This window comes from Odontesthes bonariensis, chromosome 15 (assembly GCF_027942865.1).
Source record: "Odontesthes bonariensis isolate fOdoBon6 chromosome 15, fOdoBon6.hap1, whole genome shotgun sequence".
Classification (NCBI taxonomy): domain Eukaryota; kingdom Metazoa; phylum Chordata; class Actinopteri; order Atheriniformes; family Atherinopsidae; genus Odontesthes; species Odontesthes bonariensis.
Window position 1 is genome coordinate 7,780,818 of NC_134520.1, and position 70,895 is coordinate 7,851,712.

Genomic DNA, 70,895 nt, shown 5'->3' on the forward strand with positions numbered 1-70,895 from the left:
AACAAAAAGTAGGGGTTTCTGGTATAATATTTAATTTGGATTTGAATTGGGTAATTACTTCTGTACTATTTCTTCTGCATGAAAGAAAGCATTAGGTGACTGGATCCTTCCAGAAAGTGTTTTCAATGACCACATAGAGCTGCTCTGGTTTAATCCTATTACACGTAAGGCACAAAGGGAGATAAGAGGTTTACGTTTGAGTTCCTTACACACTGAATCTCCTTCTCTCCCTTGAGACATCAGGAGAGCTAACTCATTTGGACATTTTGATATTGGCTCTTATAGCTGTCAGACATCTATCGTGTCAAGACAAGAGCAAAGAAAACATATTGAAAATAGGATTGTCTGTTAGAGCTGAGGAGATGCTGCCTATCAATGAAGATCAGGTGAATGATGTAATCCAGAGTTGGGTGAGTCAACATAATTTTACCACTGTAACAGAATTTAGCTGAGCAGATGGTACTCACTATCGTGATCGTGTCTGGGCCTCAGAACTTTTCAAATGAAATCTGTTTTGATTAATCAATTAAACAAGAGCTAGCATAGTGATAACCTGGTATATGCCATCTTCTATCTCACCATCATTCATGAACATGTAAGAAAAGTCTATTACAAATAAATATCTGTTTCTAAATGTTTATGAAGAAATAATTAGTGTTAACGGAGGTATGTTTTGCCTTCATAGCCTCATTAATACTGTTTATCAGACAAAGCTACATGATTTGTGATAATCCTCCATCTTTTAATCAGAGAGATACTAAAGAAGAAGATTTGAAACCTGAGGACTACCAGCAGTTCAAGAATTTGGGGTCTGCCTGTCTCACTAAGGGTGACAGTGAACAACTACTGACATTTCTTCGAGATGAGAAAAACCAGGTATTTTTCTCCCAGCAACCCATGCCAATGAAAGAGGCCAAGCAGCTCTATCCTCACTGGTACTGTAGTAACACCTCACAGATATGAAGTGACAGTAGATTGACAGCGTTAATCTGTCAAACACCACTAAAAGCACATACACTCGACACTGCAGCGTCATGAGCAACGACAGCCACACATCTAACGAAGCGGACAGCAGCAGCAGCAGCCACTTCTCTGCTACACAACTATGTTAACATTAAAATGCAGCTGCTACTTGGTGCCTGCTGGCCTCCTGACCTGAAGGTGTGGAGGGAAACAAGCAGATATTCAGTCAGATTTCTCGCTCCACTGATAACCCCCCTCCAAGCGACACTCCTCTAAGTGCCCTTGGTTGTCCCATCTCTCCACGCTTCATGCAGTTGTGTGTAGACTACTTTTAGAGGCATGTCATCTCCTACTACTTCCTCTTTGTTAGGCCAAAACTATCTCAAGGGGCTCAAATGATCGATTACAATATGAAAAATCCCTGGCTTTTATGCAGCATCAGGAGCAACCCAATGATAGTAATGATGGTAATGGGATTGCAAATCTGCACACACATACACGCTGGAGTCAGTATATGGCACGCTTTTGAAAAGCGTGCCATATACTGAATAAAGAATAATAATTCGGCTATCAATATGAATAATATATCAAGTTACTGCTCAGTAGTTAGGACGGAAATTCAAAACCAAAGAAACAATCTACAAGGACGAATGCAACTTAATCCAGAAATGAGCGGTAAATGTTTACCAAGGTTTCAGTGAAATTACATCTGCAAGTGCTTCAAGTCTTGGTATTAAACTAGTGTCAGACATCAGCATGGAAGGAGACTCATAAGGCCTGGGCTAAACAGCCAACATCCCATAAATTCTAAGAAAGTGGTGCTTGAAAATTTGTGAACCCCCGTTTATATTTTTGAATGACTATGACCTAAAACATTGTAAGAATTTCACACTAAAATTTTTTACAGAAGACTTGTTTAGACCTGTTTAAACTTTGTGAATACTTTAGCCACAGATACACAGTGGGGTCATAGCTACCACTGGCTGAATGGCAGGGTACACCCTGTACATAGACATGATTACTCAGTGCTCTGCAGAAGGCAGAGTCAGAATAACCGAACAACTCCCTTGTAAGCTTTTCCAGTTTGATCAGCAATCAAAAATCTTTTTGATTCCTCCAAATAAAACAAGGTGCTTAATCACATTGCTATCAAATTGAGTTAAAAAGCAACTCACACTTGTGACCCTCACAGATACAATATGAAATCATATGCCTCACTTAATAATGATTCAATTCAATTCAATTCAATTCAATTAATTTTTATCTATATAGCACCAAATACAACAATGATCAGTATTATATTTATCTAATTTCCTTACCTACTGCTTCTCTTTACCTACTTGAAACATTTCCATGCAATGATGTTTTGGGTTATATTTAAGCAGATATTTATAAGATTTTAAAGGGTTAAGAAAATATTAAGCATCACTGTGTTTAGGGCTGCATCTCTTGCTCTCATTTGCAAAAAATCCTGAAGTTTTTATGTTTCTAAAGACACTCAAACTTGGCCCTCCTGTCTTTTCATAGATCTTTAAAAAAAAAAAAAATATTGTGGTAACTTACATGTGATGTCAAAGACGGGAGACTGTTGCAATGCAAAGTGAGTGTTTAACAGTACTTGTTGTATGTAGCTGTTTAGGCAGTGATGCATGCAAACAGAAAGGAAGGGTCAGCTAACTCCACACCAACAGACTGTCTTAATGGTTGCTGATGATTTATTGTACGTTCATTGCTTTTCTCGTGCACTCAGACGATTGTGAGGTCTGTGGGTTGTGTTCTCCTGGCACCTCTTGTAAATGAAGTGATTAAAAAGGAGAGGAGTCACGACAACTGCCAGGCTGCCATTACACATCTGACCAAGGTGGGTGGAAAGAATGCATCAATATAATACAATCTGATAAACTTCCTATACACAAGCTTGAATGCGCACTTTTCTATAGACTTGCAGCCCAAATAAACTCCTGCATAGCTGGCTTGAAGTACTTGAAGACATTGACCCATGTGCCATTTCTGAGACTATCTTAGCCCTTCTTCCACACCTTCAAACAGGTAGGTCAATGCTCAATACCTGCCACACAATTTCAACCTATAGAGCAGCACTGCAGTGACACTGGGTAATATATTTATAACACTTTCATGTGTATGAAATGCTATTATACTTCAGTATAAAGCGCTGTGGTTATATTTAGTCACTTCTGATCAAGAAAAAGCTCCTGTTCAAAACATGGTATTTGGTGCCCCCTGCTGCACATTAATGTGAACAGGATTAATGACTGAACTAACATAAACCGGTTTCCGAACAGTCCTGTTCCAGCTGGATGAGAGGAAGGCCGTCTGGGTAGGTTTGGCTCTGTCTGCCCTCCAAAAGCAGCTGTCCCGGCTGCCTGTACCTTACACCCAGCAGCAGGAGGAGGAGGATGAGCATGGGCTGTGCCGCTGCTGCACCGCCTTGGCTCTGTTTACAAAGCCCTTTGTAGAGGAGGTGAAGAAAAAAGATGACGACTGTGTAAGAGACGAGGAGCTGAAGACTGAGCTTCTAAAGTTGTAGGTTTCTCTCCCAGTGTTTTTAAAGTTCTGTTTATGATGAGGAATGACTAAACGACTAAAGTTTATTTTCTCATTTGCATTTTGATACTCCTCACACTCATATATAAGAATATATATAATATACACATATTCTTTAAAGTAATATTCTAAAAAGGTCATTATTTCATACACTGTCACTGCACACTAACAATTGGCTGCTGTGTGAATTATTTATCCATTTAGCTGCACAAGGAGCTTGAGAGATCCTTTGCTTGAGGCTCAATTGAGCCAAGACAGGCAATCAGCACTGTGGCTCTTTGCAGTAGAGATTATGGTAAGAACAAAGGTTTCAATTGTACATTTTTCAGAAATGTTCAAGTTTTTTGTCTTTTGAACCACATAGTCATTTATGTGCATTTCAGGCCATTCTACGTGCCATCAGAGAGTCTCTGTCGGGACTCCTGTTCTTCAGCTCTCTGAGGAGACGCACTCTGATGGACAACAGCGTGTCCAAGGAGTCAAGAGCATGTCTGGCCTATTTGCTGTTTGTCCAGCTCGTAACCATGGACAGCTTTCCTGCAGTGTTCAGGTGAGAAGCCATTACCTGGTCAGCATGGTCATACATTTTTCACTTAGTAATGATTATTGTGATTGTACTGTATTGATTCTACCGTGGTGTTCCAGTCCTGTATTCATTCTACAGTGCAACATGGAACACATCAATCAGCTCCTTAGTAGGTATGCTGTCAATACAATATGATGTCAAAAGGTTTATGGTTTTAAAACAACTGACTTTCAACATTATGCCTCTGGTGTTTTGACAGCAAAAACGAATCCCATTTGCTCAAAGGACTGGTAAGATCCCTTCATTAGACAAACAATTCTCAAGAGATCAGACCACACATGAAGCAGAATACCGAGGTTATTTTTCATGGCCACAATTCTACACAGGCACTGTTTGCAAAAAGCTTGGAGAAGGTGGAAGACAACACTCTACCAGTGGGCCTGCTGGAACTGAGGAGCTTCTATAGCGCACCACAGGTAACACACAAGACTCAGTTTTACTGTCTTAAAAGCTGGATTAAAGCAGTTATAATTGGAAGGAGTTGGTATCTGTGATGAATGAATCTTGACCATTTTTGTAAGGTCTAAATGCAAAAGCACAGAGACAGTTTGATAATACCAATAGCAGACATTTAAATAAACAGTTCCCTCGCATATAGTCTTCAATGAAATCATTAAATAATTTGTTATATTTGCAGCTCATTTTCACTGCCCTCTAGTGCCAGAATGAGGTTGGTATTTGCAAAGATTTGTGATCTAACAGTAAGAGTGGCTGTTCACTGGCTTGTTCACCCAAGCTGAAACATTTAAAAAATATTACTTTCAAATAAATGTGAGATTTAACACTGAACTGAGCACAACTATAACTCAAAGTGTGCTGTTCACAAGATAAGTTTGGACCTTGGGCTTCATCAATACTACAAAAGGATTTTGATCTTTCAGTGAGTTGTGTTGTGCTGACATTCACAGAACCTGCGCCAAGTTCTCACTGACTGCCCAATGCAGCATTTGGTGAGTACATCATATGCATGATTGGATCAATGTGTTACTAAATCTGCTTTACTTTGATTTGATCTAAGTTCTTTTATTTTAACCCCATTTCTGAAGAGAAAATCAGGACTGCAGGTTTTCCAGTTATTCATCAATAAATTAGATGCTGAAGCAAAGCACAAATTCTTCAGGTGAGTTGTGCTCCATAAATAAGTAAAACACATTTGCGTCTTTTTATTACCTGTTGTAACTGAACATTAACTATATTTTAACTTTACATTTTATAGCTTCTTATACGTTCATTTTTAAATGTATTTTGATAACATGCATTTTTGATTTGCTATTTCTGTTTCTCAGCCTATTAGTACAGAATGTTTAATTCATACTAAATTCAGAGTTTATTAATCCCTCTTTTGCAGGTGCATGTTAAAAACCAGCCACCACGCAGGTGCAGAGAGTTATATAGTCAAGAACATCAGAAGCCAAATAGAATTTTCCATGATGGTGAGAGAAAAGATCGCAAAAGTGGGCTTACTAAAGTAGCCCAGCTAGTTTTAATACAATTCTGTTGGTAGCGGATACACACTTTCATCTATTATTTGATCTGAATGTGAACAATCTGCTCTTTTTTCAGCAAGGAAATGCCAATAAATGGTTCCTAGAAATGGAGCTTCTGGCTTTGTTGGATTTGGTGCTGTGTTTACCACAAGGTGCTGAGACAGATTTGCTCACCGGTATGGACAAGTGAGTAATATGAACAAGAGCTAATTATGAAGACAGGCCGCTTATTTACTTTTAGGTCTTAACTCAACATAATCCACTAAGTATTCTTTTGACCATTTCACATCCTTTGGCCAAATCACAATCCCAAATGTAGGCAATGGAAGCTCAATTTACTTGGATCTCCACTATACTTTGGACTTAGTAAGATGTATGGAGACCCATCCTGAAATCTAAAATGAAGGCTATATTTGATGGAATATTAAGCTAAGTGACCTTTACACCTAAATGTAACTTTAGATGCTCTGTCTTTGTTTATCCAGGATAATGGAGAGCCTTAATCTTCTGCGCTATGTGCTACTCAGAGACAAAGAGCTGAGGAGCAATGTAAGTCAGTTTAATTGAACACCTTAAGTATGGCTCCGACACCCTTCCCGCTTAATGCAGAAAGCTGATGATCTACTCCTCCAACCCTCAGGCAGATGTGTGGGAAGAGCTGTGCAGGATCAAAGATGAATACCTAAAAATGCTGCGTGTCTGTATCAGCATATCGAGAGCGTATTATTTCGCTGACCTGAGAGCACTGAAGGAGGATCAAAAGCTAAAAGCAAAAGGTAGGAATTAGCTTCTAATCTTAGTAACAAATTTACAGTATATTGAAACAAATGGTACAACAGTCTGATTTCTATGATTAACGCTGTCCTATAGAAGCCAGAGATGCTGCGAGATCCATCAGAACAGTCAAAAGAATAACAGTGAAGCATGAGAAAGTGTCCAATATGTCCCCAGAGGTCCAGCACCAGGTACACAGAATGTTTTTTTTTCCTTTTAACTTTAGTTTCAACTCTGTTTTGATAACTAAGCTGACTGTTCTTGTGCATCTCAGGTGTTGCAGAGTGCACTGGTGACATTTGATCTCATGGAGAGCCTTATAATCCGAATCGAAGAGATCGCAGAGCAGAAGCAGACCACACTAAGCTGATGCCACTTGTGTTACCCTAGAACTATGGGTAATTTTTTTAATGGGATAGTTCGCCTCTTTTGACATGAAGCTCTATGACATCCCATATTAGCAATATCATTTATTAAATTTGACTTACCCCCTGCTGCGTCCTGTGAGCCGAGTTCCAGCCTCGTTTTGGCGTTGACGAAGGTAGTACGGCTAGTTGGCTGGGGCCACAAAAATAAAGCGTTTTGCTTCTCAAAACAATATGCGTTAAAAAGAGTAATACATTTGCATCACAAAATCGTTCACCAAAAAAAGTCAGACATCACTACGGGCTTTGTAAACAGTGCAGACCGAAGTGCAGACTGAGCAGTCCCCTGCTTCCGAGCAGTAAACACCGTAACAGATGCGGCTGTCGGCAGGTAGCTGTACACATTGATATGAAGGGAAAGAAAATAGCGCCAAGCGATTGTGAGGTCTGACTTATTTTGGTGAACGATTTTGTGATGCAAATGTATTACTCTTTTGAACGCATATTGTTTTGAGAAGCAAAACGCTTTATTTTTGTGGCCCCAGCCAACTAGCCGGACTACCTTCATCAACGCCAAAACGAGGCTGGAACTCGGCTCACAGGACGCAGCAGGGGGTAAGTCAAATTTAATAAATGATATTGCTAATATGGGATGTCATACAGCTTCATGTCAAAAGAGGCGAACTATCCCTTTAAATAAAGTTGTTTTTTTCCCTCCTTCTCTGATAATAATAATATTAAGAGAGCATGCACTGAGTTAACTGTGCATTTTCCTATGTCGAAATTATTGTCCAAAGTATGTGACAACAGAAAGAACAGTGTTAATGTTGTATGTTGAAACACATTTTATACCTCTGCTTTTGTTTATGAATTACATCAAATAAAACATGCTGGAACACCTGATGGGCTTTACAGTGCGTCTCTTAGCATTTCCCACACAGGACTGGTTTCAATGATGTGAGCCCGGGCCCGAGACATCCGGTCCCGAATGCTCTCAACATGTGGCTTACTGGTTGCCTGCAGATAAATGAGTTTAGGTTTACCTCCAGTTTACAAGGAAACAACAGCATATCTAGAGTTTTCCAAAATGGCCTAGATACCTTGGCAATTTTCAGCATTCCGTTCACAGTGTCGGCATTGTTTCGTACAGGTAGGATCCTGAGATTGCTGCTAAAGAATCTGAAATATCCAAATATTTACCAGTTTTTTACAAAATGGACATGAAAATTTAGAATAATAATACTTGTATTAACATGTAATCATAAATCACATTAAATTACAGTGTAACTCAAGGTTGCTTACCCCCTCCAAGATTATAAAATGGAGGGAATGAGTTATTTTGTAAAGACATGGCATTTTTGTACCTGTTCTGAATCAGAGTCAAAATGTGCATTTCCTTTTTCCCATTAAAGGGGGCATGCAAAAGTAGAAAGCAGTTCCGGTGGACTTGCACAAATTTCTTTATCCGCTCAATGAGTCCCAATTCTTCAAAATTCTCTGGGAGGTCTTGAGGGTCCACCAACAGAAATGCTGTACCTAGGAATGTCTCAAGTTATTCATGTCAAACATATTCAACTCAGTGTGACTTGGCCATATTTGCTTGAAGCTTTGCTTTGGCCAAAACATCCATTAGATGTGGGCTGTTGAGGAATATAAGAGGTATGTGTGTTCAATTTAATCAACAGAAGCTTATCAAAGTAGTTACTGTATGAGTGAAAAGTTCATGTCATATGATGGGTTTGAAAATATAAGGTAGGTGTATTGGATAGCTGTAGAGTTGGTGTAGCAGCAGGTGTACCAGTACCTGATGGAGGAAAAACAAAGGCTCCGGTCACAACGCTGTCAGAAAATCTGATTCGGTGTTGCTGAGCGGAGAGCAGCCTGCATGTATCATGGTTCTTGGTAAGACACATACAGAAGACATAACTAAAATGTATTTTTAAATTAGCTCAACAAGTAGGGCTAATTTTAAGTGAGTTCTAGTTTAATTGGCGGGGCTGTTAGCTAGAAGGCTAGCAAAGCCAAAATGGTAACATTTTTTTCAGTATAACCGCAACCGGAAATCAAGTGTTCCAAAGTCCTCTCATTAGGCTACCTGAAGTGTCGAGCTCACTATAATCGTTGTTTTCCACTCAGCACTTGTTTCTCCCGATTTTGCCATCACTGGTAAAGAAAAATTAATGGCGCAATTCTAATAACGACGACCCTTGTTTCAATCAAAACCGTTCTCGCGGTGAAAACTGCACGAGACTGCTGCCGCTCGATGCTGAATGGACCGGGGGGGTTCAAACCCAGCCATTCTCGCTTGGCCGTGGGCAGCTCCCCCGGGCCAATAACTGCACAAAGGCCCGAGCTGCTTCCTCTGCTCGGGGCGACAGACCCTGTAAAACAGTCACTTTATTCTCAAGAAATTAAACTTTCTGGAAAGATACTAGCCTGAACCTCTTGGCATGCAGAAGCGCCAGCGTAGCTCACTCGCTTAGCTGGCTGGCCTGTATTGATTGTTGCACAATTAAAGCGATTAAGATTAATAGCTAAACAACTTCTCTTAACTAGGGGATTAAGTAGCCAAACATGTTAAATAAGATGTTCTTAACGCTCCGCTGTCGTAGCTGGAAGCCATGTTGAACTGACTTAAATTCATGTAGCAGTTTGTTAAAAAAAAAAAAAACTAAAAGAAAAAACGTTATATTTAGAGATGCTTAACTCGAATCTTTTGGGTGATCCGGGCTGATCGGATCATTTCGAGGAGGGGATCCGAGTTATACGGATCACTTGAATCACTTGAGTCACTTATTAAAAAAAAAAAAAAAAAAACTTTCTGCCGTTTAGTGGCTATGCGCCTCGCCTTTTTTTTGTCCCATTTATCAATTCATTTTGATAAATCAAAGAGCAGCCTACGGCTACAATTTCATTCATTTATTTTTGTCAAGTATTAATTCAATGCCATTTTATCTGAAAGCCAGACACAACAGCTAGTGTGTGCATTTACACAGCGATAAATGTGGTAGCATTAGGTGAGGCAATGCTGAGTTTAGACCTACAAGTAAACAACATGGAATGATCTGGCCCTCCCTATATCACTAAATGATTATTTTTCAACGACTGTACAAGATGCATGAAGCCACGCTAACCGAGCCTGTAGCGAGCCACAGAGGCTTCAGCAGTCAGATGGGTTGACGAGTCGACAATCCTTGCTGCCGGCAGAATCGAAACTTAAAATGATCCGAGTTGGCATGGATCCGCTACTTGCCCGTCTGACCCGCTGAGTCACCCAGAGCCAGCGATTCAGCGGTCAGACGGACAAGTAGCGGATCCATGCCAACTCGGATCTTTTTAAGTTTCGATTCTGCCGCGTGACTCATCTGGCCGTGAGTCACCCAGAGCCGGCATGATTCGCCAGACTCAGGCACCCGCTTCCACACAGAAACAACTCAATACGGTCTGACCGAGCAATGATCCGTCATGAAGTGGCTGGCTTAACTAGCGAAAAAAATGCAACGCTACGAAGTTGGAACATAAGTGGTGGTGTGGCTCATTTATGCAACTAAGAGTTGCGAGCGAGCAGAGATAGAGCCGAGCGCGAGCAGAGTGAGCCGTTCGAGCAGTTACGAGTCAGCGGGGATTCGTCCCGTCCGGACGGATCGCAAGTCCGGACGGATCAGTAGGGGGCATGGCTCACTTAACCGGCTCGTGACGAACGGGGCGGGAGTTAGGTTTCGTTTCACTCAGTGTGTCTGTGACTGTGTTCGTGACTGAACACCATGCTTGAGAAAGACCGTAGCCTAGTAGGCAACTAGAGAGGGAACACACACACACACACACATATATATATATATATATAAGGCGGATCAAATGCATGCCACCATCCGGTCTGCCCGGGTGACGTATTTATCCGGGTTGAAAACCGGATAACCCGGATTTTGTTACAGCTCTAGTTATATTCATTTCACCAAAACACCCCACTCTACTATGGAAGCAAATCGTGATCAAAATTCAAATTCAAAAGCATTTGCAAAAATGCTTTTTCATTTTAAGAATGTGGCTGCATTGTTTGACTCATAAATAAAATTACTAATCAATCATCCTATTTGCATTTCAATTTTCTTCTTCAAGACTGCTCATTCTTTCACTTAATTAAAATGAAAAGGACAAAGACATTTGAGATTTAATTTTCAAAATATGCCTCAGCAAATAGATACCAAAATTCAATTTGAAATGTAAAAGTTGAAAATTCAAATGCATTTGCAGAAATGCTTTTTCATATTAAGAATGTGGCTGCATTATTTGACTCATAAATAAAATGACTAATCAATCATCCTATTGCATTTCAATTTTCTTCTTCAAGACTGCACATTCTATGCCATAATCAAAAAGAAAACAAAGCGGACATTGCTTTTTCGTTTTCGTGGTCTGCATGCAAAATACTGCCCACAATTCGATAATGAAAAAGCAATCTGAGCGGCGCAGGAGAGTGACGTCACGGCTGCTGACCGTGCTACCCATAGACATCATATAGAACACTATATGATGTCTATGGTGCTACCCATCATGTAGGCTACGGTAGGGGGCGGTGTGCACATTTGCTGTATGGATGCATCGCAGATCATGGCGCTCTCTGAGATTGCGCAAACATTGTTAGAGTTAGCTGCCCAGGTGGAGTCCATCGGCGTCGCGAGACCCTTTTCACGGGGGCACGTGCCCCCCTGTAGATCTGAGGTGCCCCGGTATCAGTGAGGTGCACAGGAGAAAAAAATAATATAGGCAAATATGATTTCATATTTCAACAGGATTTTCTGTATAATTCGTCATTTTGATTGAAGTTTCCAAAAATAAAGTCTTCAGACTCAATCATTCAGATTCACCAGACACCTGGAGATTTAGGCAAAAGGGAGGGGCGCGGGCGTTGCGGAGATTGTAATGAACCTCGGCGCATAACCTACGTCCTTTCTAAACATTACTGATTGGTTAAGGGAACTCCAATGAATTTAAGTTGCTGAGTAAGGTCCCATCCTCCATGGAAACGGATTCCTCTTGGGTTTTTCCAGACTGTTTGACAGAGTCAACAGTCGGCTTTCGCCCAGGCTAAAGCAAGTCAAGGGAGTCTCAAAATCCACAGACCAGAAGCAGTTTGTAAATTAAGTTATATTTGTTTGTGCATCACAAATACATTTGTAAATCGCCCTGCACATTTATGAATCTTGTCCTGCGAATTTTTCAATACTGTCCTGCACATTTGTAAATCGACCTGCGCATTTGTGAATCGACCCACGCGTTTCTGAATCCTATCCTGCGCATTTGTGAATATTGAAACTGATTTAGCTCCATAGTTTTGGCAACCCTAGTCTGTATGCCTGTATGTATGGCTTCTTTTTGTTTCTCTACGTTTCTTTTGTCATGGGCAAAGTGCATTAGAGAGATGAATAATTTTACTGTCAAGTCAGTTGCAGTGTTTTTTCTACATGTATGTTTCTCGAGGCAATGAGGCATAGGTTATTTCACTAAAACTATGCAATGTAGATGCTTATTCACATAATTTTGGACTATATTAGTATAAATACAACAACGACAATAATAATTAGAAGAATTTGAATTGTGATTTTCTCAACCTCTCATTTAAACAAATCAGTACTTGTTTATAACATTTGTATACGCACAAATTACATATAATATGCATAAATATAAAATATATAACTTTTAAAGTATGAAATGTCACTGTGTGCGTGCGTTTTATGTGCATTAGACAATAGTTTATCAATCATATTTCATTCTGCAGAGATGCCTCGTAAGGAGAGGATGTTAAAGCAAAAAGGAGTGTTTCAAATTCGTGCTCCAAGTGCCCCCTTTTTACTTTGAGCACCTGCCCCTCCAAAGGTCTCCCTGACAGGAGGCAATGGTATCATGCAAGACTTTTAAAGTGTCTTTATGTTTCTTGAATCTAGAAATGTCAAACACCAGAAGTTAGGGTTGCCAACCGTCCCTTAATACGGAATCGTCCCGGTTTTTCAAGGTATGGTTGGTTGGTTGGCCAGAAGTTCAGAATCGAGACAGAACTCTATATTTCAATCCAATATCTTAAAACTTTGCTCAAAGGAGAACTGCGGTATTTTCAACATTAAAGGGGAACTCCGGGGCATTTGAAGCGCAATCCCATTGCTAGAGGTTGTCAAATACTGATAGTAGGACACAGACAGGTGCAAATCAGCGCTCCCTGTGCGGAGATTGCGCTGTTTGCGCAGCGTGTCATGCGAGGCTAATACGTGGTGGCTAAGGGGCAAGCGCTAACCCTTCCACGTAAAACAACAACTTGCACACTGCAGAAACGTCACACCACTTTATAAACCATCCGACAATAAAGTCACAAGCCTTACCATCAAAACCATATGCATGGTTCTCACATTACTGGCATGGGGACGTTACAAAACAACTTTATAAACAGCATGTAACTCACCGGTTGTTTGTATGCTCGCGCATGTGAAAGTCCAAAAGAGTCAATGGACGATACTCCCAAATACAAAGCAATTATCTTCTCTAGAAAAACTGCGTTCAAGTATTTAAAACATTACAACAATACATGCCCAGTAACTTTTCCTACTATCAGTATTTGACAACCTCTAGCAATGGGATTGCGCTTCAAATGCCCCGGAGTTCCCCTTTAAGCCTCATTTATGAGTCGTCTGCAATGTTTTAGAACCCCCCTCACCACTTTTTTGATGTTTACTGCTGTCTCCGGTATTTGCCTAATTTTGATTCTTCTCAACCTGCTTCAGAATGGCAAGTACGGTGCATGTCCAAAAAGGTCCGTAAAAGCACCATAAACGTCCGTTTTCAAAATCATCAACTCACCGGAGTGGTTACTGGTGTGCACTGGTAATCCATATCAATTCAATTCAATTCATTTTTATTTATATAGCGCCAAATACAACAAATGTCATCTCAAGGCACTTAGATAGTAAGTCCAATTCAAGCCAATTGGAATTCAATTAATTAATAATAATCATAATTCATAAAATAATTCAATTCGTTCATATAGAGCCAATTCAAAAACAATTTCCTAGCTAAGAAAACCAACAGATTACACTGAAAACTTTTTGTTTTTCGGTCCAATCTCCCGGCCTGAGCGGCGTGCCTGAGGCGACTGTGGAGAGAAACGACTCCCTTTTAACAGGAAGAAACCTCTGGCAGAACCAGACTCAGGAAGGGTGGCCATCCGCCTCGACCATATCAAATTTCGTTGCGAAAAGTTGCTTCTGTCGTGTCTTATTTGGCAGCTCGTTCATGCTCGCACTATTTTCTTCGCGGAGGCGGAGTAATATCAACAAACATCCAGTACAAAATGTCAAATAAAACACGACAGAAGCAACTTTTCGCAACGAAATTTGATATGGATTACCAGTGCACACCAGTAACCACTCCGGTGAGTTGATGATTTTGAAAACGGACGTTTATGGTGCTTTTACGGACCTTTTTGGACATGCACCATGCTTGCCATTCTGAAGTGTAGTGGAGAAAAAGAGTCAAATCTGCGTCGGTCAGCCTTTCATTGGGGAAGTTTATTTGAACAAGCCGTCACAGAAAATGTGCATACAGGATGTCCGAAAATCTCCAGCGACCTCATTTTGTGACAACCCTTTATACCGCTCCTGGATCAGACAATGCATACGTGGCCAAGCCCCAATCTTCCTCAGGCGCCTAGCTTTTGCCATTATCATAAACAAGCTCATTCTAACTATCAACAATATTCATATGAACCAGTCAACAAAGCACACGATGTAATTAGGCCATGTCATGACATTTCTGTCCCACAGAAGCAGGTTGAGAAGAATCAAAATTAGGCAAATACCGGAGACAGCAGTAAACATCAAAAAAGCGGTGAGGGGGGTTCTAAAACATTGCAGACGACTCATAAATGAGGCTTAATGTTGAAAATACCGCAGTTCTCCTTTAAATAATAGCCATTTTTTTTGGATGCAGATGTGCCCGAAGTAATACTGACAGCAACTGGTGGTGTTTAAAATATCTTTACCTATTCATATAAAACCTTTGCCATTGGAGCCATTTAACTTATGTTTTAGTCAGATAAGCACAAGTATAAGTAATAAAATGAATGAGGGCTAAACCAGTCAGTGTAAATTAGTTGCACCATTGCTTCTCCTGCTAATAGCATTTTTATTTGCAAAGTTAAACTTGTGGTGTGTGCTGTAAATTTGGAATAAACCAGTGACTTAATCGGTGTTCATCTTTTCATAACCACAAATGTTTATTTCACACTTAATGCAAGCCATCTGGCTTATTGTTTTTCTTTAAGAAACTTCGGTAAACCATATATAAGACTACAGATAAAGAAAAATTCTGAGAAAGAAATGTCTTTTTTTTTTCTGAGTCTTAATCTCTTCTGCAGTCTCTAAAGTAACACCAACTGATCAGTCAATCATACAAAAATATCAGCATGCATAACAGCCCATTTTGTGTCAAGAAACAGTTCACTCAGGGCATAATATGGAATGCAATAAACTGCTGCAAAGTCCAGAGCTCTGTACAGTCCAGGAGAGACGGCATCATAAAGAGAGAAACAGAGGTGATAATAAATTACAATAAATTAAGACACAGTCAATATAACAACGTTCTAAGTTCAAACAGAAGGCGTAAACTGTCCGGCAGGTTCTCTGTGTGGTCAATGATGCGTTTCCAGTTCCACGATGGTCCACTCCCCCTGTGGAGATGCAGCGTCTTCTGGGGAGAAGCTGGTTACAGTGATGCTGGTGGAGGAGTCCTCTATAGGTGAGATGAGCTCTGCCCAGCGTTTAAAAGTCTCTTTCTCTGGGGACAGGAAGGCCTGCGAGTCCAGGCAGTCCCGTGACAGGGACAGCGTCTGCTTGATGAGGTACTGGGCCAGGTTGAGCTCCGAGGGCACAGGGTTTATGATGTCCAGATTTGATTCGTGGTCTGAGAGGAGTTGCCTGAGCAGGCTCCAGTCCCGCTCTGCAAACTCACTACTTTTGTCCCTGTCCCTGCTTTCCTTTTCTTCCTCCACCTGTCGTTCTACATTCCTGTTCTTATCTGAGCAGTGCTCAAACGCTTCTCCCACATCCATCTCATAAATGGGAGAGAGGACCTTGGATGGTCGGCGGTCATGTTTGCAGGTTTGATCCAATCTGTCACAACCATTGTCCCCTAAAAACAATTGACAATACTGCAAAATGACAAACTGAATCACTCCTCCACAAGCTCTTCTCTCATTTAATAGATTAATCACTGCCTACTAAAACAAAAACACAGATAACAGAAAGTTTACCCTTAATGCAGCTGTGCCCTTTCGAAATGATTCCATAGTGGTGTCAGGTGAAGACAACACAGTGAAGCAGCAATACGATGATCACATCATTGACAGTTAAATAGCAGTAGCTTTACCAAATATAACAATGTATCCATCACTTCCAATATATGCTTAAGGGTCGACAATTGCTTTAAAGGTAATGTACAAAGGAATACTCTTCTGAATGCATCTCTTTATCCATCTGTTTAAGCAAAGCAAGCCATGCATTGCCAGCACCAGTGAACTTTGCATTTGTCAGGGAGTAACACTGATATGTTTGGAGATTTACATGCAGGTCTCTGAACAGGCAGACCTAAAGAACAGCCCTAAATACTGTCACAAAAACGCAAATGCAAGCAACAGTGCTGTGCTCGGTAGCACAAAAGATGGCATTACACCATGTTTCCTTTGACATTCTTAATGTTTTCTACTTCTAAAGATTTCTAAATTAAAAATGAGGTTAACTAATTATTATCTGATGCTGAAAACAAAACAATTCACTTTAGCATCTGGATAAAACATTTGTGACGGTGCAGCAGGGTTTCCATTTGTGAATATGATAGTGAAAAAAAGAGAGACATGGCAGAACCATGACAGCTGCTCTAGACACATCACATACTTTACAGAGGTCACTGATACTACACAGAAGTTATAGAACAAAGGCTTACAGACGACAAAACACTTTTTTTTTTAAAAAAAAGATGGACACCTATCTAGACTAAGTCTACTCAGTAGGACAGGAGGTAATGCAAAAATAAACCAAAACATAATACTTGAAGGATGGCATATGTGAATGACAAATTAACTGTGGCATGCATGTGTACAGTGCAAAAACAAACCAAAAACAACTAAACTGAGGAAAAGGTACATTCTTTGATGCAAATAAAAAGAAACAGCAAGGAGGTGCAAAAGAAGTTTCCCAAAATAACTTTGTTCTTTTCTGAGAAGCCGAAACAGTTTGGTGTCTTCTGTTTTGTACAAATACTCTGTATATCTGGACCTACGGGTCAGATAGTTACAAGAAATCTGATAAAGATCAATACTTAAATATAATAAAAGAACACCACCGACGAGAAACCAAGCGGTGACCGGTGTACTGAGCTGTAGGATCCTGAGCTGTTTGTGCTTAACGGCACAAATAAAGAAGACTTTTTGTAGCTAGAAGTTTCAGTTTTTCTCCAAGCGGCAACACTGCAGTGAATTGCAAGGAAAACACATTTTGCCTTTACAGTTACTCAAACAAAGAAGCCACATGTGCGGCATCAGAAAGACACGGGATGCAGTGTTCACGAGGATTCAGTGGCATGAAGAAAATCTGTAATTTTACAGGTAGTTACACAAACAAATCTAAATTAATCTAGCGATGATATATTGATGTCAAAATGCTGTACAGAGCACCTTAAACTATGATGAATGATCTATGGCTTTAAAAGGCCAAATATTCCTTTACTGCGTAAAAGAAATGAAAAAAATAATTATTTTTCTTTTTATGTACATAAAAGTGCATCGGTATAACTAAGCCATAGGCAGCATTTTTTATTTTCTTTTAATAAATGCATTATATTATCAGTCTTTACACTGCTTTTGTCTTCCTTTTTTTTAATGAGCAAATATTGAGTTACCACAGTCTAGATGCCTCTGACCAAAGGTAGTTGAGTTGTTTAAAATGTACAGATTAGAGTGATTGTTTTGATGACACCAACTTCTGTCTTTAAAATGATGTTGATGTGGCAAGTTGAAATCTAAAAACGCTCCACAACCATTGGGTTGAGATGGAAGCAAGATCTTAGCTATCAAATTACGACCATGTATTATTTTGGAATTTAAGCTTATATCGGTAACTAGTGACTAAGCTAGTACAAACACAAATATTTTTCGGAATGTGGGATAAGGTATATGTTGGAAGTAGGTGAAGTCTAGGAATCAGAGCAAAGGAGAAGGAATATTGCAGGGATAAACTTCACCCTCATTGATGGAGTTTAGGGAGGTAAGATGGGTTTGGATTTGGGGTCTAAGAAGGGGCCATAGATTATACATTACCTGCTGGAGATTGTGCAGCATGTACAGGAGAGCCCCCTGTCAGCTGAAGCTCATTTAAGTCAAGATGTAAATCAGCTTTCTTGCTCTCTGTGGGATTGGTGAGATTTTTGCTCATCCCACCATTGTACTGTTCAGTGTGCCGCAGATCCAGGTGGCATGGGCGCTCCTGGGGAGGCAGGTCTCTGGTGTCAGAGTGCAGGACAGGACAGCTGGACTCCACCTCCTCCACTTGGACATGATTGCTCTCCTGCACGGGGTCCTGGACCTCTGTAAGGAATACAGATTTTTCTTCCCGTTTCTCCTCTTCATGTTTTTTGTGCTTCATAGTTGTATTTTCGAGATTGTGCTGTAGGTGGTTCTGTTGGTCACCAGAGGGGGCATGACTGAACTCAGACGCTGTCGAGTCAGACTCGAAAACATCACAAGGAGTCAAAGCTTTATCTGGCAGCTGAGGTGGAGTCTGGACACCACCTTCTTCTGAGCCCAGCTCCTCACACTCGTCCACAGAGAGTAACACTGACCGACGGAAGTTAGAAGTGGACTGGTAGTCGGGCTGCTCGTTCTCCACGTCCACACAGTCGTCATCAAAAGCAAGGTTGACAATTCCCTGAAAGTTCTGGGAGGGTTCTGTTGGCGGCAGTGGAGCCTGACCCAGAATCACTTCAACTTCTGACCTCTCATCTTCAGTCTCCTCTTCATCATCATCGTCCTCTTCTTCCTCAGAGGAGAAGAGCTGGTGGTCAGGGACGTTTTTTACAGTCACAGTGGCTTCAGCCTCTGTGAGCTCCTCCTCTACTGCAACCTCATCTCTTTGCAACCAGGACCGAGGACGTTGTCTCACTCCTTCCTCTTCACTGGTGGTCTCCGCCTCTTTGCCGCGCAACCGAACCTCCACTCTCAACCCGGCTCCGCCTTCATACGTCTTCAGTTCTTCTGGGGTGCTGGTGTCACTGCTGCTGCGTCCCAGGAAGTCGTGACAGCGCATGGTGCTGCACTTGGACACACCTCTATCGTTAGAGCAGTCGTCATCTTGTGAGCCTCCTGCGTCGTAGTCCTCTGAGCGAGGCTTGATGTCGTCGGAGGAAGTGGTGTGTGTGCTGCCAGTTTCGGATTCTGGGCTGACTTGATAGTGGGTTGCACTCCAGGAGTCTTCTAATGGAGTGTCAGTGCTGCCCATGCTGTAAGGGGTGTCTCTTGGGGAATTTGGCGAACCAACATCATGAGCTTGTCCTCCACTTATGTGAGCCTGGATTACACCACATTCATTCTGCTTCCCTTTACTCCCATCTGTCTGTTTGCAAGTGTCTGCTTCAGCGAATCTGACATGGGGGATGTTGTTAGCAGTTGGTGTAACACTCATCTCATCTGCTGTACTTGCAGCTTGTGTTTCAGGGTTCCAGAGAGTCTGTTGAGGGCTTGGTTCTGAATGAAGCAAGTCTCCTCTGCTCTGATTTGTTTGTTGTGAACTGTTTGATGCAGCTTGCTCAGGGGGGACCAGCTCTGCACTATCTTTTTGCTCCACAGCATTAGCAGAGTTTTCAGCTGGATAAAGCTCAATTTTACAGTCTATTTTTTTAATATTCACTGCCTCTCTTCCTTTAGTTCCTGATTTTTTGGATGCAGCAGAGGTTTTGGAGGCTTTTGGTGATGCTTTCTCAGTAGATGATTCTGTAGCACTTTTCGTCTTTGGTCCAGACTTGGCAGCTACTACTGAAGATTGCTTAATTGGGGCCGAGGAGACCTTTGCTGGTTTAGCATTGGATTTAGCTGAGACTCCAGTAGTTAATGCAGGTTTTGCGATCTTCTTTTTAGAAGCGTCACTGATGGCTTTGTCAGCTCCCGAGGATTTTAGCCCATCCTTGCTGTCGTCTTTTCTGGGAGAAGCTGTTTTTTTCATTGAGGCTCCATGTTTGGAAACTAAACCAAAGTTAAAATAGAACTAAACATGAATTCTTTGGGACAATTTATTGAAAGACGACTGATTTATGAAGACTTTGAACATCTCACCATGGTGGTCCGGTGTGCTTCTTCCTTTGGTGTCGGCTCTTGCTGTGGTCACTCCGGCAGGCTTCTCTGCTGCACCAGTCTTGGCTTTACCAGCATCTCTCACACTTGACTTATTGGTCGGACTGGTGAAAAAGACAGGCAAAACCATAAAGCAACAAATTATTTTACAAAAAGATCCCTATTAGTCAAATACCTTTGGCTCACATCAATACAAAAATATCAATGAGAAGAGCAGGAGGGAAAGTAAATCATGACTGGTTGGCAACAATATAAATTTTTTTATTCCTTAATATTAAGGGCAAGCGTCTGAGACAGGAATTGATTATCCATTTCAAGCTGTTGCTTAAACTTAAAAGATGTTCTCCCTCGCTTCCTCTGCTTTTAACAAACTCATCTATTTACTGGCAAAGATAATATGCTTGTTTTGTGGGAAGACTATTAAAGAGGAATGTTTTCCCAGGATATTTTTAATATATTTGAAGGGCAGATAAGAGGTTTGTTAAAACACACTACACAGCTGCTTTGATCCTCCTGACAACCACGTGAGACCTTGAAAAAAAAAATACAAAAAAAGAAAACAAAGAACAAAAGTAATTTTTAAGTGATACTTTGGTACTTCAGGGTAATGTATCAGGACAAATATCAAACAAATGGATACCAAAGAAATAGCAGGCATAGTTTGAGTGGTAAATTGTACAATGCAGTGGAAATTATTTTTAACCAAAAGGCTCGCTGGATTGTTGACTTGCTTCTCCCAAAACTCCCGCAAAAAGAACATCTGAGGGGATATTGTCTCACATTTGGCATCTGAATAAAACCTTAACTGATAAAATACTGTGATAATAGGAACAAATCTCACCTGCTGGTCTTTGTTGTCTCTGATCTCTGAGGAGGTTTGGTCAGAGGGGATTTATTCACTGCCTTGGTCTGGTGTTTGGGTTTTGCACCTAAAACATAGAACATGAATTACATGCACGGCTGCTGTAAGCACAAGTCTATCAGGGCACACCGTTTTGAGAACACTGCTGACTGTAATATTTTCCATACATCCATCTATCTTTCCTCATATAAGACTAAAACAAGTTCCAGAATAGCAGCGTCACATATAAGATAATGCCCTGTAATGTGCTCTGTAAGTGTGCACAGGCACACGTGCTGTGTTTATACTAACAGGACTGGAGAGGACAAACAGCTGAGGTCAATTTGAGCCTTGAACATTAAAATCAGTTGGGATTTCAACATCTCTTGAAAAGCTCAAAGTGATCAGACACACCACCCTGTATGACAGCTGTAAAATGCGTTGACCTCTGCTGATTTGCTGTTAGACTGATAAGAGCAGGCTGCCAAGGACAGTTGAATGTGCTTTGTTTCCTGACAAATCAACATTCATACATGACACAACCCTCGTCTTCCAAACATCCCTCTTGGCCACAGCACAGCATTGATCATACTAATTAGACTGCTGGTCCCTGGGGCTGACTTACTGACACTTCAGCTTGGCTGCAGTGTTGCACCACATAGTAAGAGTTGTCAGTCACACTGATGAAATGTAAAGAAGTCATTAAAAGAGAGTAAACCTGAAATGGACTGGGTGTCATTGCTGATGCCGTTCTCTGGTGAAGCACTGCCAGACGCAGACGAAGAGCTGGGGTTGGCTTGGGTGATGCCAGCAGAGTTGTCAGCCTTTGCTGAGCTTTTCTGAGCCTTTGTTACCGTTGCCTGGCTTGTGGATGTGCAGCTTGGGGGAGAAGTTTTAGGTCTTGCACCTGGGTTTGGCTTCTTTTCTTGCTCTCTAGCCCCATGAGAGCTTCTGAACTCATTTGCACTAGCTATATCCCATTTGGCCCCTGAAGCTCCTGTGCCATTAACAACTGGTGTGCCAGCTGATGCCGCCTTTGTTTTTGTTCCCACACCCCTGTCTCCTGGTTTCTTCACATTCTTTACTTTGGAGGGGTGACCATCTCCGGGTTTGTTAGCTGTACCAAGTCCATCAGATTTCATGGCTGATGTAGCACTACAAGAGGAAGAATTTCTGTTTTGAGACACCCTCTGGATCCTGTGCACATGAGGACTCTCAGGCAGGGATGTGGGGCATTTTACAGCCTTTGGCTGCGAGATGAAAATAAGCACAGCAGTCACATAACCGTATTACGACACTGATAATCAGCAAAAAATGCATAACCAGACTGAGTAATATTAGAGCACTTTTCCAGACAAACCACCAGATATTATGCTGTAATCCGTTCTATTCTGGGAAATTTTAGGTGAACGCTCCTGAGCACATCCTGTTGTGTGCTTCTTTCACATTCAACATTATGCAGGGTAACAGACAAAGAAACTGAAACCGATACTTGATCAGGATGTATTTCTTCTTTTGGATGGATTTTTAAACAATCAAAACGAAACAGTAAGGCCTAATTCAACTTCTGACAGCATGAAAGCTCTGCCTGAGAGATCTGTAGGAGATGCACTGCCCTTCGATACTCCTGCCTGACATTTTACAAATCTGGATGACTTCTTAGCTATACATGTGTTCAGAGAGAGCCTGCTGTTTATTTATATTGAAAGTATTTGCTGTGAGGGTGGGGCATTCATGACATATTATCTGATGACCACAGATTGTACTGATGGAAAGGGATTAAATTATGAATTTGTCTGAGCTAAAACTGCCTCGCTTTTACAAGTTTACATCATCAGCAAAAGTCACAGTTGAATTCAGAGTTCTTATTAACAAATAAAATGTCAAATATTTATATTTTTTTAGTCCAAAACTAATTCAGATACATTAAGAAATTGTTTAATGTTACCTGTGAGCTCGTGAATACAGGCTTTTTACCAAGTCTTCGATTGTCTCCTTTATCAATAGCATCTGTCAAAATACAAAAACAAAGGCAAGATTAATTCAACCATAAAGCTGCAAAACAAACTATTCAAATCTGAGTATAACAAAGTTTTTAAAAAGATGTCTGGATCCTCCATCATAATGAGATAAAACAGCCAATGTTTTCATTCACAAATTCCCATTTCTGCACCCAGAATACAACAAAACAAACAATAAATCAATGGACTGATCAGTCATTCATTTCCGATAAGCACTCTCGGAAGAAAAGCATTATTCATATATGAATAACAGATTTATATAACCGTTCCATCTCTTAAATAAAGAAAATAAATACTCTATTTTATGTTTGCATGCAAGTCTTTTAATCTGAATACAGAGGCAAGAAATGTAACAGCAGCAGGCAGTTACAGGATGCCAAATGAATTCATCATGCAGTATATTTCAAAAGATTACTTTATCCACAGTAAGGAAGTAGCGTACTATTTGGATTTAAGGGGGGCTTTTTAATATATCCAATCCACATCAGTAGCAGTCCAAGCTTTAGCCCATTGAAAACAAGCATGGCGCATCTGGTGCATTTTCCATGTTGGTGTGCACTCATTAGCCAAACGGCTTCTGACACAATATCACATATTAAAGCTCTGGCCAGACTGTAAATGGGTTAGTTGTGACCAGGTTGTTGTAATATAGGAAGCCGAGATGAGTTAAGTCAGCTAATGATAGACTTCTGCTGCTTCTATAATAGGCTGGGTTAGCAAGGGAGAAAAAAAAAAAAAAAAAAAAGACAGACATCGACATATACTGCAGTATGATTATTGTGTGGAAGGGGAAAGAATGCCTTAAGATAGAATATCAGTCTTTACCTGCAAGTATCCTGTCTTTGTGTTTGGATGACAGTGTCTCCCATCCCTGCGTGTGGCGAACTGCATAAAAGGTCTGAAGCAGGAAGGTCCAGAGCCGCCCGCGTAGCGTACAAATCTCTTGCCTGAACGGCTGGCAGTAATACAGAGGAAAGGAGAAGAATGGAAGGGGTGCGCTAAAGCACAAGCGAATCAGCAGCTGCTCCGAGAACCTTTCACCATGGCAACAAATACCCTTCCTCCTCCCCTGTCTCCCCTTCTCTGACCCTCCTTCCCTCCCTACCCCTGCCTCTGTTGCAGAATTCACTTATGCAAAATCTGTGATGTCACTAACAGTTGCCCATCACGTTTCCACATCTGACAATAAAAAAATAGGACTTAGGACAGGGAGGAGCCACCACTGTTCTCTACTGCTTCCGTCTTCCAAACAACACACACCCTTCAACCGCAGATAGACTGCCAGATTAGTGAAGGTTTCTGGCATACGTCACAGTCTCCCTCGACCTAATCCATTCCACCATACTGTACAGTACTTACAGGGGTTATGTGCTTTAACTTGTGCAGCCAGGTCACTTTCTCCTGAAGTCGTCTCACAAGCTCAACGTGACTGCTAAGACAGTTATTTAATCTGTAATAATATTCTGTTTCACAGAATATTAACTAGTTAAATGGGTTCTGTTTCCCCAATGCTGATCATAGTGATCTCTTATAGTTTTTACCTTCCATTTGAAAAAAAAGGGTAAAACAACTTCCTTACACAGCTGTGCACTGCGGTTGTAATGATCGTTGTAGTTTTTTAGTATCCTGTTCATTTAAAAATGTATTGTTTTTTTTTTATGTATGCTTTGTTGATTTATTCAACTAAATAAAAAAAAGTTGTATGAACATCCTCCAAGTGTGCCGATTCCATCATTTTTGCCAGGGGTTGTAGATGGAGACATTTCTTTTCAAGGAGAGGATTCTTATTTTTCTGTCCGTTGTCTGGTGCAGATTAACACATATTTAGAGGTATTTGGTGTGTATTTATAAAAGCATCATTCTAAACATGGATTTGAGATAATGGCTCTTTCAAAGAAATCAAAAAGTCATACAGCAGTTGTATGAACTGAACTGTAGGCACACACATGTGCATGCAGGTGAGGTTATGCGCAGACACCACATTTGATCTCAGGTTAGGAAATACTTAAAAACAAACAATCAAATGTCATGCCATTTATATTTAAAAAGAGATAAATCACCAGTTTTCCCATATTTTTGTGATAAGATTATTCATCTGAAATCCTCCCCCCCCCCCAAAAAAAAAATCAGGTCCTAACCTTAATTACCATGGTTACCAAACAGTTAAGACAGGAACTGTGATTTAGGTTGTTTTTATAGTACAGCCCCTGATCTGCTAGTGGAAGTGGAGCGTGTGAAATTCTAGGATACATTAAACACTGAGTGACCACTTGATATGCGTTGATAGCTTTTTGGGATGTGGGGAAAACAGACAGATGTAAAAATGTGACTTGAAAATGGCCAAATTATAATGTATATAATTTATATGCTCCTGGTCAGTAGTGAAGACGCCTTACTGACAGTGACGCAAAGAGACACAATCTACGAACATTCAGTTACAGGGTGTCGATGAATGTGCTGGAACACTAAGATTGTTTGGTGGCACACAACTGAATATTAGACATAGCTGGTCCTAATGGCACCCTGTGCAAGGGACTGGTTTACTGATAAAGTACACTAAAGGTCTACAGAAAGCAAGAAGGAAAATGGTTTCACAGGATTAAGACTCAAGAAAAATGCAGAATTCCACCAGACTTATTTTTGAAACTGATATCTGAAGTAGACATTCATTTGTATGAATAATTATAATTTTCAAGCCAACACTCGTATCGCAAACTTTTACATTTGATTATACTTTAAACAAATCTTTCTATAAAGACAACTGCAAATGCAGGAAGAATTAAGATCATACTTTCCAGATTTGCACATTTTAATATAAACGTCTCGCTTACCTGTGCTCATATAAATTCAGACTAACCCAAACACATAACCACCCTTAGGGGCTTGCTTTGGTCTTACCGGCCAATTAATTGGGAAGGTAGCTCTTCCAAACATGTAGGATATGCTGCATCCACAGGGCAGGAAAGAACACAAAGGCTGTTGCTGGTTATAAGATTTTTAGTTAAAGTTCAGTAGAAGGAAAGGAACTAAAATAAAAATCTCTTTGGAAAAATAAATCAATATCTTTAGTTTGGATCAATTGGAAAAAAAAAGAAGCTTTTTAATATTTATATGTTTTGGACTGCAGGTGCTCTTTGTAGGAAGAAATGTTTAAAACATAAAGAATTCACCTATAGCTGTCAAGAGAATTGGAAAAAGCAATGAATGTATTAGGACATATAAAAAAAACCACCTATGTGCTATACGGCTGAGATATACAACTGTGAAACAGAAGAAGAGGAAGCACTGGCAGAAGCAACAGTAAACAAAGAAATTACAACAATAGTAAATGTCCCTGGCAAGCGAACATTACCTGGATACCACCTCCACCCAAAAAAAATACAGCAGCAGCAAAGACGGGAAATGATCAAATGCCAAAACAAGAGTAAATATTGGTGTTTTTCTTCACTGGAGACAGTTTGTGAGCAGTGAAGAACTGAAATCCGATGCAGAACATGCAAGCCTTCTTCTGGGCTGGTAAGTAAAATCTTGTTTTGTTAGCATTGTGGATGCAGCTTCTGTTGTAACTAGAAACTTTGTTCAGCTGATTCCACGATGTTGGCATTCATTGGTCTCATTTGTATGTATTAATGCGGTGCTGAGACGCCTCTGGTATGTGTAAACAGCAGCGAGATAACGAGGATGGATTCTTTAAAAGTGTATGTCATCTGTAAATACAGCTGTGCTATTGTGCCAAGTCTGCTCACTATTACCTGTGGGATAAAGATTAGCATATGCGCATCCTATGGTCAGCTGCTATATGGCAGCTTTTCTTGCTGATTTTTAAGGTATGATAAAAATTGAAACGAGTCAGTTGAAATGAGAAGACAATCGATGTAAAAGTGTTTTTGTTTCCCTCCTGATGCCACCTGGTAGGCTGGAAAAAACATGACTGATTGGCACAAATTATTCTTAAATGAAAATGGAAACATTCACCGTATCTGGTAAAACTGGCCCCTCGTGGTGAGAAATTTTGAATACCAGCTTGCAAAATCCACTTCCAACTATAAAATTACAATAAATCGAGAGTGAATGGCCGTGACATCAGACGTGACCATTAAATGGTAAAAAGACAGCTGACCCAATGATGGTGGACTGCTTTTACTGCATGGAAATCACTGAAAACACATCTTAAAATGGGTAAATCGGTCATGTACCAACACATTCAGAAAGAGAGCCAAATGGATTGTTGCAATTCATAGAGACAACTGGAATCCAGGCTTAGAAACATGGGCTAAGTAGCATTTACAATGTTTCTGATGAAAAAATGTGTAATCTTTGCTTCAAATATGTTCAATTTTGGAAAAATTGCACTCCTAACTTGCCCTTGTAATCCTGATTTCAAGGTTCACGGGTCAAATAGATTCCTAATGTTATATATTGAGGTGATAAATGGGAAAAGGCTTCTTAGATACGATGATGAAGAGGCAAAAAGTGTGCCCTAAAAACACTTTCAAATATCCCAGAATAGTGTAACGTGAGCTGCACAGTGGAGTCTTTACGATAATTTTTAAAAAATAAATGAATAAATACAGTTTTATTTACAAAAGTTGTCTGTATACAACTAGAATGTTGATTGGAGTTTTCATCACTGTGATTTGCAAACAAATCTTGCTTTGAGGCAAGACCAGGCATCCAGACATTTATTTGCTTTCAGACTTTGCTTCATGAATTTCCCCAGCATAGAAATGAGGTACATAAATATATACTGAAACCTGAAATTCTTCAGTAGGTAACAAAGATCTCCCTCACGATAAACTTAATTTAAGGTGATATGAATTTGCTATACTCCCAATCCCATGACTAGCAGCAGCTAGCTTTTTCATTTTAACCACACAACATAAAAGAGGTCTGAACTGAAATAACATTTACATTGATACGAATAGATGATATAAACAAGAATCGGTTTCAGTTTACCTCCTCTTGTTTTGGTTGCTCCAGATGAAAATCCTCCACAATGTCATCTCCACACAGACGGTGCACAGCGGTGAAAAGATCACAACAGTTATCTACAGTTACATCTTCCTTGATGGCCAAACACAACTTCTTCAACAATGTCGGCTCTCTGGTAAACTCTTCTCTCTGTAAGTTAATGGCAAACACCAAGAAAATAAAAGATCAGAAGTACCTACTGTATGTTGAACATTTGCGATGGCCGTCACGGTCAATCAGAGCAGAGCGTGGCTACATCACCTCCTTACCCTGCAAAGGTCCTGGAAGGCCTGAGTGTGGATGACTCTGGGGAGGTTCTGGACAACGACACGCAGGCTCTCCTCCTGCAGCTCTGTGGCCAAGCTCTTCACCTGCTGGGCCCACTTCACTTCAGGGAGACTGCCAATCAGCTGCTCAGTGCCACAGAGCACGGTCACCGAGTTCTGCACATTCTGAATAAAAATATCTGTCAGTTAAAGACGTATGCTCTACATCAGAACACAAAAGAGGGTCAAATAAGCAGCACGCAATATAAAAAACACTCTTTCATTCCTTCCCAACACCTACTGATCAGTGGGGGATTCCCTAGAATGTGTAACCGCTCTTTGCCAGCTCTGATTGTCAAGACTGAACAGTTGGCTTGTCCTGCTTTATTCAGAGAGTACAGCCACCTTTGCAGAGATGAAAGACAGGTTCAAGACCAGAGCATGTGAACGGAGTGGAGCGTGCAAAATATAGTCGGAGTGTGGAGCAAGTTTTTATCAAATTGCCGGAGCGATTGCTCCATGCTGTTCCAGTTCTGCTCACACCACGAGTCTAGGGCATGCACAAATCCACCCAGAATTCACCTGTGCCTTCAACAATTAACAAAACTGTTAGCCTACACTAGGGATGTCACGAGAACCGATACTTCGGTGCCAAGTCAATGCCACAATTCTAAAAACGGGATGGTTTTTCTACAGTAAAACCGTTGGTACCGGGGAGAAAATTATACCTTATACCTACAAGTGCTCTAATGTGCCGTTAAATACCAAAGGAACACGGAAGATGGCAACTGCAGCGACAGCTCTGCCTCGACTTGTCGAAAAGAAAAATAGTAAGAGTCGTGTCTGGAAGTGCTTTGCATTTGAGGCGGATGATCAGGGATTAATAATAGATTCGCAAAAAACCTTTATGTAAACGGTGCCAAAGAGCTTTTCAGACAAAAGGAGGAAACACTTTTAATTTAGCGAAGCACCTCAAAGACAAAGATCCAGATTTATTCACAGAATTCAGGGTGAGTTTCAAGTCATGTTAACATTCACTTTGTGGGCAAATTCACACCCATTGTTCTCCGTTGAACGAACTCTCCATCGCATAGATATGAAACGCATATCACAAGAAACAGCGGAAACAGAGCTTTGCAAAGAGTATCTGTACATACCGAAATAATCACGTTATGAAGACAACAAACAAACAGAACAAAGTTATGTCTTTGCAAAGTACGGCTGAATAAATTGCCCCCGTCACGACACAATGCACCTTGTATCAAACATAAACAGCAGAATGTACCCTTTCTGAAAGTATTCCTTGTTTCTCTGCGAAAACGCGAGTTATCCGGTTTGGAAATAGATCAAATAATGTATATGCTTACATTGCAAAGACTAAAGTTGTGTTCAAAAGACGGGCGCAGATAGGGATGTGTGATTCATGAGTCAATCGTTCAAAACTCGAGATTCTTTTTACTGACTCTTTAACTTGTTCACTGACTCACCGCTGCTACTGCCAGCTAACTGCAAAGAGGAGACATGCCACACAACTCTTTCTAACTGCAATTGCGTAAATGTACAAAGCTAATTACTGAATTAGCTCCGTGGCTGAAGCAACGGCTCTGCTCCAGCTCCCATCTCGTAGAGCCCCTCCCTTACCCGAGAAACTCACCAACTCTCTGCTCCGCACGATTCAGGACTCATGATTCATACCCGACTCGCGGATCACAGCTCACTCGCTCTGTCTCCCTCCCGGCCTCATTTTGAAGGAAGCGGGAGTTCATTAATTTTGTCCATAATTATTTTATTCTAATGATGCACTGTTGAATGATAGAATATTATTATTTTTGGACGATTGTTTAGGTTATTTAAATGTTCTATTTGTGCACAGTTTCATATATTTTATTTTAATTTTGCACTGTTTTGTGCACGGTAAGCTAAAGCTACAGTGCGAATGCGCAATAGGCACTAAGCAGATATTTTTTCAAATGACTAAGTCATAGAATATCCCATTATCATGGTTCTGATATTGCCTAATCCCAATTCAAATGGATCAAATGTTTATTGTGGTGTATTTTTATTTATTACTTGAACACTACATGCCACTGTTCTTTTTTTGTAATGTTAATAGTGTATTCTTTTTTATTCATTACTTGAAGGCTACATGCCAGTGCCACTGTTGTTTTTTGTAATGTTCAAATGTTTTAAATAAATGAGTATGTTATTGTTAATATACTCATTTATTAAAAACTATTATTGTTGTGTATGTTACATGTTATTGTTTTTTTACCGTGGTATCGAATTGAGTATCGAGAATCATGGAATTTCACTGGTATTGGTATCGACTACTAAATGTCTGGTATCGTGACATCCCTAGCTTACACTTCAAAAATAATTTGTTGTGTCACGCAACAAACCCGCTACACGTACGCCACGCAGTATGTCCCTGGATGAATTGCTCCTTCTTTAAAATTTGAGCGTGGAGCAATTTCACCGAAGCGGAATACATTTTTTTTTGGTGAGCGGAGAGCGGAACTGAGCGGAGTGTTTTGGTGCGACTGAGCGGGGAGCAGAAATTCTTACCGCTCAGCTCCGTTCACATGCTCTATTCAAGACTCAAATCAATTACCAGCCTGGATCACTCCCCATCTGTCTACCACTGCATCCTATTCCTAAATTACTCAGTCTTTAATTACAGAGAATTCAATAAAGCTCATCTTTGATTAGATCGTGTTCAAACTTCCTTCCTGTGGAAATACACTGGCGTACTGGTTGGTGATATCTGTTGCTTCTACATGAATACAGCAAAGCCAATGGCAGTGGGAGGGTTGAACTCACCATTGTTTCAGTTACAGCAGTTAAACAGGCTCTGTGGAGCTCGGGGGACAAGAGGGAGAAGTTTCTCTCACACCAGGCTTTAACGTAATGTTCAGCAACCCACCTGAAAACACACATTGTAGACATCAGCTGCTTCCCCAAGCAAAGAATGAAAAACAGTGTGAGTGTGTACACGATAGAGAAAAACACTGCATAGACTATGCTTAATGCAGTTCATTTGCACGTGAACACAGTGCTTACATTGGTCAGTATGAGCAAGCAAATGCCAATGAGAGCATTTTCCTTGCAGAGATGTGAATCGCTCTCTGAGTGAAAAGGACTTCTAAGACTACAACGTAATGAGTAAGGACAAGGAGCTCAATAATGCACTGCTGCACAGAGATGTGCTATCTGGTTCACAATCATAGTGGCGTGACTTATCAGACTCCACAGAGACAACATGGCAACAGCATCCTCCCCTTCGCATGTACACGCACATCCACCACATCGCATGAGAACCTCAGAACCACCTTCTTTTTTGAATAAACAAATCCTATCATCCTGACCTAGATTCACACATTTGCCTTCTCCCTGCAGTTTGCACTATAGTTTGCAGTGGTGTCAGCTAAAGGAGAAGCCAATGTGAAGAAATCAGATTTGGTTTCACATAAATTAATAGAAGGAAAGTGAGGAAAGCATTGCAGCTTATACAAAATGTAAAAATGGAAGCTCAGCATAAGCTGCAGGGTCCAAAAATCTAAGATCACATCTAAATTTCTTTTGAACCAGGATATAATCATGTTTGAGGATTTACAAATATTCAAAAGCAAAGAAGAAGTATTTAAGATACTACAGTATTTTAGGTCTGTGCCCTAAATGTTGTGTTTTGTCATGAATAAGGGGGCTGCCCAAAACTTCCCTGGATGTCACAACAAAAGGTATTTTGCATAAAACCAATTCAGAGATTTGGAGCAGTAACAAAAGGCTGTCACCCAGGAGACGAAATATTCACATTTGAATTGTAACAAACTGCACAGAACTGACTCCACCCCGAGCAAAGAAAGGAGGCACTTACTTATTCAAGAAATACACCCGCTGGTGCATCTGTATGGACAGGTTTCACACTACAGTATAACGAGCCTAAAAAGATCTGAACATTTTTGCAAGAACTACTTGAGGCCCAAATAGTCTGACCCTTATGAATCTTTGCCCACCATCACCTGACCTCAACCCCACGGAACATTTATTTATTTCAAGTCTGAGAAATTTGTAAAGCTCTCAGATCGCACCATGTTAAAATGTGTTATTAGGTTTGCACAGGTTAGTGGAGTCCATGCAACTGCAACACTGCTCTCATTCAAGTGCAAGGTTGGGACAGTAATACAAAGATGATATTCCAAGGACATTTCTTATAAATCGAACTTTTAACACAAAAATCACAGAACATAACATTTCAATTCAAGTGCAGAAGAGTTTCTTGTTCAACAGTTTGCGTGAGGACCCTTGCCCTTGGCTTCTTAAAGCATCAACTCAAAGCTGGTTACCTAGCAACCAGATAGTGATATAAAGCGCAAAACAAATCAATTAATATGACACGGCAAGGGATTGGGAATTTTTAAGGCTGACAAGATCTCCAACTTTAAGGCTGTTAATTAAAATAATGTCACTTTTCCCAATGTTTATGTATAATATCTTATACTAAGCTGTAAACATTACTGTACAGTCTAGTAGAAACTGGTACTGTGTGCAGATACTTACCTCTTACACAGTATGTGCAGGTTTTGGAGGCCTAAGACATGCGTGAGAGATAGACACTCAAGAACTGTTCTCTGAACCCCATCAACTGGCTGCTAACATGAGGGGAAGGGACAAACAAAACAGTAGCATATCAGCACAAAATACTGTAAGATGGTAAGAGAAGGAGTTAAAATACAAGAATTATAATTTACACTAAACAGGCAGGCAAAGTCATCAAGTGTAAAACAAAAAAAGAGGCAAAAATAACAACCAAATTTGGTTTTGGTTGGATTAAAAACAAATACACACACGTCTTTTGTTTTTTCAAGTTTAAGAAAAAAAAAACACCCACCAGACTGAAAGGGAGAGAAATAAAGGCAAAGGTTTTCAGGCACACATCTGACTAATTCTGCCCCACACAGATGTTGGACATTTCATCAAACGGATGAATTTCGAGCATCATTTTACAAATAACGTGGCGACAATGTGCTCAAAGCTAAAAAAAAATATATACATTTTAATGTTGCTTTCTAAAGACGAGAATAAATCTGAATCTTATATCAACTTTATGCATGACACATCCTTTCAGGTACTCTCTACTCTGGTACAGCTAACCTTAGGGAAGAAGCGGCAGTAGTCTCGGGTGAGAACCATCTCAACGACATCTTTCAGCCCCTCCAAACCCAACATATCAGCAGCCAGCACCACTTGACTGCGGGACAGGACATCATGATAGACAGATCAGCTTGCTATCTAGTCATGTGTTCTGATTTTAAACTTGTTGTTTATGTACAATACCTGGCACTGGCTCCGTTGGGCAAATCCAAAATGGCTCCATACATGAATTGGAGCAAAATTTCCATCTCATCAGGCCCTAAGCTTAAAAAGGGTAACAAAAGAAATCATTTCATTGGGGCATCACAGGCCGACATAAAAAAATTAAATAAAAAAAACTCTCCAAATCCACAACAGTTCAAGCACACATTGGGTATCGTGTATTTTCCTTAGGGGTACTTACAAACAGAGTCCTTTAAACTAAATCCATATATCATATACCACTCCATTTGTGTGACTGCAGCCTGAGGACCACCTCAAAGGTTTCCCCTGCGTGTCAACACAGCCACTCTCCATTATGACAGCCGTGTCTTCCCCCGTTACCCTCAGATCAGTAATGCTGAGACAAGTGACACTTCTCTCCCCGGAGGAAAAAATTGCCTTTGCTGCTCTGAAAGGAAACTACGGGCTGCAGTGGAGGAGGGCGGTTATGGGGGCTCATCAGCAAGCAGTGAATGAAATACATTTATTTGTCCAACAAGCATTGCAATTTTGCTTGGTAGAAATCTGAACAAAATATTTAAGATTCCACCAGCAGTGGATGGCTGTGTCTATGTGTGTGTCTACTGTGAGTGAGAACCCATACAGTACAGCGTCAGGCCTGTGGTGAGGCATCAATTATTAATGCACTATATGCAGTAATTCAAAACGGATGTGAGGAATTGTTAGACCTAGAAAGGAGCTGTATCACTGATCTCTGTGTCCTGTTGTTAGATGATGCTGGTGTATTACTCTTACCCGTGGAGAGTGATGCACTGTCTGGAGCTCTCCATCCAACTTCCACTGAGCATTGCTCGGAAATACTGAGACCGCGCACACAGGATTGCCCTAGAAACCCAATAAACCAGGCAGATGGGTGTCTGATCCGCCCATATTCTAATATTTCACACGTTGTATGCTTGGATTGTGTGTGCTGAAGTGGCTTTGAAAAGTGCTGTGCGTTTATTCATCTCTGGAGACTTGCCTGATTGCACCTTCACAGATACATAAATAAACAGTACACCAACAAAAGTTTTATAATACTTTACTTTTCCCTTCAGTCCACACTGCTATCTGCTTTGGTTTATCAGCATTCATATGCATCCTTCCGGTGTTCTACTATTTATCTTTATCTTACCTCCAACATCACAGATACATCACTATCATTTATAACCAGATGGACCTTACAGAAAATACAATTGAGAATACATACTCAATACATACTAGATTTGGTGATACAGAGGCTGTAATGCCACCATAAATAGCTCTACCTGTGGCAGGAGAAGACCTGCCCTGCCACTTGAATGGTGATGTCACACTGCACTCCTCTATGGTAAAGATGCAGCAAGTCGGCACCGAGGCCAGAGGCTGGCTCAAGAACAGCAGCGCCTGCAAGGAAGTTAAAATAAATAATGAGAAAGGACAGGAGGGAGAGAAAGGCTTTGGGGCTACTTTAATATAATAAGTGCTAAATCATGTATTATCCACAGCACAGACATGCTGTAATTAGCAGTAACAACAACAGGGATTTGAATGCGATTAGTTTCTAAGTGGATTATGACTCAGATAAAACGATGTGAGGAAAGTGGATGGAGGAGGGCAGCTGAATGGTCACATAACATAACGTGTTGATCTGTTCACCTGAGTCAGTGGAACTGTGAAGATCTGTTGGGTGTGGAGCGCAGCTCTCTGGCAAGGAGCCCTCCGAATCTGAGATTCTTTCTGCCTTTCGCGTGCTTTGGTCTGCTGTGTACACTTGCCTGCACGGGTTAGATTTTAAAAGTTAATTAAAATAAAGCTTTTCAGACATATTTAAATGGAATCATCTCAAGCACTGTTACTGCATCCATAAGCCTGAACTGTGCAGGATTTTCTGCCTCAAACATAAACATATGACCTTATTACACCTGAAAAACATCCCCTTCATCCCAGAATACTCTTCACTTTTTTGGGCCTTACGATGACTGCTGTTAAAGTAGCAAAAGAGTGAGCAGAGCGGCCCAAATAGAAAGAGGACTGCGTTTATAAAATCAGGTCTGTATCTTGAATAGATTATGTCCTATAGAACTAAATGTTGTTATTTCAGTTCTAATTTCTTTGTTACTAATGAGACACAATCATTAGATTGAAGACTACACGGTAATGCCTTACTGAAAACTATGCAACTGCAACACTAGAACCACACAGCATTGAGATTATAAACACAGTTTGGAAACTGTGTGTTCCAACACTAACATTAAAATGCAATGAGAAGTGCAATTATTTTACAGCTGCAGTGCTCCTTGAAACCTACAAACAAGGCAAACAATAAAGAGTGCTTGGTGCCCTCTGGCAGGGAGACACTGAAACTGTAATGCTAAAGGGCCGTGTATACTCTCGCAGCAGTGTGTCGCAGTGAGCTTGTCGCAGGTATGACGCAGTTATTTTTTATTTATGCCCAATTTTGAAGCGCGGTCTGTGCTATGTTAATTCCACACCACAACGCAAGAGGGACAATCACGAACAAGCTAGGATTGTGGGTGTGGTGGGTGGCGTGTTTCTCTTCCGGTTACGGAGGTCATTCAACAAGCGACTGGACGAATGCGCACTTTGATTGAGATGCAGCTGATCGATCTAGAAATAGAAGAAATATTGCTACTACTGGAGCTGGCAGAGAGGCGAAAGAATCATCACGGTAAGCACGGTTAGCGTCACCATTAGCCGGTTAGCAAACCGGAAATACGCATAGTGTAGAGCGGATGTAGGGTTGACCAATCAGAGGCCTCCTTTCTCTCCTCCCTGCGACGATATCTGTGGCACTGTCTGCGGTCAGTTACAATCTTGGGGAGGTGCACCAGAGCGTCTGCAGGGGGGCGGGGGGGGGGGGGGGGGGGGGCGACCTGGTTTCCGACCATAAACAGGCCTTAACAGATAAAGGTTAGCATTGGTGTATGCCATCTAAAGCAGCAGTTGAGGCTTCATCCATCCAAACATCTATGCCCGTTTAGTCCAATTCAGGATTGTGTGGTGGGGGGGTGGGGCTGGAACCTATCCCAGCTGTCATTGGACGTGAGGCAGGGTACACCCTGGACAGGTCGCCACTCCATCACAGGGCCACACAGAGACAAACGAGACAAACAACCATCCACACTCACTCCGAGGGCCAATTTAGAGTCACCAATTAACCTTACATGAATGTTTTTGGGCGGCGGGAAGGCGCCAGAATACCCGGAGAGAACCCATGCATACACGTTAAGAACAGCAAACTCCACACGCCTCAGCCATGATATGAACCAGGAACCCTCTTGCTGTGAGGTGACAGCGCTAACCGCCACACCACTTTTTCAGGTAACCTGTGAAAACTATCTTCTGTGGGAGCAAATGGAGCTGGTCTAAATTCGCAAATGGAACAGACCCCAGTGCCTACCAAAGGAAATCATTCAGTGCAGGGAGCTCGTAGCCAGGCAGATGGACGATGATGGGATCTTTGCGCATCTGTCCCTGTAGGATATGAGGAGCTCTGGCCAACAGCACGGCTCTGTGCGCTCGGACTGAACCAGAACCTGCATACAGTGAAACATCTGCCTCCAGTTCCTCCTCTAGCAACCTGGACAGATACAGTGAGCAGCAATTTCTCAGGAGAGGTTCCTTCAAACTTAAAAAAACACAATGCAAAATAAACTAAAGCTGAAGGCAAGCTCCAATTTTCTTTCATGTTAAATATACGTTTCAAAGGCAACAATAAAGAAAGTTCAGAGCTTCAAAGATTAATCTAAGAGCCTGTTTGTCTACTTCAGAAATCTAATGCGAGGCCACAGGCAGTTCAGTTCCCGCCTCGATGACTGATCTGGATGACCCAGAAAACAGTCAGTGCTTTAAGAGTTCAAATGCTGGCTTCGCATTCTTTCTTCAACCACATGAGAAGTGTTCAAACTGAACCACTCGTTTAACAAGAAGATTCACATCCCTGAACTGGTAAACTCCATGTATGCTTGAAACCTGCAAGCTTCCAGTCATTAAAAATAATGTTTCCACATTTAATATTGAAATACGGCAGCATTCTGCTTTGGTTTATTGTTAATAAGTTTTATGGTAACAAGGGTTAATTAGGAGCTTTTAAAAAGTTTTTGGGGTTTTTTATTAAACAAAAAAAAGAAAAACTGCCTCAAGTTTAACAGCTTTTTCCACTTTCAGAAATGTCTTGTTAACTTTCTCAATGACGGCTTTGTTACAAAACCTGTGTTATTGTTACAAAGTAAACAATGAACAATCATTACACAGTCCCATTATCCCAGTTAACTCTGATAACTGCACTTATTTCGCATAACCCTTTAATTTATTTTCATATGAAAAGCTGGAATAAAAGGACAGACACATTGTAGCTGTGTATGTTGCAGTTTTAACGGCATCACGTTTTTCCCACGTCTGCTGCGGTGGTTGAATAGCACCTTACCTCCACCTCTAACTTTTTTACATCAACGTGTTTGACTTGTCATACTTCCATGATCTTAGAATTCCTACGCATTTAATTATATCCCATGGTGGAGGTGCAGGACCAATTGCAGGATGCAATTATGCAGCTATATGTTTTCCAGAAGATCAATAATTCCAATAGTTGTAGCTTATATAGATCAATTACAGGCTGCAATAACAGAAGAGAAGAGCACCAAAATCTCCACCCGAAGAGGAAGCAAACTACCCATGACTACCTATTCTCCTGTTACCTCCTCTGAGTGTAGTAACAATACAGAATTATATTTTGGCTCCCCCATATCTAAAGTCACTTTTTTTAAATGAATATATATACACACACCGGTATATATATATATATATATATATATATATATATATATATATATATATATATATATATATATATATATATATATATATTTTTTTTTTTTTTTTTTTTTTTTTTTTTTAAATCGGCTATACGATTTAAATATAGAAATTTTTATGGTGTCTTGTCAATCTTGTTTGTTATCCATGGAACCCAAAAATAACCCAATTAGAAACCTCTCACTGACATCAAGCTCATTCTGACACATCTGTCTTGCATACAGTGGTGGGGCTCGGCTATTTATCTACTTCAACCACCATGAAAAACCATAGACTGTAAAAAAAAAAAAAAAAAGAAAAAAGATAGATGTAGCCTTCAGATAGAAAGGTAAAGCAAACGTGAACGTGCAATGCATCATTCCACCACAAGGTGGATCCCCTCCTGTTGCAAAAAGAAGGCATTGTTGTCAATGAGCATATAGGCCTACTCCAAATGCGTTTCTTGTCTCACTAGATTTAAATCTTCTTCCGTGTGACCTACAGATCTGAATAAAGAAAAACCCTATATAAAAAAAAAAAAACGTATACAGAAAAGTTTTGTGTTTATGCCTCCTATCTAAAAGCATTTGTCTCGACTGCACTACGCTCAGTTCATTATGAGCAGCTGGTTCACAGCAGTCTCCTCAAGGGCTTTTAAAAGAGGAGGTAATGAAAATGAAAAAAAAAAAAAAAAATCAACTGAACCAAATCACAAAGAGCTTTTTCTTTTGACTCCTTTGCATTGCATTCTTTAGGATGTGCGTCATTTCTATTGATGTTTATCAAAGGTCAGCCCTTACCCCATGCCTCTGTGGGCCAGAGGATTGCATCACATGTCTTACCTTTGCAGGTCTGCAGACAGAGCTGATGATAAGCATCTCTTCAGCTGCTCTTTGTACTTGCGCTCTTTGGCCTGGAACTCTCTTGCAGCCTCAGTGGTGATCATGGTTTATTATATTCTCTAAGGAGGAGACATCTGGGATTGTGAATTCATGAACTCATAAAGTACTTCTAGCTAAAGAGGACAAGACAGGAACCACTGACATGCTAAATGAAATTTAATGGAAGCCTGATCTGTAAAGAATGATTAAAGCACACAAACTGAAACTAATGCAAATGTTTTACAACTGGATATTGTTATATTATGTGCACATACACGATACCGTGAAACATGGAGTCCGTGCTTAACTTTTTTTTTTTTTTACATATGTATACTTCACTGAGCTTTTCTGACTTGACACGTTTGGTTATGCTTGTTAAAATAGCAAAACCATGTTACAATTACTATGGTAATTGCGTTTAGGTGCCGTCGCAAGGACAGGTGCTGTTTTTCAAATTAGAGCAATATTAATGAAAATAAAAGAGGTGACCGTGAGAACCACTCAAATGTATGTTACCCGAGGCCAAGAAATTACGTTATTTCAACAATTACAATGACAATTATAACTTCAGTCATTAAAAAAAAAACTGTTTCCACTGGCAAAGAGGAGATAACACCCATATTAGCATCACAAAGAATATCTCGCTTATCTGAACAAAAGTTTTATAAATATCCATGCAACCCTAACCAAAACCAAACCCATTGAGTCCCGAAACATACCTGGGCCGCTACATGTATCTGCTATTTCTCCCTTTGAAGTAAAATATCTATGATTCCCATCTTTTTCTCAAAGCTAGCATGCTAGTGCTAGCAAAAAATGAGCCGTTAACTGTTCGTTATATTCTTAAACTCCAAATGCCTCGTGAAGAAAAATGGATCAGCAAACATTCACTGCTGCCGTGAATGTGTGAGCACGTATGAAGATAGAGTATACACATTATGTGGCTGCTGTGCTGACCCACTGACCGATGTTGTTGACATCACCGCTGCACGCTGTTCACCACCCACAGGACACGGTTTGCCAACTAACGAAGGATAGGGGAGTTGCCAAAGCCGCGAGGATGTCGCACATGCGCAATAATAAATTAGGAACGGAGAGTATCGTGTGATGCGTTGAAATACTGCGACTGGCCTCGAAATTCTATATCAAATACGTCCACATCCGGTCCTCGAGGGCCGCTGTCCTGCAGGTTTTAGATGTTTCCTTGCTTCAACACACCTGATCAGATGAAATGGATCATTAGTAGGCTTGTGCAGAACTTAACAATCTTTTGAAGAGATCCATTTCATCTGACTTTGGACATCACTGTTCTACTTTAACTTTTTTTTGGGGGGGTGATTGCATGTAGATAGTAAAATAAGCTAATATTAGTGTTTATTTCATTGTTTAAAAATAAAAAATATAAAGACCTGGAAAATATATACCCCCTCTTGGGGTCATTTATGTCCCTGGATAATTTAACACTTAGATTTTCTGACTCCATGAAGGCGTCCGTGTTGCAATGACGTCATTTTCTCATCCTATATTTTTGCTGCTACCCTATGATGTCAGCGTGAATATAATTGTAAAACTGTAATTCAGCTTAACAGCCTGAAACATGATTAACAACCGATTGCAAAAAGAGCACAACTTTCTGACAATAATATTAATAGTGTTAAACTGAAACAAATGGGTTTGTTAATATCGAATTCATAATTCAGGGATTCTAATTAAAAGCCTTTTTATAAAGAACATGTATTCTATGACGGGATTAGTTTAAGGATCAAGGATTTCAATTAGTCGAATTTGAGGCAAAGTGCTTTGCACATGATTGGAAATCCCCTGAGCGTTTTTCTGGTGTGAAACTAGAACTAAAAAGACCTTTAAGTGTGACCCCACACAAGCATTCTTACCTAACACAGAATCACCTGGTGAAGTTATAAATATCCAACTATAAAAATATCCAAACATTTGTCTCGCAGAGAAGATGCAAGCTAAATGCTGTGTCATTCTGCTCTGTGCTATATTTAACAGTGCATCCACTGCTATTCCTGGTGACTCTCATCTCATTTGTGTTAAAGCTTAAAGTGACAGTCAGTGAGACAGTTACAAACACATGAAGACATGAGCCTCTCTGATTATAGCTTCAAACGCACCTAAGCCGTTCTTGTTATCTAAAAACAGACCGTGTAGTCTGACAGACTGACACTTACTCAGTTTATTTATAAAATCAAACAGTGTAGACCTGGCTCAGTGAATTTCAAAATGCAGTGTGTAGGAAGAGATACAAAACAGTACAATAGTCGATCATCACTGACATTTCTATACAGCAAAATCATAATAACGACATTCTCTACATACAAGCAAGTATCTTGGAGGGAAAAAAATATACCAAAAGAAAATTCCTTTTGACAACACTACCTGATAAAGGGAGTGGGAGACTTCTGCTCCCAAAGGACTGTGCCCAAACATGAGCTGAGCAACCCAGTGAAACACACAAGTATAGCTGACAACGCGACATCCCAATCTCTCTGGACATCTTTACACCGCGACAACTCGAAAGTTAAAAGGCACCATACTATACAGGTCATGAAAAGATTTCTGCCACACATTTGTAGTGCTGTAACCGACAAACTTTAAGGCGGATGTCATGTGCAAAAATATCTTGAATATGTGTGTCACATGTACTCTTCAGTGTCATCTCCAGGGCGGTGTGCTTTGACTCTTTCCTTTACTGCTGACTTATCTAAAAAAATATCTGCAATGTGAACGATTTAAAGAATAATTGCAATCATCACTATGTCGCTTGGTATCACAGGCATATTCAAGGCTTTCCGGGAGTGGCGAGTGAGTGTAAAAGGTGGGAGTGCTGGAGGAGGCTTCACTGTGGATTTAGTTCCTGTAGCTTTTACGGCCCTCTCCCTCCTTGAGGAACGTCCATATGAGGGTGTTTACGATGTCAGGCTGGTCCTGCTGCAGCCAGTGGCTGGCCCCAGAAATAATGTTGAGACGGAAATGATTCCTGATGTAAAGGCGGCAAGCTTCCGCCATCTCCTGCTCCAAGAATGCATCCCGCTCTCCCCACAGCAGCAGCACTGGAGACCTGATGTGATTGTGGCTCAGGGGGAGGGAGCTGAGAACAGAGAGAAACAAGAAGAAAAAAATATTTTGCATGAGAGTGGTAGGGAAGGGTAAAACACACCCAGGTCAGTGATAATGGACTGGAAAGTCAATACATATAAACTGCAAACGAAGGCTGGAAGTTAGAAAGAGTATTTGGGATCCTCTGTAATGCTTATATTGAATTAAAATTAATTTTTTTAAAAACAACACTTAAATTGTCTTCTCTTGTTGTATCAAGTCATTTTCAGAGGCAGCATGACACAAATACCTTCTTATTTTTAAAGCAATTTTAGATCCATTTTTAAAATTTAAATTTTTAAAATTTTCCCCGTCAACCAAGCATGATGATCATGATTCATGATCCCAGATTTTTGCTGTATCTGCATCCTTTTTCTTTATTTATTTATTCTTAAATACACAAATGGCCCTTCTCTTTTTAACTAATTTTGTGTAATCAGTGTAAAGTATCATGCAACGGATCATGAATCTCACTCAGTGTTTGTTGAGATGAGCTCCAAGCTTCATGTCTCTAAATAGAATGAGTGCACATCCATATAAAATCGATGGATGGTTAAATGTTGACTGTGTTTTTATTGTTATATCCCCAGTGCTTATGTATATATTATGTGGAGAGGTTAATTGTACATGGGTCAGTGAGTACAGAAAAGCTAATACGTGCTGATTGCTTGATAAGGGAACAGATGGCATGCCCAGCCATGCATGTACAGTTCACATGTTAAAAATACTTTTCTTACATTCTTTTTTTTGTTGTTGTTCCAACTGTAAACTTGCATGTAAGAATGAAGGTGTATGATAACAGAAATATTTCACATATTGTTTGACTGACAGAGGAAGAGGTTTTTCATTTCAGTCCTCTCAGAGCTCTAACAGAAGCTTGTGTGGATACATTTGCAATGAATAACAACATTTTGTACCTTAAAGGGATAGTTCGCCTCTTTTGACATGAAGCTATATGACATCCCATATTAGCAATATCATTTATTAAATTTGACTTACCCCCTGCTGTGTCCTGTGAGCCGAGTTCCAGCCTCGTTTTGGCGTTGACAAAGGTAGTCCGGTTAGTTGGCTGGGGCTTAAAAAGTGAAGCATTTTGCTTCTCAAAATAATATGTGTTCAGAAGAGTAATACATTTGCATTACAAAATCGTTCATTCAGAAAAAGTCATACCTCACAATCGCTTGGCGCTATTTTCTCTCTACCTTCATATTAATAAGTGCAGCCACCTGACGATAGCTGCACCTGTTACGGTGTTTGCTGCTCGGAAGCAGGGGACTGCTCAGTCTGCACTTCGGTCTGCACGGTCTACACAGCCCGTAGTGATACGAAGGTAGAGAGAAATAGCGCCAAGCGATTGTGAGGTCTGACTTTTTCTGGATGAACGATTTTGTGATGCAAATGTATTACTCTTTTGAACGCATATTGTTTTGAGAAGCAAAACGCTTTATTTTTGTGGCCCCAGCCAACTAGCCGGACAACCTTCGTCAACGCCAAAACGAGGCTGGAACTCGGCTCAAAGGACGCAGCAGGGGGTAAGTCAAATTTAATAAATGATATTGCTAATATGGGATGTCATACAGCTTCATGTCAAAAGAGGCGAACTATTCCTTTAACATACAAATTACAAATCACACTGCAAATGAACGTAGAGTCATAATCAAAGCTTAAAACTGACTAAAATGTATGTGAAAATACAAGAGTAACACTGAATAGTCTACTTCTTTATGAATGTATGCTATTTTACAGTCTGGCTGTCATTGTTTGATTCTTCTCTTCATGGTGTGCTATATATTTTCAGCAGTAGACCGATCTGGGCTGTAGGCAGGCCAGTAGAGCACACACACTCTGTGTCTATGTAGCATATCTGTTGGAAATCATGTAGGATGAGGTCTGTCAATGTCCTGCTTAAGTAACCAAGGACCTCAAAGACGTAGTTTTGACGGTAGCATATGTCGCTCCAAAATTCTAACATATGCCTCTGCATCAATGGTACCTTCACACATGTACAACTCACCCATGCCATGAACACTGATGGACCTGTTTACTATTAACACTGGCTTTTGTGCCCCTCTTTGATGACAGTCTGGAATGTCTTTCCTATCTTTGACATATATAACCAGAAATATGTTTTTTTACTCCAAAAGCAGCTGAAGGTTCATTGTTTTTTTTGTCCATCTAAGATGAGCTCGTGCCCTGAGAACATGTGCAGTGGTACCTGAGGGTTTGAGGGTCACACACTCCAACATTGCTTTTTCATAGCCTTGGCCTTTACAGACGAAGATATGCCCAAACTCCCGGAATCTTTTCACAATATTATGCTCTAAATGTTGAAACACCAAAGTTCTTTAAAAAATTTTATTGAGAAATATGTATATTTTTAAGTGATCAATGATTTTCTGATTGTGTTTTACATAAAGTGGTGAACCACTACCCATCCCTACTTGGGGAGACGAAACCCTTGGCAGATGTTCCCTTTACACCCAACCCTTAAACCCTCACCTGTCACCAATTGTTCCAGAATGTTGTTACTTATATATTCTATGAACTTTCTGTCCTTTTTTGCCTCTCTTCCAACTTTTGGTAACATCAAAGTGTGTTGGTAACATCAAATTCTTTATTTGTTTACATTTTTCAAATACATTTAAACTGGTCAGAAAAGAAGGTGAAAATGATTTCCTTTGTGACTGTTCAGTAAAGGTGCAAACAGCTTAACAAATTAGATTTAATCTTTTGTTGCATTTTGGAAAACTGGGATTTGTACATTTATTGGTTCTTTATAATACAGCAATAATCAAAGGGGGGACTCCTCAATCTATTTCAATAGAAACTATGAGATTCTTGCATATTTTGACGTATTTTTCAATTTAGTGCCACTGTTTATTACTTACTCACTGCTATTTGTAAATCATTTTATCTACATCTATGATCTCATTCTTCTAAGTGTGAGTGAATGTCCCACCTGAAAACATTCCTGTAATAGTTGAGGGCTCCTGTTAGAGCTCCCGGCTGTGACAGTGCATACAGATAGGCCTCCAGGTCCTCTGCAGTGAGCCATCGACCCTTCCTCCCAATCCCTGTGCTGCGGCTGGTAAACAAAGCCTTGAGGGCCTACAGCAGAGACAGCAACAAACGCTGGGTGAATTTGTGCAACTGGAACAATTTAACAGAAAGATGTCCACGTTGCTTTAACACGAGTTAGAGGAGGTGGTGAAATCTGCTCTGTTGACCTTCAGTTGTACTTCTGGCACCTTAGTTTACTGCTGGCTTGACAGCTTTACATGCTGTGTTTCTAATTCTGAAACTCAGGCATATGGCCACATTCTTACAGTTAATTAGTCTGTAACACAGCTGAACACCTCCATAATTACACAAAGTTTAAGATAAAAGTTACTTGTTAAAAACATGTAAAAAAAAACGTGGTCTTATGTAGTAAACAAAAAAATAAAACTTGATGCACGCTCTTAACATGGTCACATCTTAAAGGGTTCATTGTTGTCTTCAGACAGAGCCCGCCAAGGAGGAAATGGCGTGTTATCGGTCATCATGCAAAGCTAAGCTAACAAGCTGCTGCTTCACATTTAATGGAGAGATATGAGAGCAGCAGCTTCCTCTTATCTGATTTTCCAGAAAAGAAGGATATTCACCACAACCACAAACTAAGCTGAAGGTGTTCTTTTTGTTCTCAAGATTAAAAAAATGACAGGACATCAAGAGACCCTGTTAATTTGTTAATCTGATCTGTGATAATGATATAAATATATATATATTACACACCTTCCTGCAGGACTAACTGATCATTTTGTTCACTCCCTAATGCGTAACATACATCGGTGCACGTGCATATAGACACACATGCAACCTTACACACTGACAAAAGCAAACACCGCCTTGACCTTGAAGCCACATAAACCCACAGATTAAAAGATCACCTTGAAATCATTGATGGAGAGCATGAGCTCCGGGAAGCGGGGCAGCTGGAAGAAAAAGAAATGGCTGGACTTCAGGAGCTGGCTTGGGTGGCGCAGAGCGTAATCTGGAAGAGAGGAGAGGTGATGGTTTCAGTTATTTCTTTGTAATTAAGGACATGTATGCACACACATGTTGATGCTCTAACTCTATGTGATTTTGCCTCCATGTCTGCACCAGTTAAACCAGCTGTTCCAGCTTCATTGAGCCTCCTGTAATTAGCTTCTTTTCATCTTCTTCCGAAGGCGGATGAAGATTTGCCAGCTGGATGTAAACATGCAACTGCAGTAGAAATACTTCCTAATTAATGATCATAATTCCGGTAATATTCCAAGAGCCAAAGCACAGCCTCTCTAATTAGTCTAAGGAAAATTGTTTTCCCGTGATAACATAAAGAGAACTGTTGGAGGACCTGCTCATTTGAACAGGATGAAATCATACCTGTGAACACCGAAGGATGGGGACAGTTTAGGACGATGAGTTTTGTCACCATCTCGGGGTAGTGAATGGCAAATAGCCATGCTATGGTCCCTCCCCAGTCATGGCCAACAAGGCAACATCTGTTGTAACCTTCGAAGAAAAACAAATGGACATAAAGCAGTTATTGTCATAGAAGATACGGATAGATCCAGAAAAGGTTGAATGTCCGGGCTGATGTTAAAATATGCCAGAAAAAACCTATCCCAGCTCTCTTCGGGCTATAGGTGGGGTAAACCCTGGACAGGTCGACAGTCCATCACAGGGCCAAACAGAGACAGAAATCTGATACATGTTACAATAATAATAAATAGTATAGCTTCTCAACTGTGGATGTGGGCTGCAGCGTGGATCATGTGGGCCCTGAGGGTTGATGAAATGATGATCAGTGCCAGCTTCCTTCCACTGAAATTAACATTTGTGCAGCAATATGCATTACTGAGTGTTTGACTCCTGACACTCTGATGGATAATTGGCAGTGACAGCTAAAACAAAGTAAGAAATGACAAAATATCAATAATGGACCTTCCTGAAAAGCCCGTACTTAAATGTTTTATAAGAAATGTTCTCAAAAAAACTTAAGTGAAAATATTTACAAGCCATAATGATGCTACATGCCTTAATTTACAACAGCACAACTTTAACATTTTGAAAACATTAATAGACAAGCTTATTTGTGGATTGAAACAGGTATTGATGTGATAACCTATGGAGAATAACACACTTTAGCTTTATCTGACATTTTAGAACCTGTAAACAAAATGTTTTGATATGACTGGCTGGTGCTTTATTTTTGAAGCCTAGTCTGTCATCTTTTTCAGGCCCAACTACATGTGGCCAATTTTAGTGAGAAAGTTTTGATAAAACATAGCGTATACTACCTGCACATAGGCTTAAAGACTGAGGCGAATTTGACAGCTAAAGAGTAAATGTTTCCTTCTGGAGTCAAAACAAAGTTAGACTTCCATTTAATAGGCTAAGAATATGTTTGACACGTTATCTTGTCAACATTTATTACCAAAACAAGTTCAAAAGTCAATGATATGTCAATCTCATTTTTAATTTGATGTCAGCAACACATCTATCAGAGAAGAAGCTATGTAACTGTTCTGTTGCCAGACAAATCAAATTATTTTTGAAAGTTGCGGATACTGCGTCCTACGGACTAAGAGCCATTTTATATCTTCACGAACATATCCTTCTGCACTGCTCCCAGCCCACACAGAGGGCCATTTTCTTAACAGATGGACAGACATGCAGTCTTCCAAAAAAATAGCAAAGAAGCACAGGAGAAAAGCAGAGACAACAGCTGCAGTGGACTGTCAAGCCCACGGGATTTTCCCCATGTTTTTAGTTTTATGTTTTATCATGTTTTAGGTTATGTTTTGGTTTTCAGTTCATGTCTTGGTTTTCAGTTCTTGTTTTTAGTCTTGCCATTGATTTTCCCCTCACTTCCCATGCTTGCTCATTAGTTTCACGCACATCACCTGTTCATTCCCCACCAGCTGCACCCAGTCACTAATCACTCCCAGTTCCCTATTTAGTTTCCAGTCTCCCCTTTCAGTTTGTGAGATCCTTACCTTCCTACCTTGTTCCTGATGTTCACCCCCTCATGCCAGGACTTAATAGCGAATAAATACTTAACTATACCGTGACGTTGTGAGTTCACGGTATAGTTAAGTATTTATCCATGCCATGCTTAGTCTTTTGTTTTTGTCATAGTCCTGTTAATGTTTTTGATTTCACAGTTTAAGTTTTGTCATCCGGCTCAGCCGCGCCTTTTGTTTAACCTTTGTTTGTTTAATAAACCCAGTTTGCTTTTTTACATCTGAGTCCGCATCCGTGTCCTACCAACCTGACAGTGGACAATCTTCATCATCTAACACTTAGTTTCACTCCTACAAATCAGAACTTTGTGCTCTTTTAATTCCTGTCCATTACACACCAGAGCAAAGCTAAAGGACCAACAACAGCTCCAACACAACCAAGAGCAGCCCACAGCTCAGATTGGTTTCCATATGACAGTAAAATGCTATAACGTGTACCAAAAAGTACCCAGAGTTTATAGAGATCTAATGTTCAACCTCTAAATGAGGGCTTGTTGTTGGCCCTCATTTCAAAGCCTGCATCTGTGATGGTATAGAAGTGCATTACTGATTAAAGAACTGGCAATTTGCACAATCAGGAAAGGCACCATCTACGCTGAAAGGTATGTAAAAGTTTTAAAGCAATAAATACTGTGAGTCAGACTCTGTCTTTTTAGGAGAAGGTTGATGGACTATTGTTAAAAGAACAGGGTAACATAGTAAATAATACTGGCCTTGAATCTTCTTGAGCTTTTGTCTGTGAAAACAGATTTTTGGAACATTTTCTGTGCTGGTTTGGATACTGTGCTGCTGGACTGTTGGTAATTGTGGCAATTTTTTTACATCTGTTATGATGCAACCATAGATACAGGAATGTTGTTAACCTGTTGGAGCAGCTAACTGAGATTTCTAAAGCCCAAGTAATGCCTGAACCTCCACTAAAGATGAGTTAAAGAGAAGATACCTAGGATGCAGAGGAGGAACAAAATGGAGATTTGATAATTCAACCATTTCTTCCCTCGATCATTATTGGAAGTGTGAGATCATTGGCAGATAAAATGGACAAGCTTTGACCCCTGATGAGGACATGGCAGGAAGATCAAGAACAGACATGGCTGCAGGAACAACTCTAACACCTCTACTCAGCTTTAAGGCTATATGGTCAGACAGAGACTGCAGACAAGGAGGTAACAGTGAAGGAGAAGTATTAAAATGCTTGTTAACAACCGATGGTGTAATCCTAAACATTTCTATAAGAAGTATCCCTGCACCCAAGATGTTGAACTGTTGGCTATTGAGAATGAGGAGTTGTCGTCATAGTACAGAGCCCCGCCCCTATCCGCCATGTTGGCAGGATGCTAGCGTGAAAACGCCATTCTCTCCGTTCGTTTACAGTGTACGCGTGTGTTTTTAAATCAGTAAGTTTAAACAGTGCGGAATTGCAAGAACATGCCTGGAAATCACTGCTGTGTGAAGAACTGTTCCAGTACCTCACATAATACGTTTGGGAAACATAGGAACAACGTTGCTGCCTAGCTAACTAGCGAACTGTTGCCTCTTCGAAAATGCTCAATTTGCAAACTGTTGCCTCTTCGAAAATTAATGTTAACTACCCCCTAATGTGGCTAATGTGTTAATGTGTACCCCCTCAGCCCTTTTGTCATACCATGAGCAACGTTACCCTCTCAGGCTTTATCTTTATTTTGCATGTATATGTATATGTTGCCCCTGGCAACCAATGGCGTCTCCTGCCAACATGGCCGACCGGAGTCACGTGACTCCTCATTCTCAATTAGTTTCTGTCCATGTTGTCTACTGAAAGAGTTCAGTGTTACCTGCCAATACTGCATGTGTACTCATCAGCAAAGTTGTTGTCAAGCTACAAAACAACATCCCAACCAACTGATGGCAACCTCCGAAGATTTCTCTCGCATATTTCTCTCTGCAGAACACGTTTGTCAGATGATTTTTTAATTTTTTTTATATATCTATAGCAAAAGCATATATTTGATTACAATTAATACTGCAGTGATATAATTTCCCTTCAGGGATTAATAAAGTATTATTGAACTGAATTGAATTTAATATTTTCAATCAAATGATAAACTCTCCCTTTCAACATTTGATATGTTTTCTATGCTCCATGGTGAATAAAATATTGGTTTATGAGATTTGCAAATCACTGCATCCTGTTTTTTTCTTCATATTTCACACAAGGTCCTACCTTTTTTGGAAGTGGGGTTGTAAGATAATGAATAAGTGAAGGCAGGACCCTAAAGACCATGAAGAAAAATTCAAACATTATCATGTGAATTAGTTCTTTTTTCTTGTAACTGGTGCCAAAACTGACACTTTAACACATTTGGTTGCAAGGTGACAGGTGTGAACCTGAGTCATTAGATAATCTTCAGTGACATTGCAGTGCTAAATATATAGAGAACTCATCAGCAGTATTAAAGTAAAGAAACTGTAACATTAGATAGGAAAAGAGCAACAAATGCAATTCTGGCCAGATAATCATTTGCTGATGCTGCTATATACAGACGGTCCCAGGCCTGCACCCTACTAGTGTTAGCATATAGTCAGCAGCCTGCTGATTGTCTGTTTGTCCCATGTTCACAGGGAATGAGTCACAGGAAGTTTGTCAAGCTGCTCTGCAGGCCTGAGGGCTGTCCACAGCTAAAGTGTGATAAGCAAGTTTATTTTTGACTTTAGACATTGCCACAACACTGTCCATTCCGTGAAGTTTACTTAAGATTGCAGACATGCACTTCTCCTGCATTCCCTTACCAAGGTACTCCACAATATCTTTCACGTCTGTGACGAGGTAATCATAGCGGTAACTCTCAGTGGAGAGCGGCAAGTCCGATTCCCCGTAGCCACGCATGTCGATGGCCACCACACGAAATTCACTCTTAAACTCACGCAGCTGGTAGCGCCAGGAGAACCTGAGGCACACAGGCAGATTCAACAAGAAGAAAAAAAAACACTTAAATGTGAAAAACAGTAGAGATGATTATTCGTCAAAGAAAAATGTTTATTGACATTCATATTTCTTGCATTACTCTAAGGCTTAATGTAATTCTTTCTTTGAAAATCAAAATAATTTGATCTACATTAATTAGACTGAGATAATTGCAAATGCTATGGCAGTTTGAGTCCAGTTTTTGCTAAGTCTTAATCACAGATGAGAAAAAATACATTAATTTATTTGTTTCTATTCAGTTTAAATATCAGAAAGATGACTTGCACCCATATTACATCCCCCTTGCAATGCATTTGCAAGGCTTGGACTCTCCAAGCCCAAATGATACATTATGTATTGTTTTCACAGGTGAAATTAGAGGAATCCTCCATTAATGCCCCTTTAAAGTCACTACAAATTTTAGGTAGTTACAAACTAACTATTCAAACTTTTTTTTAAAGCCAGCACTCGGCTTTAGAGGCTAATAGAGGCTGTTTTAATCTAATTCACTAATCTGCCCACTGACATGTGCATTGGGATAACTTCCTAATTGAAGATCTTGTCTACTGTACTGTAGATGCCTCTCATCAAGCCTGACACTACCCCCCCTCCTCCTCTCCTCCTTCACAGCTGAGTGATGGAAAGTGAGATGCAGAGCCCTGCCTGTGATTCTGAAGAGTCAGGATAAGACTGCTGCACTGAACCCCTCAGATCTTAGAATATAGATGAGGACAGAAGCAAAGCAAGCCCCTTAGACCCCGATATCCTCCTTCTGACACATGTTCACAGCCCTTTTTTCTTCTCTCTACGAGGGAGAAAGGGGATAAAAAAAGCTCTTTCTGACCACCTCACTCTCAGCACAGTTCATCATGCCAATTAAGAATACAGCAAGTGAAGTAGAAACCGCTCCAGCCAACAGTTAATTCATCTCAGTCCTGTCCTCGGCTTCGATAGTAAGCTGGAGATATGAACCAGCTTACAGCTCTTGACAGCCTCTTTGGCCCCAATCCAGTGACAATGCTCAACATCATTTTTCATTATATATCATGAGGAGATCTTGAACACTTTACCCCACCCCCTAAATGGCAAATGATGTCTGTAGATGAGGCTGGTGTGGATTTGTGTCTACGGTTCCCAAGCCAGATAGCAGAGATTTAGCACAAGCTCCAACAACATTCCAGTGGAAAAACTCTCAGTCAGTGTAAGTTTTAAATGGGTAATTGCAGGAAACACAGAGTAACTGCACAAAATTTAATTTTACAGTGTGATCTGCAAGCAGTGCGCCCTCAACCCTGGTTTGCCTGCGACCTACCAGAACTCTGGGAAGCCGTGCAAAAACAGCATGAGTGGCTTTCCTCGCTCTCCAGCTGCAACATAGTGAAACCGAAGGCCAGACTCCTGGGTGGACAGAAGACACACAAACACATTGACACATAAAACAGACATAAAGCTGACGGTCTTGTCCTCAGCCAAAACAGAACAAGTGTAGCTGCATGGAAAATATGCTCAATAACACACTTATCAGGGAAAGGAGTTTGTTCGCTTTTGAGTAAACACACAAACGAGAATGAGCGAAATGGTGTTTGCAGATGTATAAATACAGATTATTGACTGTATAATGATGTGTGGGTCAAATGTTTTAGATTTATATCAAATCCTTCTATGTATTTGAAAATCTGAACTGCATAACGAGGTGTTGCCTCAATATGGCAGGTAGGAAATACATGGAGAGTATTTTCATTTCATGGCACATTCAAGCAAAAACAGTCAGTACGCATTCGTGATGCAAAAAGCAGGACTCAAGTGTGAACATCTGACTCAACTAATATAAAAACGTGAGCAAAAATGCTTTCAAGAAACACTTAAACAAAAGCAGAAATCTGGGGTTAACTCCTGAACACGCAGCAACTTTACGTCACTGACAAGTTCACTGGCTGCGTACTCCAGGCTGGGATAGCCGCCTATATACAGCACAGAGCAGCAGAGACGGCATCATATGTGTGCTCCTGGCTATTTCTCTCCATAGATTAACATCAGTCTCCATTACTGTTGTACTGTGGAAGAAGTAGCATTTTATTAAATACAAATCTTACAAAAACAAAAGACTAAAGCTTGTTTTAAATCCACAATCATCAACAGAATAATTATTGCTATTTGAAGATAATGTAAACCCATCCTCTCCCTTGTGTCATTAGGTACCTGAATGATGCAATCTTCTGTCTTTACTGAGAGAGAATAAGGGAGTCGTAACCAGATTTTCACTGAAAACGTTAGTAAGATTTGGGATCCTTTCACTGATTATATGAGAGAGCAGCTCGGTCAGTCCTTGCAGATATAAAATGTCTTAGTATACAGGGACATATAGTCACTCCACTCTGACAGCATGTCAGCTAAAGTATAACAATTTCAAACAGCCCATTCTTCCTCAACTTTACATGCGTAAAGAACAAAATTTTGCTCAAGCTTCATGCGTTATGCATGTTTTGGATCTGATTAGGATCTGATTTGGATCAACTTTGGTTTAGGATTTATGAGCAGAAATATGCAACACACACACAACTTGCGTAATCTCCAGTGATGCTGGGGATCAGCTTCATCAAGCAAAATAAAACTGTCAATTCCAGCACACATGTTTCACATTGTCATTCATTAATCACATGAAGCTTGAATGTTTTTGGACAAAAACTGTCAATATAAAATTGGGCTGCAGCTTTAAATACTACACTTTTTGAGGTACATAACTGACAATTTTCATTTTTCTGTAAGTTTTGCCCCAATTTCCCTTCACTTCGTTTGAATTGACAGCACTGTGTAGGTCCAATCGCTTTAAGTTAATAAATAGATCAAATTGTTGATCACAAAACATGAGGCTTATTATATATGAGGCACAACAGATGATCAACAATGATAATTTTACATAATTATCCATCAGTCATTACGATACAATAATAGAGTCTATATAATAATAACAAGAACCGTGCAGCTGCATGTTACGTTCTTCTTATGTACTAGTAGTACATTATGCTGTAAGAAACACTGACAGTGAAAGTGAGGGATGGGAATACTAAGTTCTCCCACCGCTCACACTAGGTCTTTGTTGAGGGAGGTTTTTGTGGGCAACATATTAAATGACATAATCATTTACACAGACTGTAGGTTGGTGGTTGGAGGCTGACGGAGATGTGAGTCGGAGGAGCTGTTCCATCAGCACCACCTGAGCTCAGCGAAACCGCCTCGTGAAGCCACACCGACGCCTCAGTTTCAGCTCAGAAATCAGGCCCCGTTTGGCTTGTCACGACGCGACACGGAGGGGAAAAAGGTGCCGAGGCGTTTTTACACGCGAACAACCCTCCGCTTGCGAGAACGACTCAAACGCACAAAGGACTTTTCTCCCTCGCGGACGCGAGGCAGCTCCCGACGTCTAAGTGCGTGTGCGGGTGTGTGTCTTACCTTGATCCTAACATAACAGTGGGTTCCCAAGGACGTGTCATTCAGGCAAGCCGGGGGAGTTTCACGAATCACCCATTGGAAGGTTACCGTCGGCCTCAAGACGATGTTCCACCAAAGTTTCAGCACGGCTACGACGGTGCAGAGAGCACAATAACCGTATATCAATGACCAATACCCCAAAACTCTGATTTTCATCGCAAGTCTGATTAGAAATAATAGCAAGTTGTGGAGCACTCTCGCCATCTTTTCATTGCCGCAGGAAATCAATCCGGGTCACGTTACCTATTGATTTATTTTTGTTAATTGGTCGTTTCTGTTTAAACACCGCTCAGACAGACGACGTCGTCTCGTTACCAGAGCATAAGCACGACTGTCTGAAGGGAGGATCCCAACAAACGGCTGAATGGGACGGCGGCAAGCCTCACGTCAGATTTCACGCTTGCGTATGACAGTGCTGGGTGTTTAGCTGGAGACGCTGTTGTTGGCCATAAACGGCGAATCCGAAACCGAGCAGGAACCTGTATGACACACGGCTTTGCGGGTCTTTCAGTTCTGCCGAGAGGCGTTGTTAGGTAGGGAGCAAAGCCTGAAAATCACAGCGGAGCAGCACTTTGTTATGGGAACAAGACTGCAATGAGAACACGGCATTGTGACCATAGGGCTGGCTCAACATTATTCCAGTAACTCGACGAAATAGTTACAGTTGTTTTAAATGATCTCACCGACTAGTTCCCGGGTTACAAGTAGCAGTTAATCGACTTAATTGGGAGGTAAGAATGTGATTGGGACGTATTGATATAGTTATTTGGGGTATTGCGGTTAAAGGTGTGGGAGAAGTTTCATCATCTGGGAAAGGTAACAGTGCTGAACAGAATTCCTTAGCCAAACCCTCAGTTCTTTATATTTTGCCTTCATAGAGCCTTTTTAAAAAATATATTTCAAAGTGGTTTTGAACAACAGTTCTTCAGGCTTTATAAAGGTATTTCAAAGTTTTTCTTTGGACATTGGCTGATTTTTTTTTACTAGTCCTTGAACATGATCATTATCAGCGGAATGTGCTTTTTTTTCTTGTTAAGGCACTGACCTATCAATCATTCAAGGCTCAAATCTCAAGGGATGGAACAGTGTTATGTCAATATAACAGGCTATTTAGGGGAAAAACTATTTCTAATGGTATCTTTTGGATACATTGTTTCCAGCTGACTGTCACAAAGAAACATTATTTGTTCAGTATCTGCGAAATAATGCCAAAGATGACGCAATTTGACAAAGTATTTTCGTACCAACAAGGCGATTCCCAAAGACATACTCGCTGAAAACCTATATCTTAGCATATCCCAGCATGGTGTGCAGTGTGTCCTTTAAAAATATTTTGAGAAAACTGGGCAAGTGGAGGACAATAGAAAAAGTATCAGCCCTAAAAAATATTCATCTATGGTATTTGAAAGTAGGTGCTTAAGAAATAGGAAAAAATTCAGCAAAGATCTGACACAGGACCTAAGAGATCCATCCAGTCCAAAACAAAATGCAGCCAACACCCAGAGAAGAGCTTTGGGATGTCCTTCAAGAAGACTTGGAGAACTATTCCTGAAGACTACTTGAAGAAATGACAGAAATCTTGTCTAAGAGGGTTCAGGCTGTGTTGAAAACAGAACGTGGTCACACCAAATATTGACTTTATACGTTAGAATTGTTCAGACTTGTTTTCAATAAATCTGTTCTTACTGTATTTCCTGTTTTCCTGGAAACATAAAACAATGTGGGGTCAGGACTCAAGACTTTTGCACAGTGCTGTACGTGTCTGATACAGAACTTTGCAATTATTAGGATCAATGTATGGAAGCATAACAATGACATAATGTAATAAAACATCACTGCGTTAAGCCAAGTAATGCTGTTAAATGAACAACTTACATGTTTAGAACAGCATTTGGTCATAAAACTTTATTTCCAATTGTAATTGAACACAAATATTCAACCAACAACCTTATTTTTATATTCACCCATTTTGTTTAACTTGTTCTACAACAATAAAATATAAAAAAGAATAGCACATAGCCACTGTGTTCTACCAACCAATGAACACACTGCTTCTCTATGTCCAAAATACAGTTTTACGACTTTTTATTTATATGTATTGCCAATCATAGCTAGCCTGTTTGATAACATGTTCAATTTGAGCATGACCTCATTCTCCGATATGAGTTCTGACTCCCAAAGCAAGCGGAATGCAGTAGAAAAGGTTTGTTTTGTTCCTTCTGTGCCAGAGTATATCTGTAAGCCAGTAACTTATTAAAGCACCTGATGTACAACAGTGTTGAAATGTGTAAAGTGCTTTATTTAAACTAGAATTGCATAGAAAATAGTCGTTTCCTTAGAATGAGCGCCCTTTATAGACAAACAGCATTGGTCTGCCATGTTTCTACAGTAGCCAAGAATGGACAAACTAAAAAGTTGCTCCTGCTGAATCAGAAGGTTATTTGGGGATCTTTAAATACAAAATTAGGATGTACTTTAAATATTTCCAATTACTGGTCCAAGATTGTTCCAGCCCACATTTCAGAGGAAACAGTTATCTTGCATCCTTATATGCTTAATATGCTTCAAATAGCTTGACAATATGTGCAGACCTTATGAAATATTGTGTAATGGTGTGTTACAGGTCAAAGGTTCACTGTGTAGGATGTGGTGACATCAGGCAATTACAGTTTAAAACCAACCATGAAAAGCTACAGTTACCTCAAAAATGCAAAAGTCTTATTCTGCTTGGTTTATTCCCCTCTAACCTACAGCAACACCACAGGGGTCAAACACAGCAAAGGGGCTAAGATATGTTTTTTCTATTTCTTAAGATAAAAGGAAAAAAACAACTAACCAAGAAAAAACAACTAAGACACCATTGCTGAAATCAATGAAATGTAGATTTTTAAAATAAATAAACAGATAGATGGATTAGTCAAGACACATTCTTGAGTGAATACTTCTTCAGACTTAAATGGGAAGTAAAACTTTTTTTTTTTAAACCTGGGCCTTATTTCCTTTAGATCACTCGAGATCCGCGTATATCCATATAACGGGAGAGAACAGGGCATTGACAATACAGCCTCCAAATAAGGCATTATCTGTCTTTATTTCACCAATACTTTAAGACGAATGAATGAACGCGTACTATTACTGTTAGTTCAGAGCTGCGTTGTTGTTATTGTGTTACACACGTATCTGTGTGAGGTGATAATAACGTATAAGATGATGTGGACAGAGCCAATACTTTCAACCATTATTACAACAGGTTTGACGGTGTGGCTTTTTCCACCTCTGCTGCTGCTCCCTCCACCCCCACCACTACAGCTGCTTCCTCTATACTGCTTCCACTGCCCAGCTGTACTTCCACCTCAATGGTAACCTGCATCGCCAAGCCTCCTCCGCCACCTGACTGCACCTCCACCAGGCCCTGAATCTGAAGCCAGGGAGGGATTCAGGCCCAGGTGGAGTCTGTCCATGGCTTCTGAGGGAATGCGCTGGTCAACTAGCAGTCCCTCTTCAGAGGCTCTTCAATATGAGCATTCAGATGGAAAAAGTTCCGGTGCTGTGGTAAACTTCTTGTCTCATACTGGTGCCCAAATTAGGGCAACCGGTGGAGCTGAATGACTACAGACAGGTGGCTTTGACATCTCATATCATGAAGACCTTGGAGAGACTCCTTGTTCGTCGCATGAGATTGCAGGTTGCTGAGGTTCTTGACCCCCTCCAGTTTGCCTACCAGAAACACATAGGAGTGGAAGACGCGATTCTGTACATGTTGCATCGGGCATATGCTTATCTGGATGTGCCTGGTTCATATGTGAGAATCATGTTCTTTGACTTCTCCAGTGCCTTCAACACCATACGGCCTCCCATACTAAAAGTCAAGCTTCTATGTATGGGTGTGGCCCCCTCCCTGACATCATGGATTATAGACTATTTGTCTGCCAGACCACAGTATGTCAGGATGGGGAGATGTGTTTCTGGAACACTGCAATGCAGTACTGGGGCTCCGCAGGGTACTGTTTTGGCTCCTTTTCTTTTCACCCTGTACACATCGGACTTCAGGTACAACTCAGAGTCCTGCCACATTCAGAAGTATTCTGATGATACAGCTGTTGTGGCATGTGTGCGCGGTGGACAGGAGAAGGAGTACAGGGACCTTGTGGAGGCCTTTACTGACTGGACCAAAATTAACTGTTTGCTCCTGAACACTACCAAGACCAAAGAGCTGGTGGTGAACTTCAGGAGAACTAAAACTCCATACCAGTCAGTCTGCATTGATGGAGGGGAGATAGAGACTGTTCAGACCTGCAAATACCTGGGGGTGGTGATAATAAACTTGAGTGGTCTGCCAACATAGAAGCAGTGTACAGGAGGGGCCAGAACCGTCTTTTCTTCCTGAGACGGATCGGGTCCTTTAATGTCTGCAGTGATATGTGCATGTTTTATCACACTATCATTGAGAGTGCACTGTTCTATGCTGTTGTCTGCTGGGGGAGTTGCACTACAGACAAAAACTGTAGGTGCCTGGATAAACTGGTGAAAAAGGTGAGAGACTCATCTCTCTGCGCTGCAGGATTGAGAGGTTCAGAAGGTCCTTTGTTCCCACTGCCATAAGGCTTTTTAACTGTGACTGAGTTTTTCTCAAATTGATTTTTGTATTTATTTGTTTATTTAGTCATTTATTATTATTATTAGTTAGTAGTATTTTTACTAGAATTGGTATTATTATTGTTGTTGTTAATATACAATCATTGTAAATATTTATAATTTTTTTGAGCTACTTGACTAATTTGAATTTCCCCCATTGGGGGATGAATAAAGTATTTTTCTATTCTATCTACTGGGATGATGTCATCGACGCACGCCACCGCAGCAGCATCTTTACACGGAATTTGCTACTGCTGCTGGTACTTGTATCCAATGGGTTGCACTACACTGATACAAAACTTGATCTAACAACAAAGTGATGCTGATCATATAGTGAAAATAGTTTTTATTACTTTGAGTATTTAAAAAAAAAAAAAAAAAAATTTATTTAAACATATACAAACGTAGCATACTGAATATGCCAATAATGCCCAAAACAACTCTGGAACCGCCAGAACTATAAATAACAAAGTGGAGTGAATGTACAGTTAACAGTGTCTGATATTTTCAAGTAATCAAAATATGAAACAAGAGTTAGTCAGTCCCATAATAGAAACTAAAGACCCGTTCATCTGTTCGTGGGCAGCATATTACCCTTGTGTGTGAATGCTTTTTTTAAAAGAAAATACAGGACGCACAAATGTGACTAATGTCCAGCGTCCTGTCAACATGTTGTGCATTTTTGAGCCCGGATTAACTGAAACATAGTGGGAAGAATTCACTGCAAGAGGTACAAGAGCAGAACACTGCACATTCCCAAAATGAACACAACAAGGTGGCACTACATAGCACCGTTAACAGTGGGTGCATGACTTCACCTGGCAATTGGAACCATCCCTTGTTGAATTTGCTATGCCATAAAAATATGTGAAAACAAAAAAACATCATGTAGGAAATGCAAGTGTCAATTATGACAGTGCTTTAAATCAATCATGGCAAATTCAAGAGTGCTATAGTGCAGACATGGATCAAATTAGGGGATGAACCCATTTGTATTCCATTTACTCCCCTCCCCTCCCCTTATATTTTTTATTGATTTATTTTCATCTCAACAACACACAAATTATCTTCGGTGTCCTGGACAGAAAAAATATCTCAGGTTATTAAGTGGAGACAAACAGAAGCCATTTCTCAGGTACATCTCAGCTGACTTTTAGTCCAGGTTAAGCTCAAATGTAGTCATGATGTCCCGCTGCATAGTCATGTCAATACCAGACATCTGCAAGAATACATCAGTTATTAAAAAAAAAAAAGCCATTTATACAAGCACTTGAACAGATAATTAGAAATTTCTCACTCAAAGAGATGAGGGAACTCACAGCCTCACGCCTGCGCCGTTCCTGCTCTTTTCTGCGGGCCATCTCTCTTTCTCTGTCCACATAGGACTGCAGGTTTGGAAGTTGTGCGTCATTGGGAGACTTTTGGTTCTCAAGATGACTGGGAGCATCCAGGGCAGCCTCTGAGCAAATGCTTGCGATCAAATCGAAACACTCTTTAACAGGCTGTTGAGTTTGTTCTGCTTTACAAGGGCCCGAAAGCCTAGAAAGACGAGATTTCAGTTATTTGGAGGTTGCTTGTTTTAAATATGATTTTTGAGAATACTGGGATAAGAGCAGCCTGAAAAACATAGTTCAGCCAGAGTTTAAATTCAATTTAGTTTATTTATATAGCGCCAAATCACAACAAATGTCATCTCAAGGCACTTCAATGATACAGTCCAATTCAGACTTTTAAGGTTGCTGTAATTAAACCTTTACTTAAAAAAAAAAAAAAAAAAAAAAAAAACTACTCTTGATTCAGAAGTGTTAGCTAATTATAGACCTATATACAATCAGAGAATTTATGGGACAGCCAACTAATAAAGAATTACAGTAGTCCAATCTTGAAGTAACAAATGCATGGATTAGTTATTCTGCATCTGAGATGGGATGGACTTATTTTAGCAATACTACCAAAGTGAAAGAAGGCAGTCCTAGAAACCTGTTTTATATGTGAGTCAAATGATAAATTCTGGTCAAAAACAACTCTAAGGTTCCTCACTGTAGTACGAGAAGCCAGTTTCTCCCTGAAGCCCTCAGGTCCAAAGATTACGACTTCAGTTTTGTCTGAATTTAGAAGCAGACAGTTCTGAGTCATCAAGGTCTTTATGTCTTTAAGACATACTTGTAGTCTGACCAACCTATTGGTTTAATCTGGTTTCATAGATAAGTACAGCTGAGTATCATCAGCATAGCACTGGAAATTTATGCCATGCTGTCTAATAATGTTACCTAATGGAAGCATGTATAAAGTGAAAAGAATCGGTCCAAGCACAGAACCCTGAGGAACTCCATGACTTACTCTGGTGTGTGAGGAAGATTCTTCATTTACAAGAACAAACCTTTCAGATAAATATGACTTAAACCAGCCTAATACAGTTCCTTTAATCTCAATAACATGTGCAAGTCTCTGTAATAGAATGCTGTGATTGACTGTATCAAATGCAGCACTGAGATCCAACAGGACAAATAGACAAGTCCGATATCAGAAGCTAAGAGGAATTCATTGGTAACTTTCGCCAGTGCCGTTTCTGTGCTATGATGCACTCTGAATCCTGACTGACACTCTTCAAACTGATTATTTCTGTTAAATGATCACAAAGCTGAGCTGCAACTATTTTTTCAGAACTTTAGATAAAAAAAAGGGAGATTGGAAATAGGTCGATAATTAGTTAACATTTATGAATCAAGAGTAGTTTAAGTAAAGGTTTGATTACAGAAACTTTAAAACTGTGGTACGTAGCTTGTCAATAAAGATGGATTGATCAATTCCAATATGGAACTACTGATTAAGGGGAAAACCTCCTTGAACAGTCTGGTTTGGATCGGGTCTAAAATACCAGTTGATGGTTTAGAAGAGACTATCAGAAACCGTCTAAATACAAATCAGGTTCTAAAGATACTTCTAAAGCTGCTGTACTTAATCATTACTGCAAAGAGTTAAAGGAATACATGGCTCAGCAGAGCTTGGACTCTTAGTCAGTCTGGCTACAGTGCTGAAAAGAAACCTGGGATTGTTATTATTCTCTTCTATCAATGATGAATAATAAGCAGTTCTAGCTTTATAAAGAGCTTTCTTATACGTTACTAAATTATCTATCCAGACTAATTGAGACTCTTCTAAATTAGAGGATTGCCATTTTCTCTCCAGCTTTCTTGGAGTCTGCTTTAAAGCATGCAGCTGTGAATTATACCAAGGAGCCAACCTCTTCTGACTGATTACCTTTCTTTTCAGAGGGGCAACATTGTCCAGTGATGTACGCATTGAAATTGTACTGCTGTCAACAAGAGAGTCAAGTATTGCTGGAATAAAATTTAGGTCGCCGTCCTCTGTCATATTTGCACATGGCAGTGAAGAAAATGATGTGATGGAATTAATACTTTAAATCTGGTTCCAGCATTCTCTGATAGACATCTTATGTAAATTTCCTCTCAGAAGCTGTATAATCAAGTAATGTAAAATGTAAAGTTATCAATAAATGTTTAGATAAGACAGTTATGAGGGAACACTGTTAACTTTCAATGCAATAAGTCAGCACAAGTTCACTACAATGACTTTATCTGTACTCCGCACTAACTGGGATAAAAAACAAATAAATCTGAGAATTCAGACAGAAGCGCAGAGAAAAACGGAGAATCAGAGATTCAAAAGAGCTAAAACTTTACTTGGGTCTTCAGTTCGAGGAATGTAAAAAATCCACATGGCCAGAAATTATTGACCAGAATTTAAGTGAAGTGAATTAATTGACATTCAGTGCAGATCTAAAGCAATTTCAATTTCTTCCTGAACACCTGCTCTTCTCTGGAGTTTCCTCCTTGTTTTCATCCATCGGTTTCTTCTTCAGTGCTTTCTCACGTTCCTCCTTTTCCATAGCAGCCTTACGGAACCGCTGGAAGCTCTCTTTGGAGGACTTGATTGCAGCTGGGGTGATCGACTGTCTCACCAATCTTGCCCAAGACTCGGCATTTTTAAGAAAAATGTCCTAAGGACGACAAATCGCAGCATTTCACTACTATACATGGGGGCGCCTGTTGGCACAGACAAGGCTAAACTTTAAAGCTGCATTAACTGATTATTTTGTCAATAGAGGATAAAGACAAAAACAACAAAAAGGGCTTCAGTTGAACAACTCCAACCTTTTTAGGAATTTGGGTTTTTTCCTCTTCAGCAGATTGACTCTCAGTGTGAGACACGCTGGTCACCTGACTGTCTGGAAAATCCTCAGCATATCTGAAATCTGGCCTTATCACTTTTGAAAAGTAGAGGTTCAAAGGTGCAAAGTATTAGTAAATTCAAAATGTTGACATTACACAGAGTGTTTAAGACACTTACTGCAGCTCGTCTCATCTTTAGATTGCAGTGGGCTGTCTCTGAGTGGGGATACCACTGGGCCCTGCTGAAAGGGGAGATTTTGTGTATAATCCTGGAAGTTCCTCTAAAAAGATAAGAACCACTTCTCATTATTATCATCATTAACATAGACATTTGTTTTTTGTTGCAACTCATAGCCATTGGGTCACTTACTTTCAGAAAAAGAGACTACATTTTAAAAAGGGGGCTTTTACATAGGATATAGTGTGTCCACTCAGCTTCAAAACCTATTCATGTCCTAGTGTTGCCTAACAGGTCTGTACTACACCCAGCTGAACGCATTGCAAGGTATAGCATGCCATCTTAGCACTCTCTGCCAATCAAAACAAGTTCAATCTGAAAGAATCTAACAGATCTCAACAAATCATCCACCTCAGACATGACTGGCTGCCTGAAAGTTGGTTCTCAGTAGGCCTTTTAGCAGTCTCTTTACTGGTGTAGCTGTCCAACGAGCCTAAACCCTCCCAAACCCCATCTTGTCCCGAGGACGTTACAAACCCACACCCCTCTTGGTTGTCGTTTATTTTCTCTTCCTCCTCAGTTATAGTAATTTCAGGGCTTCTTTTGACAACTTGAGAGAGAAATCCTACATCCGAGTCTACAGCGGAATAAATGAGCTAGTTAGTCATTTCCTCACTATGCTTTCAGTTGCCTTTGTTTTTTCATGTGCTCCCTCCCCCCTCATTTTAGAAAATTGGTACAGCATTCAAGATAAAAAGAGAATTATGAGGCCCTGAATCTGCAGATCTATCTTGGTCTTTGTGAGACATCAAGAAAGGTATCTAAATCATTTTGCAGAAGGCTCATATCTACGTTGGCAACTGATTGCAGTCACTAGCATTCCCTAAACAAGTCAAGGGTCAGAACCAAGGCACTGCACTAGGCCCAAACTCGTTTTAATACAATTCACTGTTAATATCAACAAGGCACAGCGTTACGTTTTGAAAGACAAAGGGAGAGTCCAAGTTAGGGCAGTGTTTATGCTGTAATACACTAATAAAAACTCCACAGAAATATGGAACATGGATAGATCTTAAGAAAATGGCAGTGCCTTATTTGCAAGCTGCTCAGATGCAAGGCAAACAGAGACAGCAGTGTTTGTGCTTGCACAATTAGTGATTTTGCGCAATAAAATTTTAATCTCCAAATGTTTCGCAGCAGTTATGTCCCAAGGCAAAACATCCACAACCAAAAGAAGACTGTAACGTTAACAGAGTTCAGACAGCTGAAGGGAACTTCCTTGTTGAACCATCTGTCTCGGCAGCTCTGATCAGCACGGAAATGCTGGCACTCCAGCGACAACTGTTGGGGAGGAATGACACTTCAGCAGACTTAATTAGTCTAGTCTAATCTACACTGTACCTTATTTAGAAATACAGAAGACTCAGAGCAGAGCCCCCTCCCTTTACTTTTTTAAGTTGCTTGGCAAAAACCTGTGGATGTTTAACACATTTGAATCAAGTAAAACTGAAGATTGAAATTTAATAATATATCTAATGTGAAAGCAGGACCAAAATAGACACAATAACCAGTCTGCTTTGGTCTAAACAAAAAAGCTGATCTTAAATATTTTAAGTCAACAGGTATAGGGGTTAATGCTTATATAACCTGTGTTGAAGCAACAACAAATGCCCTTTTAATTGATAACTTCCAGGCTCCTGATCATCAACATGTCAAAGCCATTTTATGCTTTTTGTAATCATTTGACAAAAACAATCTTAGTCAAAAAAACTGACACTGTGGGATTTTTGTAGTTTCAGTTACCTCAAATCTTGCTGTAGCCCAATCTGGCAAAACCCCTGGAGAGGCCATGGGGGATAAAAGGGCAGACAAATCTGTGAAACAGTAAATGACATCCATCCTTACACAAGTCATAGATATATGAAACATTAACAAAAATATGCACCTTAGGTAATGCACCTTTAAAAAACAAAAAAAACAAAAAAACAAACAAACAAACAAAAAAACTAAAAGTGAAAAGAAGCAGCGGAACAACTTTACACCACAAACCAGCAGCAGTGGGACGTACAATATTCTGTCAGCCTTATTAAATAAACAGGAAGAAAAAAGGAAGCTCACTGTACACTACTGCACTATTTGTGATATGTGTCCACTATCAGCACTGAGGACTCAGAAATCTTGAGTTTTTTTTTTTTTTTTTAATTAAATAAAAACTGGCAAAGCTCAAGGAAAGATAAAGATTACCTGGAGGGGATAAAATCAGCTCATCTGAGGTCTGGTCTGCATAATGCTGGCATTCACTTTCTGCTGCCATGGACTGCCCAGGAGGAAGAGACTGACAGGTCGAGTCCGAGGCCTTAGTCAGATCTTTAGTCTCCGACTTCTGCTTGCTGCTGGCATTGTGTGCCACCTTTAATTTGAGGTGAAAAGATTTAAGCAATCTAGTTTATAGGCATGCGTTCATTACTTAAAGGATAAGATCGGTTTTTTGACATTGGGCCCTTGATTTCACATTATAACATGATGTTCTACTCACCCCTGCTTGTTGTTGAACATTTGGAGCTGTTCCGAAGATATTCGAGAGGCGTCTGGCTGCTCTCTTGAGATATTCGGCCATGAAACGGTTTCCTATGGGCAAGCTTATACAGGCACAAACTATGCTGTTTATAATTTATTAATTACTGTACATTAGCACTGATAACGTGGAGGTGCGTCGCTTACTTAAAAAAATCCGGGTTATTGTAATTTTGATTTTTTTGTCGTAAAGTGGGTGTTACTGACGTCCTCGTGGTGCTACTACCAGACAGCCCACAGACCTGCTGCCTATTTATTCATTCGGCTAAAATTCAAAATTAGTAACCCGGATTTTTTTAAGTAAGCGACGCACCTCCACGTTATCAGTGCTAGTGTACAGTAATTAATAAATTATAAACAGCGTAGTTTGTGCCTGTATAAGCTTGCCCATAGGAAACCGTTTCATGGCCGAATATCTCAAGAGAGCAGCCAGACGCCTCGCGAATATCTTCGGAACAGCTCCAAATTACCAACAACAAGCAGGGGTGAGTAGAACATCATATTATAATGTGAAATCAAGGGCCCAATGTCAAAAAACCGGTCTTATCCTTTAAAGCAAATAGTAAATTATTGTACCTTTTTGTTAACATTTCGGAAAGAGTCTTTTGATTTCTGCTTCTTCGTGTCGGGCACTGAAAAACATGCACATTGATGATTCAGTCACAGAGACGGGTTTCAGACATTTCGTCCCAAAACAGTTCAAATCAAAATGAAAAATTAATTTTTCAACTCATGGAAAAATGTAGGACGAAGATAGAAAAATTCTGTGTTCCAGGAAAAAAAACAAAACAATAATAAAATAATTTACTGATAAATAATGATTACTTCATTCAGATTGTTAAATGAAGTTTTGAACTATACATTTCTATGGCTATCAAATAATTACCAGACTTTCTCATTTAATTAGTACTAGCTTATAGCAAAATATTTATTCATACTTTTCAAATACATGGACCAGACGTGGCTATCAGTCTAGAGGGGGTCGGGCACCACAAAGTTCCTGTTACACATCCCAACATTTTTAACTCACATCTACATATTGTAACACACTGACAAAATTAGGTTAATTTCCATGTGATTCTTATAATAACTGCCTGAAGGGGGAGTTTCAACTTCTTTCTTTCTTGTTCATTTCCACTGGGGAGCTGAAAAGATCATTTACTGAAAATAAGCTAAATTAACAAATTGGTCTTTCTTGCTGGTTTTTGTTTGCCAGTCAATTTCACAAAACTAAATGTTTCTCCACTACTGCGTCTGCGGTACACCTCTGAACAGAAAAAGTTTTTAATTCTAACAAAGTACAAGTTAAGAACTGAAGACACACCAAAACAATACTTAGAAGGTAGCCGCCAGGTCTGAAATGTAAAGCCAAAGCAGAAGTGAAGTCGACTGCAAAACCACTGATGTCCGGCTGAGAAAAACTCAGGTACCAGTGGGGTTCCTGTACTTTGAGGATTTACTAATTCATCTTCTCTGAAACCCTCACCCATAGTCACAAGAATTGGATTGTGACAAGATAAAAGTGGCTGAAATTAGTTTCCTCAAGAGTGCGACTGGGCTCAGCCTTTTAGATGGGGCAAAGAACTCCAGAATTCATCCAAGTAGAGCCGCTGCTTTTCTACATCAAAAGGAGATAGCTGAGGCGGTTCAGGCATCTGATTGGGATGCACGACAACATTATGTTCTAAACGTTTGATTAGGCATTTTATCGATAGGACTGTTCGCTACATTTTGTTTAGTTTGAGCATCCATGACTTGATATATAGCAGAAACCAGTGTAGTTTGATTTTCCCCTTTACAAACATGGGAACATTTGATACGTCAATTTGTTTAGAAGACTATAAAATATTGTTTAATGATACATTTTTGAAAAATACCAAGCAAATTTTGTGATACGTCAACATTCGTTGGTATAAATCCGAGATGAAGCTTTGGTGAAAGTTCCCTCACTCCTTCCTTTCCCACTGAAGTCCATCCACCACTCCGTCCTTTCCCACTGATGTCCATCCACCACTCCGTCCTTTCCCACTGATGTCCATCCACCACTCCGTCCTTTCCCACTGATGCCCATCCACCACTCCGTCCTTTCCCACTGATGCCCATCCACCACTCCGTCCTTTCCCACTGATGCCCATCCACCACTCCGTCCTTTCCCACTGATGCCCATCCACCACTCCGTCCTTTCCCACTGATGTCCATCCACCACTCCGTCCTTTCCCACTGATGTCCATCCACCACTCCGTCCTTTCCCACTGATGTCCATCCACCACTCCGTCCTTTCCCACTGATGTCCATCCACCACTCCGTCCTTTCCCACTGATGTCCATCCACCACTCCGTCCTTTCCCACTGATGCCCATCCACTCCTTTCTTTCCTACTGATGCCCCGCCACTCCTTCCTTTCCCACGCTCTCACACCTTCCACATTAATTATGACAACATTTCTTACCAATCGGTATCTTTTCAGTCCTTTTTAAATCTTACTTCTGTTGACAACCCAACTCCACCTTCTCCACTTTACCCAAAATGGAGCCTCATCAGAAGTCCACCACCAGCATCTACAATCCAGGCCTCAGAGTCTAACCACGAAACCTAATTTCTATCGACCAAACTGTATTCAGATTCAGATGTACATTAAACTTTGTCAACCTTTGATTTGATCTCACCTTATTGAATTAAATTTAGTTATATTCTATTCTGGAAAAAGAGATGCAATGCTGTAAAAGAGCTTTAGTCTCAGTACACTAGGTTCAAAGGTTCAGCATCACTGAACAAGGCTCAGTGATGCTGAATGGTGAACGATGTACAACAACATAATTCAATAATTAAAATGACAACTCAATCTGATGTTACTACACTTGTTGCAGTCTCCAGTGTGTGGGAAATAAACAGAGCAAACACCTCACAAATGCATAAAACAAACAATTTAATATTTTGTGTGCAACCAAGAAAAACCAGGGTGTGCAATGTGGCAGAAAGGCACCACAGTAGTGAGGGGAAAGCTGAGGGGAGCAGCTAACCTGATTCAGAATCGCTGCTATCAGAAGCACTAGACTGGGTATTACTAGTACTACTGCTGCTGCCGGAACTGGACGATGAGCTGCTGCTGCTCTCACCGAGGTGTGGCTGGCAGCGGCGGTCGGGAGACGCCATAACTTCAGCCATTTATGAAAAAATAAATAAATTATTTTAGAACCCAGTGCCTTGGATGTAGAACACTGAATTAAATCCTGCTCTTACCTGGTGGCTTTTTTTTCTTAAGCAAGTCACTCCCGAGAACCAATAGCTTCCCACCATCCCTGAGTTTCTCCATCTGCACTCCTCCTTTGGGCTTCAGTTTCTTTCCTAAGGAACAGAGTAGATAATAACAATACATTATCATTCAGAAAACAAGCTTTTATTTGAAATAAATCATAATGAGGACTGAGATTTACTCACCATTTCCACTCTTGTTGCATTTCCTCAGACAGGTTGCAACAAACCTCTGCAGAGCTCTCAGGGTGGAACTCTTGAGTATTTCAAAGTCCACTTCAACCTCCTCGGGAGCAGAATTTCGCAGACATGACTCCCTGTTTTGAATGATGCTCACCAACTCACCCAGTTTGTCACCAGACAGCTTGTTGATGTCCAATTTTAACTGCTTCTTTTCTTCGTAAGTCATTGGTACTGATGGAAGCTCATTCTTACATTTAACGGGTACGCTGAGATTCTGAATTCTGCCTCCAGGCCTTAACGGACATAACAAACATCTAAAAATCATGCTGAGCACATTTTGGATACAGTTCATCATCATTTCTCTTAAAGCATAAAATGTCAGATTATGTAATCATGTGGGGCTCACTTACAAAGAAGAGCTCTTGCCGTTTGCAAGCTTTTCAACAATAGATTTATATTTTGCAGACATATTCTTTAGTCGAGCGATATCCTTTTCTTTCGTTCGTTTCTCCTTTTTCAGCTTCCCTTTCTTCTTGGTTTTCATAAGAGGCTCCTGAGTAAGTCTAGTCAGCTGATCACTGACAGCTTTCAACTGAAAAGCCAGCCATTAAAAAGACAGTTAAGTAAAATACAATAAACACCTGAAAACCACTTGCATTTTTGCCACCGTATGATACCTACCCTTTCCTCTAGATGAGCCAGCTGCAAGGCAACCACCTCTGACGAACACTCCGAATCCGAGGAGCTTTCACTCTCAGAACTCGCAGAGGTTGAGATACTTCCAACTCCGTTTCCTTTCTTATCCTTGTCAAGTCGCCGATGAGACATGGAGCATCCCTCTAGTTCCTGGGGAACCTTCTGATAACGGTCCTCAAAAACTTCCTGTTGTTACCAACACAAATAGTTTTGTAGAATTAAATACAGTTCAATCAATATGTCAACGTGCTTCCCGTTCCATTGATAACAGCTGCTTGCAGTAGTGAGTCAAGAAACATGTGAGAGAGGCAAAGGAGCAGTTTACTAACAGGCAA

At 40.3% G+C, this 70,895-nt stretch overlaps 5 protein-coding genes across 7 annotated transcripts in view; 1 reads left to right on the forward strand and 4 right to left on the reverse strand.

Annotated features, from left to right (window-relative positions):
- Positions 1-362: 362 nt before the first annotated feature.
- Positions 363-6,745, forward strand: LOC142400919 (glomulin-like). Its single transcript, XM_075486167.1, has 18 exons — positions 363-410; positions 751-876; positions 2,714-2,824; positions 2,904-3,012; positions 3,267-3,507; positions 3,733-3,823; positions 3,912-4,078; positions 4,174-4,227; positions 4,314-4,344; positions 4,441-4,530; positions 5,023-5,064; positions 5,161-5,234; positions 5,463-5,547; positions 5,678-5,787; positions 6,087-6,150; positions 6,242-6,377; positions 6,472-6,566; positions 6,650-6,745. Exons 1-18 carry the CDS (start codon positions 363-365, stop codon positions 6,743-6,745), a joined length of 1,770 nt encoding a protein of 589 aa, XP_075342282.1.
- Positions 6,746-7,649: 904 nt separating this feature from the next.
- c15h1orf146 (chromosome 15 C1orf146 homolog) lies at positions 7,650-8,901 on the reverse strand. The gene is made up of 5 exons (XM_075486228.1): positions 8,836-8,901; positions 8,545-8,638; positions 8,105-8,276; positions 7,841-7,919; positions 7,650-7,757 (listed from the first exon to the last, which is right to left on the reverse strand). Exons 1-5 carry the CDS (start codon positions 8,899-8,901, stop codon positions 7,650-7,652), a joined length of 519 nt encoding a protein of 172 aa, XP_075342343.1.
- A 6,074-nt stretch (positions 8,902-14,975) lies between these two features.
- On the reverse strand, positions 14,976-40,266 carry btbd8 (BTB domain containing 8). 3 transcript variants are annotated; one of them, XM_075484913.1, is made up of 19 exons: positions 40,213-40,266; positions 39,209-39,327; positions 36,976-37,155; positions 35,211-35,329; positions 34,841-34,958; positions 34,329-34,418; positions 33,555-33,635; positions 33,372-33,468; positions 32,778-32,869; positions 31,041-31,143; positions 28,224-28,406; positions 27,940-28,104; positions 23,809-23,938; positions 22,911-22,972; positions 21,681-22,212; positions 20,963-21,050; positions 20,104-20,225; positions 18,097-20,013; positions 14,976-15,914 (listed from the first exon to the last, which is right to left on the reverse strand). In XM_075484913.1, the coding sequence occupies exons 2-19, from the start codon at positions 39,310-39,312 to the stop codon at positions 15,415-15,417; spliced, it is 4,683 nt and encodes a 1,560-aa protein (XP_075341028.1). In that variant the 5' UTR covers positions 39,313-39,327; positions 40,213-40,266; the 3' UTR covers positions 14,976-15,414. The 3 variants fall into 3 exon arrangements, with proteins under 3 accessions (XP_075341028.1, XP_075341029.1, XP_075341027.1); XM_075484914.1 differs by having other exon boundaries at positions 32,778-32,866; positions 39,967-40,244; XM_075484912.1 differs by having other exon boundaries at positions 39,967-40,244.
- A 1,172-nt stretch (positions 40,267-41,438) lies between these two features.
- ephx4 (epoxide hydrolase 4) lies at positions 41,439-55,228 on the reverse strand. The gene is made up of 7 exons (XM_075484915.1): positions 54,812-55,228; positions 52,674-52,759; positions 51,187-51,344; positions 46,775-46,903; positions 46,297-46,400; positions 45,327-45,475; positions 41,439-42,359 (listed from the first exon to the last, which is right to left on the reverse strand). Exons 1-7 carry the CDS (start codon positions 55,052-55,054, stop codon positions 42,119-42,121), a joined length of 1,110 nt encoding a protein of 369 aa, XP_075341030.1. The 5' UTR covers positions 55,055-55,228; the 3' UTR covers positions 41,439-42,118.
- A 5,410-nt stretch (positions 55,229-60,638) lies between these two features.
- Positions 60,639-70,895, reverse strand: part of brdt (bromodomain, testis-specific) — a 23,585-nt gene continuing 13,328 nt past the window's right edge. The window contains exons 7-19 of the mRNA XM_075486229.1: positions 70,546-70,746; positions 70,275-70,456; positions 69,868-70,157; positions 69,664-69,774; positions 69,450-69,584; positions 67,007-67,062; positions 66,101-66,266; positions 65,660-65,730; positions 63,857-63,920; positions 63,661-63,773; positions 63,316-63,506; positions 60,805-61,024; positions 60,639-60,704 (exon numbers count right to left, since the gene is read on the reverse strand). Of these exons, the coding sequence (XP_075342344.1) occupies positions 60,639-60,704; positions 60,805-61,024; positions 63,316-63,506; positions 63,661-63,773; positions 63,857-63,920; positions 65,660-65,730; positions 66,101-66,266; positions 67,007-67,062; positions 69,450-69,584; positions 69,664-69,774; positions 69,868-70,157; positions 70,275-70,456; positions 70,546-70,746 (1,866 nt within the window). The remainder of the gene's footprint in view (positions 60,705-60,804; positions 61,025-63,315; positions 63,507-63,660; positions 63,774-63,856; positions 63,921-65,659; positions 65,731-66,100; positions 66,267-67,006; positions 67,063-69,449; positions 69,585-69,663; positions 69,775-69,867; positions 70,158-70,274; positions 70,457-70,545; positions 70,747-70,895) is intronic.

Bases quoted from the DNA above. Each gene is read 5' to 3' on its own strand.
- LOC142400919 (XM_075486167.1), top strand. From the start codon at position 363: ATGCTGCCTATCAATGAAGATCAGGTGAATGATGTAATCCAGAGTTGG. The intron at 877-2,713 runs GTATTTTTCTCC...TCGTGCACTCAG, and splicing joins TTCGAGATGAGAAAAACCAG to ACGATTGTGAGGTCTGTGGG. The intron at 3,508-3,732 runs GTAGGTTTCTCT...TTATCCATTTAG, and splicing joins AAGACTGAGCTTCTAAAGTT to CTGCACAAGGAGCTTGAGAG.
- c15h1orf146 (XM_075486228.1), bottom strand. From the start codon at position 8,901: ATGGCAAAATCGGGAGAAACAAGTGCTGAGTGGAAAACAACGATTATA. The intron at 8,639-8,835 runs GTAGCCTAATGA...TGTCTTACCAAG, and splicing joins TAGTGAGCTCGACACTTCAG to AACCATGATACATGCAGGCT. The intron at 7,920-8,104 runs GTACAAAAATGC...TGGATATTTCAG, and splicing joins TTGACTCTGATTCAGAACAG to ATTCTTTAGCAGCAATCTCA.
- btbd8 (XM_075484913.1), bottom strand. From the start codon at position 39,312: ATGATCACCACTGAGGCTGCAAGAGAGTTCCAGGCCAAAGAGCGCAAG. The intron at 34,419-34,840 runs GTAGAGCTATTT...TTGGGTTTCTAG, and splicing joins CAGGTCTTCTCCTGCCACAG to GGCAATCCTGTGTGCGCGGT. The intron at 33,469-33,554 runs GTATTGTACATA...CCTGTCCCGCAG, and splicing joins CCCAACGGAGCCAGTGCCAG to TCAAGTGGTGCTGGCTGCTG.
- ephx4 (XM_075484915.1), bottom strand. From the start codon at position 55,054: ATGGCGAGAGTGCTCCACAACTTGCTATTATTTCTAATCAGACTTGCG. The intron at 46,401-46,774 runs GTATGATTTCAT...CCTCTCTTCCAG, and splicing joins CCATCCTTCGGTGTTCACAG to ATTACGCTCTGCGCCACCCA. The intron at 45,476-46,296 runs GTGATCTTTTAA...TCTCTGCTGTAG, and splicing joins TCTCCATCAATGATTTCAAG to GCCCTCAAGGCTTTGTTTAC.